At 34.1% G+C, this 72089-nt stretch overlaps 3 protein-coding genes, 1 long non-coding RNA gene and 2 other non-coding genes across 6 annotated transcripts; 4 read left to right on the top strand and 2 right to left on the bottom strand.

Annotated features, from left to right (window-relative positions):
• Positions 1–10512: 10512 nt before the first annotated feature.
• On the top strand, positions 10513–10620 carry LOC112788767 (small nucleolar RNA R71). Its single transcript, XR_003196117.1, has one exon. It is a non-coding gene; the product is annotated as a small nucleolar RNA R71 (small nucleolar RNA).
• Positions 10621–37631: 27011 nt separating this feature from the next.
• LOC112784065 (short-chain dehydrogenase RED1) lies at positions 37632–42318 on the top strand. Its single transcript, XM_025827175.2, has 3 exons — positions 37632–38357; positions 39189–39348; positions 41746–42318. Exons 1-3 carry the CDS (start codon positions 38009–38011, stop codon positions 42080–42082), a joined length of 846 nt encoding a protein of 281 aa, XP_025682960.1. The 5' UTR covers positions 37632–38008; the 3' UTR covers positions 42083–42318.
• Positions 42319–48982: 6664 nt separating this feature from the next.
• On the bottom strand, positions 48983–53191 carry LOC112783694 (uncharacterized). Its single transcript, XM_025826740.3, has 7 exons — positions 52708–53191; positions 51515–51762; positions 51102–51263; positions 50817–50973; positions 50595–50737; positions 50454–50489; positions 48983–49957 (listed from the first exon to the last, which is right to left on the bottom strand). The coding sequence occupies exons 1-7, from the start codon at positions 52781–52783 to the stop codon at positions 49316–49318; spliced, it is 1464 nt and encodes a 487-aa protein (XP_025682525.1). The 5' UTR covers positions 52784–53191; the 3' UTR covers positions 48983–49315.
• Positions 50545–51015, top strand: LOC140182599 (uncharacterized). The gene is made up of 2 exons (XR_011878521.1): positions 50545–50682; positions 50789–51015. It is a non-coding gene; the product is annotated as an uncharacterized lncRNA (long non-coding RNA).
• A 6555-nt stretch (positions 53192–59746) lies between the features above and the next one.
• On the bottom strand, positions 59747–60250 carry LOC140182999 (uncharacterized). The gene has a single exon (XM_072230988.1). It carries the CDS (start codon positions 60248–60250, stop codon positions 59747–59749), a length of 504 nt encoding a protein of 167 aa, XP_072087089.1.
• A 9958-nt stretch (positions 60251–70208) lies between these two features.
• LOC112787038 (small nucleolar RNA R71) lies at positions 70209–70317 on the top strand. The gene has a single exon (XR_003194475.1). It is a non-coding gene; the product is annotated as a small nucleolar RNA R71 (small nucleolar RNA).
• Positions 70318–72089: the final 1772 nt, after the last annotated feature.

Below are 72089 nucleotides of genomic sequence, written 5' to 3'. Positions count from 1 at the left end.
ATGTTTACTGAAGCTTTCTCTCTCATATGTAAAAAGCATACCATGAAGCTACTATGGCAAAAAGCATTGACATATACAAAAAAGCATTTTGACCTTTGATGAGCGGATATTTTATACACTTTTTGGCATCATTTTCATATTATTTAGTTATGTTTTGTTTAAGATTTATCATAGTTTCGTAGGTTTTAGCGCAAAATTCACATTTTTGGATATGGTGGACTGCTATGGTTTAGAAGAGATTAACTTAATGAGAGGACATGAGTTAATCACGTATGACTGCCATTGAAGGAATCATTCGTTATTGAAGTAGACAGTAAGAAAAGTTAATCCAGAAAGAATACGCATCTCCGAAGCCTTAACTGAATATCTATCACTGTTTTCACACCAACCTGGTATTTCGTTCTTCACTATTTTATTTACGCGTTCAAACAAACAACCATCTTTTTTAATCGCCTGACTAACACCTACAAGATAGCCATTACTTGCTCAATCCGACAATCTCTGTGGGATTCGACCCTCAATCACCTGAAGTATTACTTGGACGACCCGGTGCACTTGCCGGTTCATCTGTGCGAAACTTGTGGAGTTCAATTTCGCGCACCAAACTTCACCATATTTTTGAGGAATAATGAGATAAACAAGTGTTATGTTTTCATATTTTCTAAGTTTTGTATTATTTTCTTCATTCTTTTGAAGAAATTTTTTCTTCAAGTTATAATTTAGACAAATTGTATTTTCATATCTTTGACTAGATTACAGTTTTGTATATATGAGACTAGTCTATATTCATCTGTGACATCTTTGAACAATATTAGAGTACTAAGAAAGGATTCACAAAAGTTTGTAATTTCCTTAACATTCTAGTTATTTTTGAAATCAACAGTTTTGCATTGTAACATGATCTAGTAAAGATATCTAATTCTGAGAAGACTTAAGGAAAGAATATCTTATGTCTTTAGGCTAAGTTATGGTATAATCTAAGTCTTACTTGAGAAATCAGGAAAATATCTCAAGATCTTAGGTTGTCGGAGTATCCAATATGAGTTATTTCTTAGCCTAAGAATGATTCAGGCAAGAATATCTAAGGTTCTTAGATTGGTGAGTAACCAATCTAAGCCACTTTATAGTCCTAAGAAAGCTTGAGTAAATAATATCTAACGTTCTTAGATTGGTAGAATATCCAATATGAGTCTTGCCTGGAAAAGTCAATAGAATACAAAAGGTCCATAGTTTGGGTTATATGGTTCTGTCTGAGTCAAACTTGAAGCCTGAGAAGGCTCTTTGCAAATAATATCTTATTTTATTAGTTAAACTTTCAAGATACTTGAGGATTAAATGTAGGTATTATAGGATGAATCAGTGTAGATCATTGTATAGTTCTCTTAAACCCTTATCTCTTGCATTTACTATTTATTTATTTAACTTGAGTTCAAGAATACTTATACAGTTATCTGAAGTTTGTCAAAGACATCAGAAATTATTCTTTTCAAAATAATATCTCAGAATCTTCTTTAAGAAATTTATATAAGCTTGCGAATACGTCATGCTATATATATATATATATATATATATATATATATATATAAGTCTAAAGACTTGAAAAAACTTTTAAATTCTTATTTCATATTCAAAAGAATCAAAGTAGGATTCGATCCCTTTCTTCTTGTGCACTTTTTACAACTTCAATTGCCATAATAGCTTATCTTCTGGGTTGAGCATCCTAATAGTTACAAAAGTAAATATCCAAGGAAGATCTGTCATCAAATCATCTTGAAGAACTCTAACTCAACCATCCTCTCTATTCTTTGATGGAGACCACTATGACTATTGGAAGGACAAAATAAAGCTCTTCATAGATATTACGAGTCTTGACATGTGAAACGTAACACCCTACCACATAGAATCTTATGCTTAAGTCATAAGATAGAGGTGGTGAGGTATTACGGCCTCTAAAAGTAAAATTACACATATATAATATAGTTGAAAGGAATTTTATAACGACGAACCTTTGAAGGAAAGTTTAAAACAACAGTCATAACGCTCACATAAACAGAAAACTTGTGTACGAAGAAATGTAAGATAATAATAAACTAAGCAGGATAATATACAGGAGAGTTCCAAGATACAAATATCAAATCTTTTGACTCGGCTCGCGAAGATAAACCGTCCAGAGCCCATAGGTATATATACATATATACGTGAAAACCCCAAAAGACCTCAAAATATAGTTTATAGAACCTGCTTCTCCAAAATCAACCTCTAAGAGGACAAAACATAACATACATTTGTAGTGGAGATAATAAGTATCTACATATATATACATCATAATCAAAATTAAGGTCCCAAAGTACAAAAGATCTTCGCTTTTGGAAGCTCCACGAATACCTCAACGAGGTACCGCCTGACCTACATCTGGAAAACAACAATATCATATGGGATGAGAACCAGGGATTCTTAGTATGGTTAAGGTGCCCACATATATAATAAATAAGGTCCCGGGAAAGCTAGAGGCAATTTTAGAACGCCGACACTTAGATTATAAAACTTAAAGGAATAAACTGAACCATAAATTTGGTAAAACTCTCCAAGGTACCCAAGTCACAGTATAATTCTAACTCTGTAGTTTACTTTCTGTCTCATTTAACTCTAACCCTTACCACTGACCCAATTAGTCACAACCTTTGGCCCAAATCAAACCGAATTTGGATCTTCTAAATTTTGGATTTTTACTTTAGAGAATAAAGTGTGATCTCTTATCATTGAATGTTTTCTCTCTCATATTTTCTCTTAGTCCCACCTATGAAATAAATGGTGAGAGATCACACTTTACCCTCTAAAGTGAAATTCAAAATTTAGAGGATCCAAATCCAATCAAACCAGCTCGGCCTCCAGCCCAAATAAACTCAATCCGGCATCCGGCCCATTTCAAAACAAATCATCATTATTATCAGTCCACCACCAAAGTACTCAAAACAGAAAGACAATCACAGACACAAGCAAATACAAGGCAAACATATTTAAAGAACAGTTACAGTAAGTATCACAGTTACCAATTAAACAGAATTTATCAGATAGGCAAACTAAAATAATTATGCACACCCAAACAAAGCAAACAAATGCAACATGATGCATGCTTATCCAAATGGCCGTGAGTTCGTGTGTCAGTTAAATCGCCAGAACCCAACACATCTGGTAGCAAATCCACACATTTATCTCTAGGTTGCGCATTTCTAAGAGGATCATAAACGAAGGAGAGTGCCTTTCCACATCGAAGGAGCGTTCCTTTCCACCTTCTCTTGGAGGATATACGAAGGAAAGTGCCTTTCCACATCGAAGGAGTGTGTCTTTCCACCTTGCAACAAGAGAAGAATGTGGGAGAAATAATACTAAAGAGAGTGCCTTTTCACCTTCCCCACATCCCCATTACGACAAGAGAGGGAATCCTTCGTCCTCAACTTGCCATCCAATAATATTTTCAAGTTAACATGCAAGCAGGATCACACCCAGACCTTGCCATCTCGAACATTCCGGCCATACTCGGTCATTGCCAATCTCAACATTTACGTCTCAATATAGTCACGTCGCGACTCAAATCTTATCATTCTCAGTTCATTAATCATATATCATCACCAGTTCTACACTTTTCCAACCCCAATTTATCCTTCCAAACCTTTCTTCACTTCCAAGTAACCTCTTTTTTCATAGCTTGATCTTATTACTAGATATATTACTAAGATCTAGGGGCTAAAAGAGTAAGAATAGAGGTTTAGAGGTTCAAAATTAAGTTTTAAAACATAAAATTCTTGTTTGCTGGAACATGGGTCATGCGTACGCATTACCTCATCCGCGTACGCATGCATGCTAAATAGAAACACCCATCCGCGTATGGAGGGGTTTGCGTACGCATGCATTGCGGGTTAGTCAAAATGGTTAAGTCTGCATAATTTCAATTTTACACACTGAAATTCCGATGCGCATAACTTTCTCGTTTTAAAATAATTTTCATCCGTTCTTCAAATGGTATAAACTTCACGGACCCAATTTACATATGAAATAAGTTTGAAATAATTTGGAGGTCCGGAAGCTGAGTTATGGCTTGCCAAAGTTCGGCCAAAAATAACTTTTTTAGAAAGATCCTCAAACCTCCATTTTACCAAAAATCATAACTCATTGCAAACTTACACACAACATCAAGACACACTAAATCATACATCATAACTCCACATTCATAATATGACACCCTTATACATAAATCCATCAAGCTCAACTCTAATAATCAACAAACCTCATATTCAAGGATTAATTATCTTACCATTATTCATTCATTTCATTAACCAAAACAACATAACTCATAATCAATCTTCAACATAACTCAAGCATTCCTGCACCACAAGTTTTCAAGATTCCAAAACCTCACCAATGAAACCTGGCCTCGAAAACTTGACCTTAAGCTTCCAAATCCTCAAATTGGCTCCATCCAACACTCAATTTCAATCTATTATCATAATTACCACTATAATAAAAATAGAGCTCACTAATTTAATATATATACCAAGGGTTTAAGGGTACTTACCTGACCCACAGCTCAAATGAGCTAAACTCGACAATACCTGCAAGTTAACACGAACTTAAACACCGAAATCATGCAAAATTCAACAAAATTTCACATTGAGTTTTGGAATTGGGGAAGAGAAAATTGAAAAGGAAAACATGGCTTCCTTACCTAATTAAGTTCTGGGCTTTGTAGAGCTCGACGCTGCGGTCGCGTGACCGCAAATGGTGCGGCGATCAGAGCTCTGAATCAAAAGTTACGTTGGGTTGAAGATTGAAATTGAAATTGGAACCCTCACTTCTCGCCTCTCTTCTATTTTAGCGTGAATCAAATATGGGGAGGATTTGTGGCTGAATTGCTTAACTTTAGGTTTATATATATTGGGCTATTGGGCTTGGTTTGAGCCTAGTCCAACTGGTTTAGCCCGTTCGGCCCAACCTTGGGCCAAATTCTTTAAAATTAGTGTCAAAATTCTTATTTTAATTTTTTCTATCTCATTAAACTATAAAAATCTATTTTCTAATTTCTTAGATTAATAATTAATTTATTGGCTAATCATTTACTAATTTCTCAGCCCCCTAATAGAAATTTTCGTCCTCGAAAATTTACTCTCAAATCCTTAGATACACTCCCTTAGATTTAACCGAACTCTTATAATTCATTTTTCCATTCTCCCAACATGAATTAAAAATACAAATTCACATTCTCTAGTCTCTGGTACAAGATCATAAACTTAATCAAATTCAAGCCTAACTATACTCGTTTGTTTCATTCTTAACTTAGTCTAGTTCTTTTTCAATGACTGCAAACTTTCTTACCCTTCAAAAGTTCCTTCTAAGTCAAATTAATCTCAAATCATTCTTAGCTATCTCAAACACTGAACGATTGCTCAATTTCTTAGTCTGAGTCAAATCATTCTAACCTAAACCCGTATACACACACTCTCCGTTTCTCGATCCTATGTCAATCCTAAATCTATTCTCATATCCCAATACTCCTTTCTCACATCACTACAATTCTATAGCCACCAAATTCACCGTGCTTCCGTAGCGTTACTCTGATTATAAGCCACTAGGATCTTAGTCATTCATATACTCTACCAGAACACTCCTTGAATAATCTGTTTATCTCTCTAACTAAACGTTGTCGACCATTTATTTAGCTACACGAGTTCTAGTCCTTGGTTTTCTCCCCACCTAATCCATCACCACCTCCATCACAATTCCTAAGTTACCCGCTCCTTCCCTTTTCAGCAGTAGCTCGCACAACAGCAACCCTAAAATCCACCGTATCATCTCACTCGCCTCCATGAGATGCCATTTGGGTGTTGTCCACCCCGAACAATTGATATTAAAGTGATCAATCTTAATATATAAAGTCTAGTGCTTTGAATCTCCGAAGGTAATGCTCATGAACATTTATGCTATATATGTCAAGCAGACATCCTAAATAGCATGTACACATAGCCAGAGTATGCTCAGAAGCATAGTCAGTCAATTCCTCAGGCTCTACAGGAACGAACTGCTCTGATACCATAATGCAACACTCTACCACACAGAACATTATGCTTAAGTCATAAGACAGAGGTGGTGAGGTATTATGACCTCTAAAATTAAAATTACATATATATATAATAGTTGAAAGAAATTTTATAACAAGGAGCCTTTGAAGAAAAGTTTAAAACAACAGTTGTAACCCTCACGTAAACAGAAAACTTGTGTACGAAGAAATGTAAGATAATAATAAACTAAGCAGGATAATATAATGGAGAGTTTCAAGAAACAGATATCAAAGCTTCTGACTTGGCTCGCAAAGATAAACCAACCAGAGCCCACAGGTATATATACATATATACATGAAAACCCCAAAAGACCCCAAAATATAGTTTATAAAACCTGCTTCTTCGAAATCAACCTCTAAGAGGGATAAAACATAACATACATATGTAGTGGAGATAATAAGTATCTACATATCTATACATCATAACCAAAATTAAGGTCCCAAAGTACAAAAGATCTTTGCTTTCGGAAGCTCCCCGAATACCTCAGCGAGGGGCCACTTGACCTGTGGTGCAAGAAATTGTGATCTCAAGCAACGGCGCCAAAAACTCTGTACGCACGTCTTAATAAATCGTTTTTCATTCACAACTTCGATACAACTAACCAGCAAGTGCACTGGGTCGTCCAAGTAATAAAACCTTATGCGAGTAAGAGTCGATCCCACGGAGATTGTTGGTATGAAGCAAGCTATGGTCATCTTGTAAATCTCAGTCAGGCGGATAATAATTGATTATGGAGTTTTCGAATATAAATAATAAATAGACAGAAAATAAAGATAGAAATACTTATGTATATCATTGGTGAGAGTTTCAGATAAGTGTATGGAGATGCGTTCGTTCCTCTGAACTTCTGCTTTCCTGCTGTCTTCATCCAATCAATCTTACGCCAGGATGCTGCTTGTTTCTGGCGTTCAACGCCAGAAACATGCTCTGTTCTGGCGTTGAACACCAAACAGATGCTCCTTACTGGCGTTTAAACGCCAGTGAGATCCTCCTCCAGGGTGTGATTTTTCTTCTGCTGTTTTTGATACTGTTTTTAATTTTTTGATTTATTTTGTGACTCCACATGATCATGAACCTATAAAGACATGAAATAACAATAAAAATAAATTAAAATTAGATAAATAAAAATTGGGTTGCCTCCCAACAAGCGCTTCTTTAATGTCAATAGCTTGACAATGGGCTCTCATGAAGCCTCACAGATGTTCAGAGTATTGTTGAGATTCCCCAACACCAAATTTAGAGTTTGGATATGGGAGTTCAACACCAAACTTAGAGTTTGACTGTGGGGGCTCTGGTTGACTCTGTTTTGAGAGAAGCTTACTGTGTCTCTTTTCCATGTTTACAGAAGGATGTCCTTGAGTTTTAAACTCAAGGGAGTCCTCATTCAATTGAAGGACTAATTCGCCTCTGTCAACATCAATCACAGCTCTTGCTGTGGCTAGGAAGGGTCTTCCAAGGATGATGGATTCATCCTCATACTTCCCAGTATCTAGGACTATGAAGTCAGCAGGGATGTAAAGGCCTTCAACATTTACTAACACGTCCTCTACTTGTCCATAAGCCTATTTTCTTGAATTGTCTGCCATCTCTAATGAGATTTTAGCAGCTTGCACCCCAAAGATTCCCAGTTTCTCTATTACAGAGAGGGGCATGAGGTTTATCCCTGAACCAAGGTCACACAGAGCTTTTTCAAAGATCATGGTGCCTATGGTACAAGGTATTAGGAACTTTCCAGGATCCTGTTTCTTCTGAGGCAATGTCAGTTGATCCAGATCACTTAGTTCATTGGTGAACAAGGGAGGTTCATCTTCCCAAGTCTCAATACCAAATAATTTGGCATTCAGCTTAATGATTGCACCAAGGTACTTGGTAACTTGCTCCTTAGTAACATCCTTATTCTCTTCAGAAGAGGAATACTCATCAGAGCTCATGAATGGCATAAGGAGGTTCAATGGAATCTCTATGGTCTTGACGATTGGATTTTTGCCGGTATAGAAATTATCAAATGATCAATCGTAGTATAGTCTAAACCGACGCAAAATCCTTCATCAAACAAATCTACAATCTATATCCGAGAGTACTAGTCTCCCGAGTCGTTCTCCCTTGGAATTGCCAAAGTGTGCATCTTATTGATTTAGTAAGCTTTGTTGGAATTCTTTGAAGGTTTTAGCAAAGCAATGAGAAACAAACAATCAATTATCAAAAGACTTGGCTTAGGGTTGGCATTAGAAATCCTATCCTTATAGTCCATTCAATGTTGACAATAATTAGGCCTTGCTCCATTTAGTTATCCCCTAGGTATAGAGGAAGGTCAAATGAAAGTAATCAACTTGAGTCACAAGTCCTAGCTTCACCTTATGGGAATCTAGCTTTAGTGCACTCCAAGCCAACTAGCAATCCCTAATTCCAAATCAACTATTGATACACTATTCAACTTCTTCCAAAGACCAAACCCTATGCCAAGTGTGAGAATTCTACTCCATAGCTAGTGTTGTCATTTTATCAAACATGTGGTGAGCAAGAAGGAAGGTCATAGTAAAATGAGAAGAAAAGTCAAATTGAAAGTATTGCAACACAAAGATCTAACAACAAGTCTCAAAGAGTAGCAATGAAAATCCAAAATAGAGATGAAATCCAAAATTACAAAGTTGAATTCTAGATCTATGAGAATTGATCAATTGTATCTACTACTTGAAATTGGAGAAGAAAATCTATGACATGAACAAAGTGGAGTGAGAATTGTAGTGGATCTCACCAAAAAGTCATTGAAAATTCAGAAATTAGATGAGGATGAACCCTAGTGAAGCTTGGAATCTCCCTCTTCTTCTCCCAAAAAGTGTAACTAACTCTCTCTTCTCTCCAAAAAAAGGAAAATATCTAGATCTAGAAGAAATGAACTAAAAGTGTCCTTAACCCTTGTTCCTTTGGTCTTCTTAAGCTTTTCCCGCCAAGGTGTTTCTCCAAGAGTGGAATCCTTAACTGCCTCCACGCCTAAGTCACGTGACTTCTTAAAAAATCATATTCGCAAATCGGCGCGCACGGGCAAGGCACGCGCGCGCGCCGTTGAGACGTCTTGTAATGTGCGCGGACGCGTGATGTACGCGTACGCGCCCATGAAGATCCTGCCTTAGCCGCTTCTCAAGCCGGCTCTTGGCTTTGGCTTCGCGTTGCTCTATCCGCGCGGGCACGCCAGGTGCGCGCACGCGCCCATGCGGAAACCTTCAAAGCTTAATCCTCATGCTTCCTTCCTTTGTACCCGTCTTCCTTCTCTCTTTCGGTCCATTCCTATTCTATATCCTGAAACCACTTAACACACAAGTCACGGCATCGAATGGCATCAAGAGAAGATTAAAAATGTATCTATTTTAGTGTGAAACAAGCATGTTTTCATTCATGAGGCAAAACTAGGGAAGGAATGCAAAATCTTGTATTTTCATATGGAAAGTGTGTGGAATCATTGATAAAACCCCTGAAATCATCACAAGATAAATCCTCAAATTGGAGTTTGTCAGGTCTCTAGATGAGTCTCAGATTCCTTTGGTTCCTCAGAGGGAAGCTCCTTATTGATTACTGGACGTCCCAGGAGGTCTTCCTCCTTGGGATGCACGTCCTTCCCTTCCTCTTTGGATTCGGCCATGATGGTTATATCAATGGCCTTGCACTCTCCTTTTGGATTTTCTTCTGTGTTTGCTTGGGAGAGTACTAGGAGGGATTTCAGTGATCCTTTTACTCAGCTGGCCCACTTGTGCCTCCAAATTTCTAATTGAGGACCTTGTTTCATTCATGAAACTTACAGTGGTCTTGGACAGATCAGAGACTAAGTTTGCTAAATTAGAGGTATTTTGTTCAGAGTTCTCTGTCTGTTGCTGAGTGGATGATGGACAAGGTTTACTATTGTTAAACCTGTTTCTTCCACCATTATTAAAGCCTTGTGAGGCTTTTGTTGATCCTTCCATGAGAAATTTGGGTGATTTCTCCATGATGAGTTATAGGTGTTTCCATAAGGTTCACCTAAGTAATTTACCTCTGCTATTGCAGGGTTCTCAGGATCATAGGCCTCTTCTTCAGAAGGCGCCTCTTGAGTACTGTTGGATGCAGCTTGCATTCCATTCAGACTCTGAGAAATCATATTGACTTGCTGAGTCAATAGTTTGTTCTGAGCCAATATGGCATTCAGAGTATCAATTTCAAGAACTCCCTTCTTCTGAGGCGTCCCATTACTCACAGGATTTCTCTCAGAAGTGTACATGAACTGGTTGTTAGCAACCATGTCAATGAGTTCTTGAGCTTCTGCAGGCATTTTCTTTAGGTGAATGGATCCACCTACAGAAGTATCCAATGACATCTTAGCTAATTTAGACAGACCATCATAGAATATATCCAGGATGGTCCATTCTGAAAGCATGTCAGAAGGACACTTTTTGGTCAGTTGCTTGTATCTCTCCCAAGCTTCATAGAGGGATTCACCTTCTTTCTGTTTTAAGGTTTGAACATCCATTCTAAGCTTACTAAGCTTTTGAGGAGGAAAGAACTTGGCTAAGAAAGCCGTGACCAGCTTATCCCAAGAGTTCAGGCTATCTTTGGGTTGAGAGTCCAACCACACTCTAGCTCTGTCTCTTACAGCAAAGGGGAAAAGCATGAGCCTGTAGACTTCAGGATCTACTCCATTAGTCTTAACAGTATCACAGATCTGCAAGAATTCAGTTAAGAACTGAAAAGGATCTTCAGATGGAAGTCCATGGAACTTGCAGTTCTGCTGCATTAGAGAAACTGATTGAGGTTTCAGCTCAAAATTGTTTGCTCCAATGGTAGAGATGGAGATGCTTCTTCCATGTAAATTAGAATTAGGTGCAGTAAAGTCACCAAGCATCCTCCTTGTATTATTATTATTTTCGGCTGCCATATCCTCTTCTTGTTCGAAAATTCCTGACAGGTGCTTGCTGGATTGTTGTAATTTAGCTTCTCTTAGTTTCTTCTTCAGAGTCCTTTCAGGTTCTGGATCTGCTTCAACAAGAATATTCTTGTCCTTGCTCCTGCTCATATGAAAAAGAGAGAACAGAAAAATAATAATAGGGATCCTTTTTACCCCAGAGAAAAGAGAAAATCTGAACTCAGAGAGAGAGAGGGGGTTTGAATTTTTTTGTGAGTGAGGAAGAGATGTTAGTAAATAAATAAATAAATAGAAGAAGATGAGAGGGGGAAGAGAATTTTCGAAAATTATTTTTGAAAAATGGTTAGTGATTTTCGAAATTTAGAAGAAGAAATAAATTAAAATTGAATTTTGAAACAATTAGTTAATTAAAAAGAATTTTTGAAAAAGAGGGAGATATTTTTGAAAATTAGAGAGAGAGAGTTAGTTAGGTAGTTTTGAAAAAGATAAGAAACAAACAAAAAGTTAGTTAGTTAGTTGAAACAAATTTAAAAATCAATTTTGAAAAGATAAGAAGATAAGAAGTTAGAAAAGATATTTTAAAATCAAATTTTTGAAAAAGATATGATTTTGAAAAAGATAAGATAAAAAGATATTTTTTGAAAAGATATGATTGAAATTAGTTTTCAAAAAGATTTAATTTTTAAAATCACAATTAATGACTTGATTCACAAGAAATCACAAGATATGATTCTAGAATTTAAAGTTTGAATCTTTCTTAACAAGCAAGTAACAAACTTGAAATTTTTGAATCAAAACATTAATTGATGATGTTATTTTCGAAAATTAGGAGATAAAGATAAGAAAAAGATTTTTTTTGAAAAATATTTTAAAATTTTCGAAAATAATTAAGAAAAATGAAAAAGATTTGATTTTTGAAAAAGATTTTAAAAAAGATAAGATTTTTAAATTGAAAATTTGATTTGACTCATAAGAAACAATTGAATTTTTAAAAATTTTGGAGAAAGTCAATCCAAATTTTCGAAATTTATGAGAGAAAAAAGAAAAGATATTTTTTTTTTAATTTTTGAATTTTTAATGATGAAAGAGAAAAAACATGAAAATGATGCAATGCATGAAAATTTTGGATCAAAACAATGAATGCATGCAAGAATGCTATGAATGTCAAGATAAACACCAAGAACACTTTGAAGATCATGATGAACATCAAGAACATATTTTTGAAAAATTTTCAATGCAAAGAAAACATGCAAAACACCAAACTTAGAAATCTTTAATGCTGAGACACTAAGAATTCAAGAATGCATATGAAAAACACCATACAACACAAAAACAATGTAATATGAAGATCAATCAAGAAGGTTTATCAAGAACAACTTGAAGATCATGATGAATGCAATGCATGAATGCAATTTTCGAAAAATGCAAGATGAGTATGCAATTGACACCAAACTTAAAAATTGACTCAAGACTCAAACAATAAACACAAAATATTTTTGATTTTTTATGATTTTATGATTTTTTTTTGGATTTTTCAAAAATTATTTGAAAAAGAAAAATAAGGATTCCAAAATTTTTTTATATGAATTCCAGGAATCTTGTACTCTTAGTCTAAAGCTCCAATATGAGGGTTAGACATGGCTTAATAACCAGTCAAGCTTTAGCATGTATTGATACTTTCCATGTATAGGGCAACTAAGTGTGTGAAGATCAACAAGCTCTTGTGATGATAAGTTGAAACTCCAGTCCAAAAGATTAGACATGGCTTACAGCCAGCCAGGATTCAACAAAATCATCATGAAACACTAGAATTCATTCTTAAAAATTCTGAAGAAAAAAATATATTTTTGAAAACATTTATTTTAAAAAAAAAATTCGAAAACAAAGGAGAAATTTTTGAAAGATTTTTGAAAAATTTTTGAAAATAAAACAAAAAGAAAATTACCTAATCTGAACAACAAGATGAACCGTCAGTTGTCCAAACTCGAACAATCCCCGGCAACGGCGCCAAAAACTTGGTGCACGAAATTGTGATCTCAGGCAACGGCGCCAAAAACTCTGTACGCACGTCTTAATAAATCGTTTTTCATTCACAACTTCGATACAACTTACCAGCAAGTGTACTGGGTCGTCCAAGTAATAAAACCTTACGCGAGTAAGGGTCGATCCCACGGAGATTGTTGGTATGAAGCAAGCTATGGTCATCTTGTAAATCTCAGTCAGGCGGATAATAATTGATTATGGAGTTTTCGAATATAAATAATAAATAGACAGAAAATAAAGATAGAAATACTTATGTATATCATTGGTGAGAGTTTCAAATAAGTGTGTGGAGATGCGTTCGTTTCTCTGAACTTCTGCTTTCCTGCTGTCTTCATCCAATCAATCTTACTCCTTTCCATGGCTGGCTTTATGTAAGGACATCACCCTTGTCAATGGCTACTGATGAGCGGATAATTTATACGCTTTTTGGCATTATTTTTAGTATGTTTTTAGTAGAATCTGGTTACTTTTAGGGATGTTTTTATTAGTTTTTATGTTAAATTCACATTTCTGAACTTTACTATGAGTTTGTGTGTTTTTTTGTGATTTCAGGTATTTTCTGGCTGAAATTGAGGGACTTGAGCAAAAACCAGATTCAGAGGTTGAAGAAGGACTGCTGATGTTGTTGGATTCTGACCTCCCTGCACTCAAAATGGATTTTCTGGAGCTACAGAACTCAAAATGGCGTGATTCCAATTGCGTTGAAAAGTAGACATCCAGGGCTTTCCAAAAATATATAATAGTCCATACTTTGCCCAAGTTTAGACGACGCAAACTGGTGTTCAACGCTAGCTCTCTGCCCAATTCTGGCGTCCAGCGCCAGAAACAAGTTGCAAAGTGGAGTTCATCGCCCAAAATGGCACAAAAGCTGGTGTTCAACTCCAAGAATGACCTCTCCACGTGTAGACCTCAAGCTCAGCCCAAGCACACACCAAGTGGGCCCCGGAAGTGGATTTATGCATCAATTACTTACTTCTGTAAACCCTAGTAGCTAGTTTATTATAAATAGGACTTTTTACTATTGTATTAGACATCTTTGAACATCTTTGGATGCCTGGTTCTTAGATCATGGGGGCTGGCCTCTCGGCTATGCCTGGACCTTTCACTTATGTATTTTCAACGGTAGAGTTTCTACACTCCATAGATTAAGGTGTGGAGCTCTGCTGTTCCTCAAAGATTAATGCAAAGTACTACTGTTTTTCTATTCAATTCAACTTATTCCGCTTCTAAGATATTCATTCGCACTTCAACCTGAATGTGATGAACGTGACAATCATCATCATTCCCTATGAACGCGTGTCTGACAACCACTTCCGTTCTACCTTAGATTGAATGAGTATCTCTTGGATCTCTTAATCAGAATCTTCGTGGTATAAGCTAGATTGATGGCGGCATTCATGAGAGTCCGGAAAGTCTAAACCTTGTCTGTGGTATTCCGAGTAGGACTCTGGGATTGAATGACTGTGACGAACTTCAAACTCGCGAGTGCTGGGCGTAGTGACAGACGCAAAAGGATAGTAAATCCTATTCCAGTACGATCGAGAACCTCCAAATGATTAGCCATGCAGTGACAGCGCATTGGACCATTTTCACAGAGAGGAATAGGGCGCAGCCATCGACAAGGATGATGCCTCCAAACGATTAGCCGTGCTGTGACAGAGCATTTGGACCATTTTCCAGAGAGGATTAAAAGTAGCCATTGACAACGGTGAAGTCCTTACAAAAAGCCAGCCATGGAAAGGAGTAAGACTGATTGGATGAAGACAGCAGAAAAGCAGAGGTTCAGAGGAACGAATGCATCTCTTATCTGAAATTCTCACCAGTGATATACATAAGTATTTCTACCCTTATTTTATTATTTATTTTCGAAAACTCCATAACTTATTTTATATCTGCCTGACTGAGATCTACAAGGTGACCATAGCTTGCTTCAAGCCGACAATCTCCGTGGGATCGACCCTTACTCACGTAAGGTTTATTACTTGGACGACCCAGTGCACTTGCTGGTTAGTTGTATCGAAGTTGTGACAAATTATGAATTGAGATTAGAGCACCAAGTTTTTGGAGCCATTACCAGAGATCACAATTTCGTGCACCAAGTTTTTGGCGCCGTTGCCGGGGATTGTTTGAGTTTGGACAACTGACGGTTCATCTTGTTGCTCAGATTGGGTAACTTTCTTTTCGTTTTCTTTTCAAAAATATATTTTTCTTCAGAATTTTTAAGAATGAATTCTAGTGTTTCATGAAGCATGTTGAAACCTGGCTGGCTGTAAAGCCATGTCTAATTCTTTTGGATAGGGCATGTTAGGCGTGTCATGTCCGAGTTACACACTAAAGCTTGGCTGGCTATTAAGCCATGCCTGACCCTTTGATTGGAGCTTTAGACTAAAGAGCATAAGATTCCTGGAATTCATATTAAAAATTTTGGAATCCTTATTTTTCTTTTTCAAAATGATTTTTGAAAAAATTAAAAGAAAATAGAAAAAAATCATAAAATCATAAAAAAAAATATTTTGTGTTTCTTGTTTGAGCCTTGAGTCAATTTTTAAGTTTGGTGTCAATTGCATACTCATCTTGCATTTTTCGAAAATTGCATTCATGCATTGCATTCATCATGATCTTCAAGTTGTTCTTAATAAACCTTCTTGATTGATCTTCATATTACATTGTTTTTGTGTTGTATGGTGTTTTTCATATGCATTCTTGAATTCTTAGTGCCTAAGCATTAAAGATTTCTAAGTTTGGTGTCATGCATATTTTCTTTGCATATAAAAATTTTCAAAAATATGTTCTTGATGTTCATCATGATCTTCAAAGTGTTCTTGGTGTTCATCTTGACATTCATAGCATTCTTGCATGCATTCATTGTTTTGATCCAAAAATTTTCATGCATTGAGTATTTTTGTTGTTTTTCTCTCTCATCATAAAAATTCAAAAATCAAAAATATATCTTTCCCTCTTTTCTCTCATAAATTCGAAAATTTGAGTTGACTTTTTCAAAAATTTTTAAAATCTAGTTATTTTTATGAGTCAAATCAAATTTTCAATTTAAAAATCTTATCTTTTTCAAAATATTTTTCAAAAATCAAATCTTTTTCATTTTTCTTAGTTATTTTCGAAAATTCTAAAAATATTTTTCAAAAATTTTTTTCTTATCTTTATCACATAATTTTCGAAAATAACATCATCAATTAATGTTTTGATTCAAAAATTTCAAGTTTGTTACTTACTTCTTAAGAAAGATTCAAACTTTAAGTTCTAGAATCATATCTCATGATTTCTTGTGAATCAAGTCATTAATTATGATTTTAAAAAATCAAATCTTTTTCAAAAACTAATTTCAATCATATCTTTTCAAAAATATCTTCTTATCTTATCTTTTTCAAAAATTTGATTTCAAAATATCTTTTCTAACTTCCTAACTTCTTATCTTTTCAAAATTTGTTTCAACTAACTAACTAACTTTTTGTTTGTTTCTTATCTTTTTCAAAACTACCTAACTAACTCTCTCTCTCTCTAATTTTCGAAAATATCTTCCCTCTTTTTCAAAAATTCTTTTTAATTAACTAATTATTTTAATTTTTTATTTTAATTTTCGAAAATTACTAACCTTTTTCAAAAACTATTTTCGAAAATCACTAACCCTTTTTCAAAAATAATTTTTGAAATTCTCCCTCTTTCATCTCATTCTAATTATTTATTCATCTACTAACATCTCCTCATCTCACATCCCCGCTCTCCTCACCCTTGTGTTTCTTTCTTTACATTACATTCTTTGTCCCTTTCCTTTCTTCCACTTACATAAGGACCTCTATACTGTGGTATAAAGGATCCCTGTTATTATTATTATTTTTCTGTACCCTCTTCTTTGTCATATGAGCAGGAGCAAGGACAAGAACATTCTTGTTGAAGCAGATCCAGAACCTGAAAGGACTCTGAAGAGAAAATTAAGAGAAGCTAAATTACAACAATCCAGAGATAACCTTTCAGAAATTTTCGAACAGGAAAATGAGATGGCAGCCGAAAATAATAATAATGCAAGGAGGATGCTTGGTGACTTTACTACACCAAATTCCAATTTACATGGAAGAAGCATCTCCATCCCTACCATTGGAGCAAACAATTTTGAGCTGAAACCTCAGCTAGTTTCTCTGATGCAGCAGAACTGCAAGTTTCATGGACTTCCATCTGAAGATCCTTTTCAGTTCTTAACTGAATTCTTGCATATTTGTGATACTGTTAAGACTAATGGAGTAGATCCTGAAGTCTACAGGCTCATGCTTTTCCCTTTTGCTGTAAAGGACAGAGCTAGAGTATGGTTGGACTCTCAACCCAGAGATAGCCTGAACTCTTGAGACAAGCTGGTCACGGCTTTCTTAGCCAAGTTCTTTCCTCCTCAAAAGCTGAGCAAGCTTAGAGTGGATGTTCAAACCTTCAGACAGAAAGAAGGTGAATCCCTCTATGAAGCTTGGGAAAGATACAAGCCACTGACCAAAAAGTGTCCTTCTGACATGCTTTCAGAATGGGCCATCCTGGATATATTCTATGATGGTCTATCTGAATTGGCTAAAATGTCATTGGATACTTCTGCAGGTGGATCCATTCACCTAAAGAAAACGCCTGCAGAAGCTCAAGAACTCATTGACATGGTTGCTAATAACCAGTTCATGTACACTTCTGAAAGGAATCCTGTGAGTAATGGGACGCCTATGAAGAAGGGAGTTCTTGAAATTGATACTTTGAATGCCATATTGGCTCAGAACAAAATATTGACTCAGCAAGTCAATATGATTTCTCAGAGTCTGAATGGAATGCAAGCTGCATCCAACAGTACTCAAGAGGCATCTTCTGAAGAAGAAGCTTATGATCCTGAGAACCCTGCAATAGCAGAGGTAAATTATATGGGTGAACCTTATGGAAACACCTATAATCCATCATGGAGAAATCATCCAAATTTCTCATGGAAGGATCAACAAAAGCCTCAACAAGGCTTTAATAATGGTGGAAGATACAGGTTTAGCAATAGCAAGCCTTTTCCATCATCCACTCAGCAACAGACAGAGAACTCTGAACAAAATACCTCTAAATTAGCAAACTTAGTCTCTGATCTATCTAAGGCCACTGTGGGTTTCATGAATGAAACAAGGTCATCCATTAGAAATTTGGTAGCACAAGTGGGCCAGCTGAGTAAAAGGATCACTGAAATCCCTCCTAGTACTCTCCCAAGCAATACAGAAGAAAATCCAAAAGGAGAGTGCAAGGCCATTGAATTAATCACCATGGCCGAACCTGTGAAGGAAGGAGAGGACGTGAATCCCAAGGAGGAAGACCTCCTGGGACATCCAGTGATCAATAAGGAGCTTCCCTTTGAGGAACCAAAGGAATCTGAGACTCATCTAGAGACCATAGAGATTCCATTAAACCTCCTTATGCCATTCATGAGCTCTGATGAGTATTCATCTTCTAAAGAGAATGAGGATGTTACTGAAGAGCAAGCTGCCAAGTTTCTTGGTGCAATCATGAAGCTGAATGCCAAATTATTTGGTATTGAAACTTGGGAAGAAAACCCTCCCTTGTTCACCAATGAACTAAGTGATCTGGATCAACTGACATTGCCTCAGAAGAAACAGGATCCTGGAAAGTTCTTAATACCTTGTACCATAGGCACCATGACCTTTGAGAAGGCTCTATGTGACCTTGGGTTAGGGATAAACCTCATGCCCCTCTCTGTAATAGAGAAACTGGGAATCTATGGGGTGCAAGCCACTAAAATCTCATTAGAGATGGCAGACAATTCATGAAAACAGGCTTATGGACAAGTAGAGGACGTGTTAGTAAAGATTGAAGGCCTTTACATCTCTGCTGATTTTATAATCCTAGATACTGGGAAGGATGAGGATGAATTCATCATCCTTGGAAGACCCTTCCTAGCCACAGCAAGAGCTGTGATTGATGTGGACAGAGGAGAATTGATCCTTCAATTAAATGAGGACAACCTTGTGTTTACAACTCAAGGATCTCTCTCCGCATCCATGGAGAGGAAGCATAAAAAGCTTCTCTCAAAGCAGAGTCAAACAAAGCCCCCACAGTCAAACTCTAAGTTTGGTGTTAGAAGGCCACAACCAAACTCTAAGTTTGGTGTTGGGAGGTCTCAACAAAGCTCTGCACATCTGTGAGGCTCCATGAGAGCCCACTGTCAAGCTATTGACATTAAAGAAGCGCTTGTTGGGAGGCAACCCAATGTTTATTTATCTAATTTTCATTGTTTTTCATGTTTTATTAGGTTCATGATCATGTGGAGTCACAAAATAAATATAAAAATTGAAAACGGAATCAAAAACAGCAGAAGAAAAATCACACCCTGGAGGAAGACCTTACTGGCGTTTAAACGCCAGTAAGAAGCATCTGGCTGGCGTTCAACGCCAGAACAGAGCATGGTTCTGGTGCTGAACGCCCAAAATGGGCAGCATCTGGGCGTTTGAACGCCAGAATAGCACCCTAGAGAAGAGCTAGCGCTGAACGCCCAGAGTTGTGTGCAAGGGCATTTTGCATGCCCAATTTGGTGCAAGGTTGTAAATCCTTGAACACCTCAGGATCTGTGGACCCCACAGGATTACCTCAGGATCTGTGGACCCCACAGGATCTCCACCTACCCCCACTCACTTCTTTTCACCCCTCTTTCACACAATCCCATAAACACTCTTCCCCAAAACTCTTCACCAATCACCTCAATCTCTCTTCCTTATCACCACTTCACCACTCACATCCATTCACTCTTCCCCATAAACCTACCTCATAAACTCCACCTACCTTCAAAATTCAAAATCAATTTCCCACCCAACCCACCCTAAATGGCCGAACCTAACCCCCCTCCCTTCCCTATATAAAGCCCTCCATTCTTCCTCATTTTCACACAACACAAACCTCTCTTCTCTTCTTGGCCGAATACCCTTCTCCCCCTCTTCTCTACATTTCTTCTTCTTCTTCATCCATTCTTTCTTTTCTTGCTCGAGGGCGAGCAAAATTCTAAGTTTGGTGTGGTAAAAGCATAAGCTTTTTGTTTTTCCATTACCATTGATGGCACCTAAGACCGGAGAATCCTCTAGAAAAGGGAAAGGGAAGACAAAAGCTTCCACCTCCGAGTCATGGGAGATGGAAAGATTCATCTCCAGAGCTCATCAAAACCACTTCTATGATGTTGTGGCCAAGAAGAAGGTGATCTCTGAGGTCCCTTTCAAGCTCAAGAAGAATGAGTATCCAGAGATCCGACATGAAATCCAAAGAAGAGGTTGGAAAGTTCTAACAAAACCCATCCAACAAGTCGGCATCCTAATGGTTCAAGAGTTCTATGCCAATGCATGGATCACTAGGAACCATGATCAAAGTAAGAACCCGAATCCAAAGAACTACATTACCATGGTTCGGGGGAAATACTTAGATTTTAGTCCGGAAAATGTGAGGTTGGCGTTTAACTTGCCTATGATGCAAGGAGATGAACGCCCCTACACTAGAAGGGTCAACTTTAATCAAAGGTTGGACCAAGTCCTCATGGACATATGTGTGGAAGGAGCTCAATGGAAGATTGACTCCAAAGGCAAGCCGGTTCAACTAAGAAGATTGGACCTCAAGCCTGTGGCTAGAGGATGGTTGGAGTTCATCCAACGCTCCATCATCCCCACTAGCAACCGATCTAAAGTTACTGTGGATCGGGCCATCATGATCCATAGCATCATGATTGGAGAGGAAGTAGAAGTTCATGAAGTCATCTCCCTTGAACTCTACAAAATAGCCAAAAAGCCCTCTCCTGGGGCAAGGCTAGCTTTTCCTCATCTTATTTGCCATCTATGTTACTCAGCTGGAGCTTCCATAGAAGGAGACATTCCCATTGAGGAAGAGAAGCCCATCACTAAGAAAATGATAGAGCAAACAAGAGAGCACATTCATGGATCTCAACAAGCACATGAAGAAGCTCATCATCAAGAGATCCCTGAGATACCTCAGGGGATGCACTTTCCTCCACAGAACTTTTGGGAGCAAATCAACACCTCCCTAGGAGAATTAAGTTCCAACATGGGACAACTAAGGGTGGAACATCAAGAGCACTCCATCATCCTTCATGAAATTAGGGAAGATCAAAAAGCAATGAGGGAGGAGCAACAAAGACAAGGAAGAGACATAGAAGAGCTCAAGGACATCATTGGTTCCTCAAGGAGGAAACGCCACCATCACTAAGGTGGACTCATTCCTTGTTCTTACTTTCTCTATTTTTCGTTTTCTCTATGTTAAGTGTTTATCCATGTTTGTGTCTTCATTACATGATCATTAGTATTTAGTAACTTTGTCTTAAAGTTATGAATGTCCTATGAATCCATCACCGCTCTTAAATGAAAACTGTTTTAATTCAAAAGAACAAGAAGTACATGAGTTTCGAACTTATCCTTGAACTTAGTTTAATTATATTGATGTGGTGACAATGCTTCTTGTTTTCTGAATGTATGCTTGAACAGTGCATATGTCTTTTGAAGTTGTTGTTCATGAATGTTAAATATGTTGGCTCTTGAAAGAATTATGACTAGGAGACATGTTATTTGGTAATCTGAAAAATCATAAAAAATGATTCTTGAAGCAAGAAAAAGCAGCAAAGAACAAAGCTTGCAGAAAAAAAAATAGGCGAAAAAAAAATAGAAAGAAAAAGAAAAAGCAAGCAGAAAAAGCCAAAAGCTCTTAAAACCAAGAGGCAAGAGCAAAAAGCCAATAACCCTTAAAACCAAAAGGCAAGAGCCAATAAAAAGGATCCCAAGGCTTTGAGCATCAGTGGATAGGAGGGCCTAAAGGAATAAAATCCTGGTCTAAGCGGCTAAACTAAGCTGTCCCTAACCATGTGCTTGTGGCGTGAAGGTGTCAAGTGAAAACTTGAGACTGAGCGGTTAAAGTCAAGGTCCAAAGCAAAAGAAGAGTGTGCTTAAGAACCCTGGACACCTCTAATTGGGGACTTTAGCAAAGCTGAGTCAATCTGAAAAGGTTCACCCAATTATGTGTCTGTGGCATTTATGTATCCGGTGGTAATACTGGAAAACAAAGTGCTTAGGGCCACGGCCAAGACTCATAAAATAGCTGTGTTCAAGAATCATCATACTGAACTAGGAGAATCAATAACACTATCTGAACTCTGAGTTCCTATAGATGCCAATCATTCTGAACTTCAATGGATAAAGTGAGATGCCAAAACTATTCAAGAGGCAAAAAGCTACAAGTCCCGCTCATCTAATTGGAGCTATGTTTCATTGATAGTTTGGAATTTATAGTATATTCTATTCTTTTTATCCTATTTTATTTTTAGTTGCTTGGGGATAAGCAACAATTTAAGTTTGGTGTTGTGATGAGCGGATAATTTATACGCTTTTTGGCATTGTTTTTAGTATGTTTTTAGTAGAATCTGGTTACTTTTAGGGATGTTTTTATTAGTTTTTATGTTAAATTCACATTTCTAGACTTTACTGTGAGTTTGTGTATTTTTCTATGATTTCAGGTATTTTCTGGCTGAAATTGAGGGACTTGAGCAAAAATCAGATTCAGAGGTTGAAGAAGGACTGCTGATGCTGTTGGATTCTGACCTCCCTGCACTCAAAATGAATTTTCTGGAGCTACAAAACTCAAAATGGCGCACTTCCAATTGCGTTGAAAAGTAGACATCCAGGGCTTTCCAGAAATATATAATAGTCCATACTTTGCCCAAGTTTAGATGACGCAAACTGGCGTTCAACGCCAGCTCTCTGCCCAATTCTGGCGTCCAGCGCCAGAAACAAGTTGCAAAGTGGAGTTCAACGCCCAAAATGGCACAAAAGCTGGAGTTCAACTCCAAGAATGACCTCTCCACGTGTAGACTTCAAGCTCAGCCCAAGCACACACCAAGTGGGCCCCGGAAGTGGATTTATGCATCAATTACTTACTTCTGTAAACCCTAGTGAAACAACCAAGTAAATATGGGATAAATTAAACATGCTTTATAAAGGAATTGAGGAAGTTAAGGAAACAAATATCAAAATTCTGATAAACATAGTGAACACCCTCAAGAGTTTGGTTCAAACTTTTATATATGTCCAACTCATTCAAAAGATTCTCAAAAGCTTCACAAAAAGGTGACTTCCCATGTCAACAACCTCTAAAAAAGCTAAATATCTAAAAACACTAGGCTTAGATGAAATTTTTGGTACCCATCACCATGAGTATGAGCTTGATGTAACTTTAACTGAGATCACTCAAATTACAAAGTCTTTAGCCTTACAATCCAAAGGAAAGAAGACTCTAATGTTGAAATAAGAACTTGAGCAATTTAAGAAAAATCAAGTTTGGCACTTACTTTTGAGACCCAAAGATAAAACAATCATAAGAACTATAAGTTGGTATTCAAGAACAAGCTTGATGGAGTCAGAAAGATTGTGAGAAGTAAAGCAAAATTGGTTGCTCAAGGGTACAATAAAAAATGGCATTGATTATGAAGAAACCTTCACACTAATTGGTTGCAAGGTTGGAAGTCATTAGATTTCTGCTTGTCTTTACTACTTCTCAGAATATCACATTATACCATATAGATGTGAAGTCGGTATTTCTTAATTACTTCATATCTAAAAATGTATATGTGAAACAACCATATCATTTTGAAGATAAGAAGCATCCAAGTCATGTGCTAAAGCTTATAAAAGTTTTATATGGGTTAAAGCAAGAACCAAGAGCATGGTATGATCATCTGACTTCGTTCTTAACTAAGAATGGGCAAAAGAGAAATTCATGATATAGCTTTATTTACCCTTCATTAAGTAAAAGAGCTTTTTTTTGTTCATATATATGTTGATGATATTATTTTTAGACCACCTCTAAATTTGTAAACTTCGGACAATTAGTAATAATTAACCAATAAATTAATTATTATTTAAAAAATTAGGAAATTAAATTTTATAGTTTAGGAAAGTAGAAATGATTAAATATGAATTTTTACACTAATTTTAATTATTTTGGCCCAAAGTTAAACCAACGGGTCGAACTGGTTGAACCGGACCCAATTGGGCCTAAGCCCAACCATCAAAACACCATCACCCTTAACCAAATCACAACATTTTAGCAACACATTGGAAAGGGGAGAGGGAGTCACGGTGAGAAGCAAAAGAGAACCTTAACTCCACTTCAAATTTCAATCTCACATAACTTTCAATCCAGAGCTCCGATTGCCGTACCGTTTACGGACACGCGATCACCGCGTCGAGCTCTAGAAAATTCACCCAACAATTTGGTAAGAAAATCTCAATTTTTTACTCAACCTTCCTCTCCTAAAATTCGAATTTAGGGTTTTGAGTTTGATAAATGGTGTGATTTTGATGTGCTAGGCTTGAATTAGTTTGAGGAAACTATTGTGTTTTATTCATTTGATATGTGGGTAAGGTAATAACCCTTAAAACCCTTGTGAATTCTTTGATTATATAAGTTGGATATTGAGATTGTGTATATAGATGTAATGATATGAATTAGGTAGTATATATGTGATTTGGAACCTATTTGAGAAGATTGAAAGCTTGGATTGAGCATTGAGTGCTGAAATCTTAGTGACAGAGGCTTGAGATTTTGCGAATTGAAGAGTTTTTGGCTTAGAGAGGAATTGGTCAAGGTATTATTTTGGTTTCTCGTAGACAATATATAATGTCACGTGAAAACGTAGGCTAGATGACCATAAGATAGGTTGAAGCAAGTATGTATGTTAAGAGTTAGAAATCTTAATGAAAATATTGAGTTATCTTGAAATGGATTGATGATTGATGATTTTGATGATGATTGATGAGGATCATGAATGTGAGTTGTGAATGTTGATAATTTGATTAATTGTGTTTGTAGAGATTGAGAATTGTTGGAATAAAGTTTCACAAATTGAGGTATGGTAGGTTGTAAAAGATATAGAAAGGATATGGAGTTGTGTTGGATGCATTTAGAGTTATTTTAAAGTGTAAAACTTTGGTTTTGAAATGAAAGTTTGGAAAGAATAGAGGTTTTGGTGTTTTTGGTAAAAGTGAATTTTTGACCAACTTCGGCGAGTCATAACTCGATTTCTGGACCCTCAATTTATGTCAAACTTATTTCAAATAGGGAGACAAAAAATACAGCCAAAACTTGCCTTATTTAGCATTTATTAATTGTTGCAACAATTAATAAATGCTAAATAAGGCAAGTTATGCCTGTTTTTGGCTAATTTTCTTTGGTTACCAAACATTTCCGTTTCAAATAAAATTTTGGTCTGTGAAACTTATGCTATTTGAAGAACGAATGAAAAATCATTTAAAACGACAAAGTTATGTACGTTCAAAATTTGGTGCAAAAATCTGGTTTTTGCAGCTTTTGAAAGAAACAGGGTTCGCGTACGCGGAAGCATGGTCATGACGCGAGCATTTTCTTCTGCCTCGGACACTCGCGTACGCATGAGGGTGGTCGCATACGTGACTTTTGTCCATTTTTGTGATCATGCGTATGCATGAGGCAATGCGTATGCATGACCCTGCTGATTTATAAAAGTTGTATTTTTCAAGTTTAAACCATTCCTTATGCTTTCCAAACCTCTATAACTACTTTCTAAGACCCAATCTCTAGTTTCTAAGCATAGGGAGAATAGTGAACATATAGGAGAAGGGTGTGAATGGAAGAGTTTGAACTAAGAGTCTTAAACGAAGTTGGATACGGTGTGAATAATGATAAAACTAATATTGGCTGATTGAAGAAGTGCGGAATATTGAGACTATTATGAATGAAGGCTAACTTGATGATGATCAATTTATATTGAATGAATATGATAAATAAGACACGATTGAGGATGATTGGTGACATGTCTATATTTTTTCTCTGGTTGTAATGGTGATAGGACACATATTCCCTCTAATAGTGCTTCTCCCTCTAACAGTTAGCCGATGTGCTGAGATATTTGTGTTTAATAGAGAGACAATGCCCAAGTTACCTATCAGATATGTCGGGTTGGCTGTGTAACCGACAAATGAGCTCATTAGCCATAGGACAGACATGCATCATATGCATTTGTATGACTTATTTGAGTATGCATTTGTATTAGTTTGCCTATCTGCTTATTTGTAATTAACTGCTACTTGTCCTATATGCTGTACTTGCTATCCTTAATTGTGTTTTCTTTGTATGCTTTGTATGCATGTGTGACTGAGAGATCCCTTGTGTGGTAGAAGTGTGATGAGGGTTGTTCCTCCGGTGATTTGGAGGATTGGAGGAGAGTGAGATTGAAGTGTTAGGTTATATTTGGATTAGAACCTGAGTACCTTAGACAGTTTATCTGATTTCTGGATTAATTTTATAACTCTAAGTTTTAAATCTGAGTGTCGGAGTTCTAGGATTGCCTCTAGCTTTCCCGAGAGTCCGAGACCTTATACATAATGTACGTTGGCACCTTTACTATGCTGAAAACCTCTGGTTCTCATTCCATATATATGTTGTCATTTTTCAGATGCAGGTCGAGAGGTACCTCGCTGAGCGTCTGGAGTTTCTAACCAAGCAATGTTTAGCTTTGAGATTTTATATTTTGGACTATTGGTTATGTATTATGTTTGTGGATTCTCCTATGTATATATATAACTAGTGTTTGTCCCTCTTATAGGTCGACATGGAGAAACAGGTTTTCTGTCTTATATTTTGGGAATATTTTGGGTTTATATAATTATATATATTATACTCCGGCCAACCTTACCTTCGCAGGTTGAGTCTGGAACTTGATATTATGTATTTTGGTACTCTACTCTTTATGTATCTATGGTTATCCTTTCGGTTTATCCGGTTTTACGTTTTCAAGTATGATACACTTTTCGTTTGCGATTTTTGTTTAAACTTTTCTTCAAGGCTCCTAGTTATAAGTTTCTTCAAGTATATCTATGTATATATTTTACTTTAGAGGTCGTAATACCTCACCACCTCTGTTTTACGAACTTAAGCACAAAACTCTGTATAGTAGGATGTTACAAAATTCACCATGCAAACACTTCTCAGAATTTATGAAAAGTAAATTTAAAATGAGCATGATGGGAAAGCCAAATTATTTTATAGTAGAGCTCCTATTTGAAATGAATTGAAGCAAAAGTAATTAATAAATATAGTAGTTTATAACCATTATATTTTAATGTATTTTCTTTGAATTATTGTTCCATTTATCTGTTAGCATTTAAAATTAAATGCAAACAAAGCAAAATGATGGATTGAAGTCACCCATCTACAGTAATGCTTGCGTTTATTAACGATGAATCTTATTATAAAAACTTTATGCATTTTCATGCTAATTCAGAATTTCTTGATTTAAAATATTGCTACTTGGCATATGGGTAATCAGTTCAATTATTTTATTCTACAATTTATCCATATTTATTATCAAATTCATATAATTTATTTTACAACATATTTTGGTTGAGCCAATACTCATAAATTAAATATTTTGAACAAGAAATAATCATCGGTCTCTTGTTATAGGTTGATGAAGTATCTATCTCATAGTTAACTTGAGCAGATAAAATTTATCACAGAATTATTTATTTTTTATCTTTTATAAGTATTGACATAAGAATCTGACTAAATTTGGGGACTCACCATATCATTATTTACTTATCTTTTAAATGAGTTATAACTCATTTTATTTTCTAAGCTTAGCTTGAATTATATGATCGGCCAATAGAGTTTAGGGGCTGTGATCTGTTACCTTATAGCTCGATCTTATTATGCATTATGAATCATAACTCAACTTTATTTGTCTTTATTCTAAGTTTGTAAAGAACGATCTTAATGACCATTATTCCGACTTAATGACTAACTATCATAACATCAACTTTATTCATCCATTCTATGCCTATAAAAGACACCTCTTTCTATATATCAAGAGGATATCAGATGATAAATTTTTCTAAGATCTGAATTATTTTACTATTGTCATATACTTCTCATACTGACTTAAGCATCGGAGTGCATTTTGCCGGTATCCATCCTTTGTTTACCTTTGTGTTCTTCTTCCTTATCGAAATATATATCATTTAGAGATAAAAAGACAAGCTTGATTCCATCTAAGACAAAATATACCTCAAAATTATTATCATACATGAATAATAATAAACATCAAATACACAAATCTTAAATAAAATATACAATGCAATTTTGAAACCGAAAACATGTTAAATGTTGTATAATTCCTATTTAAAGTTCTTTTAAACTAGAAAAAAAAACACACTCCATAAGAAATAATCGTAAAAACATTATGGTTATTATTTAAACATTATTGAGCGATAACTGCAATACCCTAATTACCATAAGCCTTACCTCATGCTGTAAAGCAAAGGATAACTAAAGGTCATGACAATCCTAAGGCTTATACAATAATATATATAGAAAAATATAGTAATACTAGAAGCCCGATGAAGAAATAAGCTCAAAAACAGGGTTTCAAAAGTGCAATCGTTCACACAAAGCTAAAAGCATAAGGCACAAGACATAGATACAAATAATAAGGCATACATAGATATAAGAGTATCATGATCATAAGATACTAGCCTCAGCCCACAGCGTTTAGACCTACTAGTTATATACAGATATACAGAGTTTTAAAAGTTAAAACAACATATACATCATATCTCTCAAAGTTAGCCTCTAAGGCAAATATAAATACAAAAGTGAGAGTACTAGACAAAATATCCAAAATGACTCCAAAAAGGGATAAAGATCCTCTGCTATGTCACCATTACGTAACTCACCGAGGTTGGTTACGACCTGCATCTAAAAAATAACAACAGAATATGGTATGAGAACTGGAGGTTCTCAGTATGGTAACAGTGCCCAGTAATGTAAGATGTAAGATTCCGGAACGCCAGAAGTGATCCTAGAACTTCACATCATCATGATATTCAAGCTTATAAAATAAGTAAATAATTCCTTAAATAGGTCATCTGACTTAGGGAATTCTAATATAATATTTACGTCGCTATCCCACAGCCTTCGCCAGCCTAACCGCCATGCGATCTATTGCCACCGCCTTCCGAACCTCCTCAATCCCAGTAGAAATACAAGTAGTAGCAATGCAAGTAAAATACAAGTATAATCATGTATATCAAGTAATTCAAGATGCAATTAAGCATGTTATACAATTAGGCAAACAATGCAAGTCAGCAAAGCAAGCAAACATATAGAATATGCACATGATGAATGCTTGTCCTATTTGGCTGTGATATCACATTGTCAGTTCAACTGCCAACCTGACACATTCCCATGGGAATGTCGCCTTTCGATCACGAATAAAGGTGGGATCCCCCCACGGATATAGTGCCGGGCACACTCTTGTGATCCGAAAGGATGCGAACCGGACTGCCACAGACCTCACATCTCAACGTAAACGGGATTAACCACCGTCCTTGCCAGGCGCATAGCATCTCAACAATTCTTAGTATAAAATAATATGTTAGTGGATTTTCAAAAATCATTTTCAATACTCAATAAAGCCATCATTCCACTCTGACTCCTAGACTCGTCTCAAACACCATAAATCCGTAACTCCACAACTCATCACCTCAAACATCATTACAGTATTCTACCATGTCACTCAACTAACCCATCCTCAGTACTCTAAAAACCTAAGGCTCCGTTTTCTAAAATTTTTACCAGAAAATATCCAATTAAACTCACTTAGAGCACTCTCTATGTTTAAATCCTAAAAACAAGCTAAGGAAACCTAGATAAGCGTTATGAAAGTTTACAAGCTTGCCGGGAAGGTAAAACGGTTAAAACAAGGCTTTTATTGTAAAACAAGGCAGTGTGCGTACGCATAGGGTTGTGCGTATACACTCCCAGAAGAGTTTTCTCAAAGTGTGCGTACGTATAGAGGTGTGTGTATGCACACAAGGTAAATTTTTTCATTTTATGTGCACACATGGATACATGAGAACGCCCTCAACAGAATGCACTTCCCAACGTGTGCGTACGCACAACTTGCAAATTTCGCAGGGTGTATGTGCGCACCAGAGTGTGCAAACGTTCCCAACAGTAGGCATATCCCTGTGTGTGCGTGCGTACCGGTGTGTGCGTGCGCACCGGTGTGTGTACGCACGTTTTCAAAAATTTACAGGGTATATGTGCACATAAAAGTGTGCGTACGCACAAGTGAAAACATGGCCCCTGTTCAGAGCACACATACAACAGTGTGCGTGGACACACATACCAAAAATCACAAATTCTGCAACATCACAAATTTCAAATTTTCGACACCAACTTCCAATAATAATAACTTTTTCTACAAAATTCCGATTTCTACAAAAATCTATACTGTTTTAAAGCTCTTTTAATTATCTTTTATTTGATACAAAAAATTCAATTCATTTTGAAAACTGAAGCTCAAGATATGATCCGTCAAAGTTGGCTCAAAATCCGTTTTTGCCAAAAACCTCGAAACTCAAATTTTACTAAAACTCTCAATTCAAAGCCAATTGCTCAACATCCAAACCAGTTCTAATTTATCTAAATTATATTCATATATATTCCAATTCACTCCACATCCTACAATTCACATTTTCATTCTTCCCAAACCTAATCATCATTCAATCTATAACTCTTTCAAACAATATGCAACAACATCACACATCAATAATTCCTCATACATAAACTCATCGCTTACCACCCCTCAATATCATAATAGTCATTCACCACCAATCATAGCTTAACATCAATAATTCATCATCATACATCATTAACTCAAAATCAACACCATTTATAAACAACAACCTCATTTCAACAATTATCAACAATCAATCCAATCCTATCCTAAGGTCCACTAGCCTAAGTGTCCAAAAATATTACATAGTATATAGAGAAAACTGAAACCATACCTTGGCCGATTTCCAATATGCACAATACATCAAATTTGACCCCAACCAAGCTTCCACAAGTTTTCAAGTTCAATCAAGCCACCATACACAATCCAAAAGCTCCAATAATCATAAATTCCAAGCTATACACAATTAATTCATCATAATTAATATCTAGGGTTTACCAAAATCATAAATCCATAAGGGTTTAAGACATCCTTACCTTATCCAATAGTTTTGAGGGCAAAACCTAATAGCAACCAAGTGCTAGAGTGTATCTAAACACCCAAAATCACAAAAATCTCTCAAAAACCAAACCTAAAATTTTGAAATTCACAATGGCTGAAAACGGGGCAGAGATTTTTGAGAAGCTTACCATAATACCTAAATAGAAGTGACAGGCTCGGTGAGAGCTTCGCTGCAAATTGGAGCACTGTAGCTCAAATTATGAGCAAAAGAATGAGGAAGTGAATAGTGTTCTTCCTCTCTTCTCTCTCAACCCGTTAGCGTTTTTGGCCCGTTTTGGGCCAAACCTTTAAAATTAGCACTAAGTTTTTAACTTTAACTATTTTCCTAAGTTTTTCCACAGTATTTATTGCTCTCGCACAGTACCGGATAGATTTAAACCAGTACTGCCGGTTAATTTACCAGTACGCGTTTTTACGCAATTTTTCGCAGAGAACTACATTTTCCAACTCAGAAAAATCTACTAAGTCCAAAAATCATATTTGAATTTTTAATTATTATTCTAAATTTTTTAATCCTATTTTGGGAAATTAATTTAATTTAATTAAGCGACTAATTAATCGTGGTTCTTACATTCTCCCCACCAAATAAGAAATTTTGTCCCCAAAATTTAGTGATTACTTGAGAATAGCTCGGGATAATCCTTCCGCATTTCGGACTCCAATTTCCAAGTATACTCTTCCACTCCTGCTCTTCTCCAAGCTACCTTAACCAATAGAACCTCCTTTCGACACAACTTCTTCACACTAGTGTCGTCAATCTGCACTGGTGTAACTCGAAAAGTCAGGTTCTCCTTCAGCTCAACCGACTCAGGCTCTAACACATGACCCGCATCCGACGCGTGGAATACGTCATGTAAGTTAGACAAATGCGGCGGCAAAGCTACTTGATATGCCACCGGCCCGAATCGTCTCAAAATCTCAAACGGTCCTATATACCTCGAATTCAACTTCTTCGTCTTAATCGCCCTTTCAATTCCAGTTGTCGGAGTAACCCTAAAAAATACATGCTCACCCACTTCGAATTTCAACAGTTTCCTTCTCTGATCCACATAACTTTTCTGTCGGCTTTGTGCAGTTAAAATCCTAGCTCGAATCTTTTTAATCTTCTCAGTAGTCTCTGCTAGCAAATCAGGCCCCAACACACTTGATTCACCGGCTTCATACCAACACAGTGGAGATTGACACTTTTATCCATACAAAGCCTCATACGGAGCCATCCCAATGCTCGCGTGAAAGCTGTTGTTGTATGAAAACTCCACCAATGGCATGTAACGGTCCTAACTTCCCGGTTAATCTAACACATACGCCCTTAGCATATCCTCCAACGTCTGAATAGTCCATTCTGACTGTCCATCCATTTGCGGATGATACACAATACTGAGACATAGTCTCGTACCGAATACTCTTTTGAAAGCTCCCCAAAACCTTGACATGAATCGGGGATCACGGTCCGACACTATGCTCGATGGCACCCCGTGCAACCTTACAATCTCCTTGATATACAACCTCGCCAATTCTTCCAATGAATAGTTCACTCGGATAGGCAGGAAGTGAGCAGATTTAGTTAAGCGATCCACGATCACCCAAACCGCATCAAATTCTGATCTAGTCCTCGGTAAATCGGTCACAAAATCCATTGCAATTCCTTTCCACTTCCACTGAGGAATCTATAGTGGCTGTAACATTCCCGACAGTCTCTGGTGCTCTATCTTCACCTTCTGACACGTCAGACACTTAGATACAAGTGTAGCTACATCACCCTTCATCCCAAGCCACCAAAACATCTTCTTAGATCATAGTACATCTTCGTACTTTCTGAATGAATAGAAAACCCGCTGCTATGAGCTTCCGACAACAACTCTTGTCTTAAACTTTCGACATCCGGCACACAAATCCTCCCCTTATACTTCCATAACCCTTCATCATCCTTAGTGAACTCTCCGTGCCTCTCTTTACCAATTGGTTGAAACATCTTCTGAAGTTCTTGCTCATTTTGCTGAGCCCTTTGAATTTCGGACTTAAAAGTACTTGAAATGCACAATTGATTCAAACAAGCTATTCTGGCAACTTCACTAATGTCCAACTTGAGATCTGCAAACTTATCCACTAATTCCTCCTCTTTGATCCTCATCTAAGCGATCGTCAAAGACTTTCTGCTCAAAGCGTCTGCTACCACATTAGCCTTCCCAGGGTGATAACTCAGTTCAAAATCATAATCTTTCAGTAGCTCCATCCATCTTCTTTGACGCATATTGAGCTCTTTCTGATCAAAGATGTACTTAAGACTTTTGTGATCAGAAAAGACTCTAAACCTTACTCCGTACAAGTAATGCCTCCAAATCTTCAACACAAACACAATCGCTACCTCATGTGGTCTCAGCTGACGCAATACGTAAGCCACTACGTTCCAGTGTTGCATCAACACGCAACCCAAACCCTTTAATGAAGCATCACAGTACACTTCAAACAGTTCGTACGATTCTGGAAAAATCAAAATAGGCGCTGAAGTTAATTTCTCCTTTAAGGCTTGAAAGCTCTCCTCACACTCTGCCGTCCACACAAACGGTGTCTCTTTCCTTGTTAACTTAGTCATCGTAGTGCAATTTGTGAAAACCTGTGAATGAACCTTCTGTAATATCCAGCTAACCCCAAGAAGCTTCTGACCTCAGTCACTGTTGTCGGTCTTTTTCATTCCATCACCGCCTCAACCTTCAAAGGATCCACTGTTATCTTTTCTTTACTCATCACGTGACCTAAGAACTTCACTTATTCCTTCCAGAACTCACATTTGGAAATCTTAGCATACAATTTCCGCTCCTTTAGAACTTGCAGCACAATCCTCAAATGCTCTTCGTGCTCCTTCGCCGTCTTTGAGTAAACTAAAATGTAGACTATGAATACTACCACAAATTTGTCCAAAAAGAGACAAAATACTCTGTTCATATAATCCATGAACACAGTAGGTGCATTCGTCAACCTAAAGGATATCACCACAAACTTGTAGTGTCCATAGTGCGTCCTAAATGCAGTTTTCGAAATTTCATCCTCCTTTACCCTTATCTGATGGTAACCGAATCTTAAATCAATCTTTGAAAATACCTCAGCTTCTTGCAACTAGTCCATCAAGTCATCATTCCTAGGCAACGGATACTTATTCTTCATAGTCACCTTGTTTAACTGCCGGTAATCCACGCAAAGTCGCATTCTCCCATCTTTCTTCTTTAAGCAAGAGCTTACAGATGGTCTAGCAGCTTCGGCTCTTTAGGTAATTACATGTGATACTGTGATCATGGAACTAGTTAAAGCTTTTTGACCAAGATTATAGCACTAGTATTGTGTAATCTTTCACATTATAATAATGTGCAACTGTAGTATGGTATTATAATCGTTTATAATACTTTTCTGACTTGTAGCACTAATGTTTAATTCTTAATTTTTTTATTTGATTTATTCTAGCTAGGTTTGCAGGTTTTATGAATCCTGTTGGTTCTTAGCTTTTAATTTTTATGTATGTTTTTAGGGTTTTAATGAATGAAGACGTCTTTGATGCCATCATCCAGGGTTTGCAAAGTCAAGATAAGAAGTTGGTGCTAATTGGATATTGATTCCCCTTTGTCACCTTGATCTGTTTATGATTTAGTTTTGGGTGTGTATGCATTTCCTATGTTTAATTTCTAATGTGTGAACTTATTATGATGGTTGCAGAGCAGATATCCTGATTCTCTACTTGAATCAAGATCTTAATCTTTTGTGATCCTATGCTATTCGGCAAGAAGGAATAACACTTCTTGGACTTCTTGCGAGGTCACATTTTTCTTATGACATGAATGTATAAAATTACTCATAAGGACATGTTATCCTGTACAGGTTAAGGGAATGATAACAGATTTTGGGCACAACATGCATTGCCAGTTTCTTGAGATCCTTCACAGCCTATTAGATTCATGTATATTATCTGGACCATAGGTACCTGTTACTGATATTTTCTTTAATTTCATTTGTTTAACCATATTTGTCACTGCTATGGATACGACAATAATTGTTATATATGACATATTTATTTTTAAGGTTTCTTTTGGTACCCTTGTTTATATAGGATATTGTTATCTTTTTAATAATCAATATTTAAGGGTTGTGAATATTTTTGGGTGAACTTTTCAGGTTTTTTTTTTAATTTACTTATAAATAAATAGTGAGGTAAAATTTTTTATTTGATTACAAATTTTATAAATATGAAAACATAGTGATTTGAGTCAATACATGATTGATTCTTAGCCTTCAGTCACAAATAAATAAAGTGTACTGGTACAAGAAAGTTACTTATATTTGTAGTAGGTTAAGGTTTTAATTTCATCTTGAGTGTATCAGAAACTTTGTGTAGGAATAACAATTTGTTTATTTATTCATCATCCTGACATGACTATTCTTGATTTTTAAGTTTAAAATGGAGGGGGTTGAGAGAGAAGCTCCATGTATTTCTTATAGTACAGGTGTATTCAGTTTTAGATTGTAATTCTCTTTGTTAAAATAAAATTTTTTGATCTTCTTAGTTGTAATGTAGTTTGTCTAGGGTTGATATTGTTATCATATACCAAAAAAATCACTTATTAATATATATATATATATATATATATATATATATATATATATATATATATATATATTCAATTTACTTAATTCTAATAATCACTTCTATACTCTCTAGTTTTCTCTTTTTTCTGCTGTCACAGTTTCTTCTTGTTTTGTGATGCTTTCTTTCTAAGCTTTCTTTTCTATCCTTTATGGTATCTAATCTAGAGCCAGGTTTCTTTAGGTAGCGTTTGGAAGAGAGACAGGGACTGAGAGACAGAGAGTGAAATAAGTCTAAGTATTGTGTTTGGTGTAAAGTAGGAGATAGAGACTGAAATAAGAATGAAACTCTAATTTAATTTGAACAAAGGATAAAGTTGGAATTAATTAATTAAATTGAAAGTATTTTGGGTATAAAATACTATTAAAGTTTTAGTTTCTATCCTAATAAGTTTCAATCTCTTGTATCTCCATTTTTTGGAGGTACTAAAATACTGAAATTTTGGGGACAGAAACTGAAATTTCAGTACCAGTCTCTGGGCCAACAAACATGATACTAAATTTCAATCTCCCAGTCTCTGTCCCAATACTTCAAAACAAACACTACCTTAGAATACAAAAATCACGTACTCCGTACACAATAAATATATATATATTATATATCTCACAACTAATTTTCCTCTTTTTCCTTAATATCATTGTCTAGAACTAATGCAGTTGAATTTATTCTTGCTAGTTTTGAATTCTGAATTGTATATCTTCTAATTTTTAGAAGAGATGTCAATTAGTAGTCTTATTTTGCATTTGAAGTCGACTTGTTAAAAAGATAAGTTTGAATGTTGAGTAGTAGTTTATTATACATCCTCTGAATTGTTGGAAAAATTTCTCTTTCACATAAGACGGAAGTCCTTTTCTAGGTTAATAAGATATGTATTCCTAGACTTATTGTATTGATTGTTTCAGTTTTATCTGGCAGAGAAACACAATTATTGATATTTTCTTTAAGAAGCATATGGGTCAACTAGTTGAAGTTGTTGCATCCAGAATGGCAACAGTGACAGCAACAATATTGAAGACGAGAAACGAGACGACGCAGTGACGCAAAGAGGCCAGTGGCGGCGCGGCGACGAGATGGAGGCCGGCTAGAGGCAACAACAAAGAAGGTTGAGGCTTTGAGCTCGCGCTGACCATAACCATATAACTTTGAAGATGGAGAGGAAAACGTCTTCCAAGTTAGAGAAGAAAAGCAAAAAGGATGTAGATAGGGTCTTTAATTTTGGGATTAGAATTTTCTTAAAATTAATTCAGGAACCAAATTGCTCACAAAATGTTTTCTCGTCCACGTCTTCTATTCGCTACTTTGCCAACTTGTTAAAAAGGAATCTACCTGAACTTTTTGGTGGAATCTAGTTGACAAAAAATATTTAAAGAACAACTTTAAATTCTGGAATGCAACTTCAGAAATAATTATTAATATACATATCAATAATTATTAATTTCAGAAACTACTATAAAATTCGATTGTAACTTAAAAGATCACTTTAAATCTTAATTCTATTTTTATATACAAATATTATCATTAAACTATTTATTTTTTATTAATATATAATTATAAAAATATTATTATATATTAAAATTTAACTATTAATATATTTATATATAATATAATTTATTTTTAAAATATATTTATATTTTAATATATATTTTATATTAATAATTAATTTTAATAACTAATTTTAATATTCGTTTTTATGGATCCGGCTTCTCTAAAGTTATATTATCACTTTAAAAAAAAGTACACTATTAATTATATTTGGATTAAAATAATAAGACTCACAAATAATAAATGTTATAAATTCAAAAATAATTAAAACATTACTTTATTACTTTACTAACAATATCACTTTAAAAGATCTTTTTTCATTCTTATAATTATCTTCGGGAAGAGTTAATGTCCTCCATTTCCACAGTTGACATTTTATAGATAGGGTATTTATAAATTTCCATTATCATCCCTACACCGATCTCCAGGATAGGTAGTTAGGTACCCAGTACATTAATGTTAAATGCGTGCAGCTTCATCGTTTGTACTTTGTAACGACACCACCCGATGCTGGTCCCGATTCGTACCTATGGAACTCCGAAATTGATAAATAAAAAATAAACACAATAGAAAAACAAAACCTCACCATCAGCGAAATTTGAAGTTTTGAACACGCAATATCATCATACTCAGTACTCACAAGTCACAACTGCCACTGAATGATGGATCCCCGCGAAGACCTCAACAAACCGGTAGTACTCATCACGGGGTGCTCCGAGGGAGGCATAGGCCACGCGCTTGCACGCGCCTTCGCAGCCAACAAGTGCGCTGTCGTCGCCACCAGCAGGTCGCGCTCCACCATGGCGGACCTTGAGCACGACACCCGCTTCTTCCTTCAGGAGCTCGACGTCAAGTCCGACGACAGCGTTCGCCGTGCTCTCGACGCCGTCATTGCCCACTTCGGCCGTGTCGACGTTCTTGTCAACAATGCCGGCGTTCAGTGTGTGGGCCCTCTTCCCGAGGTTCCTCTCTCTGCGATTCAGAGCACCTACGAAACCAACGTCTTTGGTATTCCCTAACCCTAACTAACTTTGTGTCTTCGATTCCATTGTAGTTTCTGAAATTCTTACTGCGGAAGTCTGTGTTTGTTGGATTGATTTTAGTGGATATAGGATCTGGTGTTATTAACTGCTATTAAATTATACAACTCAATTTGGTTCAATTCAATTCTTAGTTTGGAATGCATTTAATAGTAATTGTTCAATACTTTGTTTCTAACTATTTTGTCTTTTGTTTTGGAAGTGTGAGGACTGAGGAAGAGAAGAGATATGTTAGTTTAGTATAGTTCAGGTATATTATTTTTTTAATGTCAATTAATTCCATCACAAAACTTTTGAGCCTTTGATGAAGGGAATTTAAATCTATCAGGATTTCAATTTTATAAGACTAATTAGTTCCAAATCAAGGAATCCAATTTCAGGTTTCCAATCTAAAGCTTAACCAACCAACCTAGTCAATTAGTTAGCTTATTTATCTGCTTTAGCAAGTGTCGGGTTTGAAGCTCGTGTTGTGCATGCAGTAACCATTGGCTAGCAGCAAAACCTTAAATGTAGCTCTAATCCGCGAAGGATTAATCCTTAGTCTGCTAGGCTAGAGGATACTGTGGGGAAAATAATATCTAAAGCTTAACCAAAGAGGAATGAAATGGTTCATTGTTTTGAATGGTTTTGGTGTTGGAGTTGAGGGAAGTGTTTGCTTGTTTGATCGTTGTTTATCTGTTAATACTTTTTAGTACCAAAAACCTGGGGGACCGATGCTGGGGGTGCTGGAAACGATTTGCAGATGAGCACAGTCTGTGTAGGACTTATCAAATTTCTATATTTCATTGGGGACATGCAGGTGCCTTGAGGATGATTCAGGCTGTTGTTCCTCATATGGCAAAGCGGAAACAGGGTAAGATTGTGAATGTTGGAAGCGTTACGGCTATGGCATCTGGACCTTGGTCTGGCGCATATACTTCGTCCAAAGCTGCCCTTCATTCTTTGACAGATACCTTAAGGTTTCATTCATTTTCCTCTTGTAGTGCTTGCTTTCTTGGTCTTTGTCACTAGCATCCCAACCCTCTTACAAGAATCCGACTAATCTAACTCAAAGGACTGCTTGATTGATTTAAAGTTCTTTCGGATGACTTCCTGAAACACTTTGTTCTACCAGGTGTTTTTAGCTTTAGTTAAAATACTAGTATTTTTACCCGTAATAACATTGCGAGAATATAAATTTTTTAAAATTACGGTCTACTTTGTTCTGATAGTATAGATTACATTATACATGACACGAAAGATTTATAAAATCAAACTACTTTTACAAAAAAAAGCCATAGATTGACAAAAGTCTCTGGCTAAGAAGATCAAGGTATCACCTTCTGTAGATAAAAAATTAAATAATAAGATTTTTAGTTATTATTTTTATATAAAAAAGTCTAATTTTTTATTAATAATTAATTTTAACATTCATTATCTAAAATTTAAAATAATTTAACGTGTATATTTTTACATTTAATTAGGTGTTAAGTTTATTGCACAAATAGAAATAATTAATTTTTATACTTGCTATTTAAAAATAATATTTTTTTTCTCTATGTATATAAAAATATAATTAAATATTAGCATAAAAAATTATACTGATAGTTATAAAATTAACTCAAAATTAAATTTTTTTAAAACAATTGAATCTTGATTTTAACTTTTAATTATAACATTAGTATTCTCTCCAAATTATATGTAATAAATATTTGAAAGAAAAGAAATGAAAATATAGATTAGAAAGATAAGCGGTAAAAATTTAAAACTAAATAAAAAACTAAAAGAAATATGTATATAATAATAATAATAATAATAATAATAATAATAATAATAATAATAATTTTTTATATGAATTATATTATTTTGTTAATTTTACTTTCTATAGAACAGAAAGATAGAAAAAATAGAGAATGAGAGAAAAGAGAGAGAAAAATAAAGATGAAGAATGAGAGTGAGAGTGAGAGTTTGTTAATTTTAGAAGAAAAATTTTTATTTTAATTGTAAAAAAATACCGGATAAGATATTTTGATTTGTCAAATTATTAATATAAAATATAAATTATATATAGAGTAAAAATGGTAGAGAGAAATAAAAAAATGGAGAGAAGTAGATGAGAGAATTTAGGAAGGGAGTTTATTAATTTTGAAAAAAAATACTTTCTCTCAATTTAAATAAGAGAGTGTCATGTGACACATTTAATTTTTAAATTAGATAGTAATAAATGATACATAATATAGGTATATTTCAATTTCAATTTTAATATTTTAATTTTAATTTTAATGCAATTAAAGAATGTCATGTTGTACATTTTGATTGTAAATTAGTAATTAGTCATTGATATTGATATTGATAATGATATATAAAATAGATAGAGTGGTTGAAGGAATAAGAGAAATAGAGAAAGGAAGAGGGAGGATGAGAGAACTCTTTAATTTTGGAGGGAAGGATTTGATTTTAATTGCAATGAGAGAGTGACATGTAGCACATTTTGGTTGTAAAATTAGTAAGGAGGGAGAAAGAATTCTTTAGTTTTGGAGGGAAAGATTTAATTTCAATTACAATGAGAGAGTGACACGTGACACATTTTGGTTGTAAAATTAGTAAGGAGAATTCTTTAATTTTGGAGGGAAATATTTGATTTTAATTGCAATGAGAAAGTGACATGTGGTATATTTTGGTTGTAAAATTAGATATATATAATAGATTAATTTCAATTACAATGAGAGAGTGATATGTGACACATTTTGGTTGTAAAATTAGTAAGGAAAATTCCTTAATTTTGGAGGGAAATACTTGATTCTAATTGCAATGAGAAAGTGACATGTGGCACATTTTGGCTGTAAAGTTAGATATATATAATAGATATAATAGATTTCCGCTTCTATGGGAAAGAATTTCAAATAGAAAGGTGTTATTCTCAGACTTGATTAATTCAACCTGTTGTCCAAATAAACTAGAGACACAAATGTATGGAAACAGATCCAATTTTTTTTGAAAAGAACAAAAATAAATATATATGTTGCTTTATATATTGTGTTCATGCCTTTCCTTGAGGCCCCCTTTATACCTTAGATTAGTGATATACTTCAAATTTTTAATAAAACTGGAAGTAGTACACCACAGTTAGATGCTCTTAAAACTAAGTGCAATGAAACTAAGGAAAAGTTAACATATAGTGGATTGGACTCTGCACTATGGGATTTAGTGCTCAACTCAGCCAATTTTTGCAATTTTCTATTTGGTTGATTTCCTTTATGCTCTGTCTTATTAGTTGAGTTTGTCATTTATGCATTGTCTTATTATTATACTTGCCTTTACATGCAGACAAATCGATGCGGTTTTTCTTATTTCCCATTGTATTGGTTTTCTGATAGATTGGAACTTAGCCATTTTGGAATTGATGTTGTCAATGTTGTCCCTGGAGCTATCAAGTCAAATATTGGAAATTCCGCCATAGCTAGCTACGACCACATGCCTGAGTGGGACTTATTCAAGCCTTTTGAAGCCGCAATTCGAGATAGAGCTTATTTTTCTCAGAAAACAAAGTCAACCCCCAATGATGAGTTTGCGAAACACACTGTGGCCGCTATCCTGAAGAAGAAGCCACCAGCGTGGTTCTCCTACGGCCATTACTCTACCGCAATGGCCATCATGTACCATTTGCCGCTGTGTGTTAGGGACTTTATTTTGAAGAAAGCGATGAAATGCTGAACTCAAAGTTTGATCTATAGTTCTATACATCTTCTACGTTTATATTAGATAACTTGTATTCAATCCCAAGTTTTTTAAATTGTAGAGAATAAATGAATAGTACTTCAATTTATATTTTCTTGAGTTGGTGTTTGGCTGATTTTAACTTTCTTTGAACATGGTTCAACTAAAGTTTAATTTTTCTCAGATTTAAACGTGATTTTAATACTAACTAGAGCTGTGCATTAGATAACAAATTTTCGACTCGAGTTTTAAAGGAACGATATACTTCTTTCTTTGTTTTTTGTACCAATAAAAGGATGATGTATCTATTTATTAGCAGTAGAATTATGAAGTGATGCTTTATAACTTGAAGCACAGTAGTATTCAAAATCAATAAATCAAACATAATTGTTTGTGATTTCTGTTTCATCCAACTTTTCTCTTTGCACTCTGCCATAGTTCCATCACAAATTAATGGAGAGATGTAGGTACGAATACAAGGTTGAAAAATAATGTATGACATAATAGGATTATGATATTTGAACATTCAAAAGATAGTGTGTTTATGAACATCTAATATAATTGGAAACAAATGTTTGTGTTACCGAAGAAAACCGGTCAAAATAAATTTTGAAATAAAGTATTTTTTTACTAATTAGACATTCGAAACGCTTTATTTTTAAAATATTCTTTAAATTTTTTTGTCAACAAAGTCCAACCAAATTAACCTAACCTAACAAAACCTACTTATATAACGTGTGCATGAAATCATGCCGTTCTTCTTCGTGTTTCTTCTTCTTCTTCGCGTTTCTCCTCCAACGTTCGTATCTCACGTTCTTCCTCCTTCTTCTTCTCCTTTTTCTTTGCGTTTTTCATTTTTCTTCGCATTTATTCTTCTTCGCGTGTTTCATCCTTGTCGTCATTTTTTTATTGCTGATATTGTTGCTGATATTGTAACATTATGTATTGTTTTCTTTTTTATTTGACTTTTTTTATTCTTATTAAGAGAGTAAAATAAGAAGAAGATGAACAAGAAAAGAAGAAAATGATAATGATAAAGGAAGAGGAAGAGGAGTTTTGAGTTATGCAAAATCTATCAAAAAATAACATGTTGAGTTTAGAATACAATTAATTTAATGATGATGACAAACATTAAGTAATTGGGTTAAACACCCAATTGAGTTTTAATTATTTTATTTGAGTAATGTAGGCCCAAATGATTTTATAGCAGCCCAAAGCAATGAAACTTAGCGGACTCAAGCATGTTGAATGAAGTGTTGATCCACAAACCTAGCCTAATCACTACTAAGCATCATTGAATCAAATCTCAGCCAAAGTTCACTTGTGCACTTCGGGTAAACGAGAGAGAGAGAGAGAGAGAGAGAGTTGTCAAATCACACTAATCAAGAGTATGTTAAATTAAGTCAGAGGTTAAAGGTAAATAATTTTCTTTTGCATGCAAGTTGATTTCTTCATTTCTTCCTTACTCTTTGCAACACCATTTTGGAAAAATTGAAGAAAATGGTGGCTGAACATCCCTGTTGTATATCAATGGCCAAAAATATTTTTTGGGGCCAAGCACAAATCTAATGGTTTGGATGTTGTTAAGCTCATTGAAAAAGTTGATGGTGCTACTGCTGTGTCTGCTACGGTGTTAAGACCAATTCCAAAATTCCTAATTTTTGGGGTTGATTGAAAAAAGAGAAGGAATGATTGCTGATAGTTCAAAGTCCAAGAAGTTGACTCTGAAGGAACTCAAGCTGTGACTCAAATGAAGATACAAAAAGAAAAATGATTCTCATCAGAGCTCAAGGAGAGAGAACCCGAGAGAAAAAGCAAAGAGTGAAACCTCACTACTGATTTTGAAGTCTTGGAAGTATTGCACCTACACTAAAGGGAGCATTCTACCAAGATGAAGGACAAAGTCTTGAGTTCTGTTGTTGGGTTCAGTTCATAGTGTTAAAGTTGTTATTCATCATCTCCTTCATGTTTTACAATGTTGTATTTTAGTTTTAACATATATATTTCTGTATTTTCTTTGAGAGGTAAAAGGCAAGAAAGAGAGGCATTGAAAAAAAAATCATAGAGTGAAAAAGAATAAGTAATACAATTGAGAGAAAAGCCAAGAGTGATTTCAGATTTCTTTCTGTTGTATTTTCTGTCTTGTGTCATATACTTGAGAGATATTTCTTGCTAAGTTGAGTAAGCACTTAGTGTGGTGCGTCTAGGTATTAGCATATCCAAGTCAAGTTTGAGTTGAAACTTGTGTGCCCAGATAGGATTGAGTTGAGTCCTAGGGAATTCGTGTATGTATTACTTGGATTATAGTGAAAATTCCACCAATATTGTGGTGGAGACTGGATGTAGGTTGCATTGTACAAGGCAACTAAACTAGGATATATGACTGTGTCATCTTCTTCTTCTTCCTCTCTGTTTTAGTTTTATTTTCTGGTTTTTTATGAGACAAAATGAAATTGTCTCCTGATTTATTCGCTTGCGCAGATCAATAGAAATCAGGTTTAAAGTTCTCTGATAAAAGGCTTAATAATTCAAAATTAAAGAAGGCTATAGATTTAAACCCCCCCTCTCCCTTCTCTAAACCTTCTAGAACTATTTTTTAATTGTGACACAATTTTTTAATAGAGTTATCGTTAAGTAATTTCGGTGTATTATAGATTTAATTTCAGTGTATTCTGGATCTAAATAAGGTACACTTTTGGTCTGAGCTTATTTTCGGAATGCACATCAATTAACTCTGAAATTAAACCCAGAATTCACATCAATTAATTCAGAAATGCACCAAAATTACTTAATGATTGCGAGACATAAATTCAGTTCGAAAATAAACACACAAACAAAGACTAATCTCCTTCTTCGTGTTCCTTCTTTTTGTTTGCGTGTTTTCTCTCTATCATTGTTTTTTTATTGTTGCTAATGTTGCTGCATTTTTTCTTTTTCTCCTTTTTTTCCTAATAATTTTACAGCATTGATTTTTCTTCTTTTTTTAATTTCATTTCTCTTAACAGAATGAAACAAGAAGAATTATAAGAAAATGAAATAAGAAGAATATGAAGAAGAAGAAGCAGTAGCAGAAGATGAGAGGAGAAAGAGGAAGAGTTTTGAATTATGCAGAACTTATCAAAATAAAAATATACCGAAATTTCTTAACAATAACACATAACTTTCTTAGTTTTTACACCGAAATTTTGCTACAAATGTACAAAAATATTTTCTTTAATGCTACATTTTTTCTTTTTTTTTTCTTTATTTCTTTCTTTTTTTAGTTGAATGAATGTAAGTTCATCCTCTTCCTAATAATTTTGTTGCATTATGTGTTTTTTCTTCTTCTTTGTTTGATATTTTTTTTTGTTTGTATTCTTGTTAAGAGAGTAAAACAAGAAGAAACTTAAGAAGGTAAAACAAGAAGGAAAAAAAGAAGAAGAAGCACAAGATGAGGAGGAAGAAGAGAAAGAGTTTTAAATTATGCAGAACTTATCAGAATACAAATATACCGAAATTTCTTAACAATAACACATAATTTTCTTAGTTTTTACACTGAAATTGTTACAAAAGCACAAAAATATCTTCTTTAATGTATTTTTTTCTTCTTTTTTTCCTTATTTCTTTCTTTTTTTCTGTTATACATATAAGAAGATGATGATGATGATGATAATAATGATGATGGAGGAGGAGCAAAAGCAGGAGGAGAAAAAAGAAGGAAGAGATCAAAAAAATTCAAATGAGAAAAGAAAGAGGAGAAGGAGATGGAGGTGGTGGTGGTGGTAGTGACAATGACGATAAAGGAAAGAGGAGCAGAAATTCCAATGAAAAAAAAAAGGAGGAAGAGGAGGAGGTGTTGTGGTGTGGTGGTAATAATGATAACGAAAGAGAAAAATAAAGAAGAAGAAATAGAAGAAGAAAACGCAACAAGAGGGGTGAAGAACGTGCGTGCGTGTATGCAAATGACTTTGTTGGACTTGGTTAAGTAAATTACTTAGTTGTAGAGATATATCCTTATTTTTATTCAAAAGGGTAAAGTATTATTTTGGTCTCTAATATTTAGACCAACTTCTAATTTAGTTCCTAACACTTCCAACATCTTATTTCATTCCTAAAAAATTTTAAATTTCTTATTTCAGTCTCAAAAAATTTTAAACGTGTACAATGTTATCGCACACTTTAACATGAACAATTAGCATATTAAACACCTAATAACATTTGATTTTGGTAAATAAGTAAAATTTATTCTCCAATAAAAAATTTTTTCTTTGATTATGGAACTTGATGATTGATTAATATGATTTGAAATCTTTTTTTTTTTTTTGCAAGGAGGTCAACAAATGCTATTAAAAAATTTTGGTTATATTTTTTTAATATACGGAAGAAGATATAAGTTAACAATAATGTTGTTAATGTCTATGTCAATCGTTCTATTAATTATTCGTATCAAATTTAATAATAGCATAACATTAAATTTATTTAAAATTTTTTAGAATAAAAATAAGATATTCGAAACATTAAAGATCAAATTAAAATTTGGCTTAAATATTAAAGATCAAGATAATACTTCATCTTTATTCAAAAAATAATTTCAATGAATATGTGAAATACTTAACATCATTAGTATTTGAATTCAAAAATAAGGGCAAATTTAATAATGTCTACGTTAGAAGATAATAGGATTTACTTGAATAAATAGGTGGACAACGATGTCAATATAGTGACAATATGTAAACTGATAATAGATAAATTAATAATAATTGTTTAACTAATTATGTTTTTAATGGATGATGTTAAATATTTTTTTCACATTTAATATTAGGACACTATTGAATCTATTTAAAATATTTAGACAAAAATAAAATATTTATATAAAAAATAAAATTTACTCTAAACATTCAATCATCGATCTAAATTCTAAGAATAATAAAGTGTGTTGATCAAGAGTAAGTTTAGGCGTCGAAAACTTTTTTTTTTTTGTTTTTTCATGATATTTAAAGATTTATTATTAGTCAATAAATTACTAACTTGTTGTATGTAATATGTACATATCGAAATTCGAATTCTCTAACATTTACTCAAGAATTATCTACTAAATAAATTTAAGTTGGGTGTTTTGTTTTTGTTCATTACAAATCTAAGTTGGTTAGTTGCCAAGAAATTTATGGATAATAAAGTGTCCATTGGTGGCCCTTGACCGATGGGTTGGAATTTTAGTCCATTCATGAAATCGGGTCAATAACCCTTTCCCCTCTCCATGAGCTACCAAAGTAGAGCCAATATCTACATCATTGGTGATTACCACCTCACATGCCAGTTACGTCATCCAAATTTTCTCTAGGGTGCATATTCTAAATCATATTTAATCAAAGCTCAAAAAATCAAATCAGTTATCCAACCATTTAGTCATTGATTTATATATAACCAGTTCAATCAAAATAACTGAATTATAATAAAATAATAATATATAAAATTATAAATAATACACATATAAAAATATAAATATTTTATAGTATAAATCTTAGAAATATACAAATTGAAAATATAATACCAGATAGATCTTCTATTGAATTATTATAGATCTTGTTAAAATACACTATTATTTCGATATTATACAAATATTTTTCTATGATACCATGAGGTTACTACGCCAAAGCCAAAGAATATATTCTTAGGAAATACTAGCATATTTATTTTTCACTTTGACGTGTTATGGATTTGGTTAAGACTTCAGAGTTTTCTAAAGACATTGGTTAACAGAGTTAAAAGACAGTGTTCTTTAAATAAATAAAAAATATAGAAATTTTAAAAAATTAACATATATTTACTATAAAGATTTTCTGCTTGTAGTATTCTTAGTTAGTGTTTCTGGATAGCAAAATACTAAAATATTTATAGTCATTTATTTTTTTTTAGTAGTAGTTAAAAGTTATATTAAAAACCAAGAATAAATGACTAGGAATACTTTTAAGGTATAGGCTAATTCTGTGATACACTTGATTATGCATGATGTACCATACACCAGTTGATCCAATGTGGAGTACAGTAGATTTAGATTTAGGTGTAATTCTTAGATTAAGATCTTTTAAAGTGAAAAAATTGGTAAACTAGTCAAATGAAGAGTTAATCACTCTTAAATTAAGATAGGACACATATTTCATAAAAATTACAAAATCAATGATGATTAACCCTTCACTTTATTATTTTACCAACTTTCTCACTTTAGAAAATCTAAATTCAAAAATTTGATTCTCTTAATTTTTTTCCACTTAAAAGGATAAAGTGTGATTTTTTACTATTAATTTTATAAATAGGACAAAGAAAAAACATAAAAAAAAAAACCATTAAAAAATTAGAAATTACATTTTTATTCCATCAATTAAAAAAAAAAGTAGAAAATCCGTTCCCCCAACTTCATAATTCTTATTCTAATATGTAATATCAAACCTCTTATTTTTTTTACCTTCAAACTGAGTTGAAACTTGAAAATTAACAAACACCTTATTTAAATGTACAATTAGCACTTATCTATTTATTTCCAAGTCAATATTTATTCACACTAAATGTTCTTATTTATTTATTGTTAATATACGTTTTTCACTTGCTATAGTATGTTGAAATCAACACTAGCTCATTATAATCTGTTCACTTAGATTAGGGTTAAGTGAATTTCGTTTAGTAATGTTATGAAACCGACATAAGATTCCTGCATTCACAATTTTTTTAAATTACTTTTTTACCCCCTTTTTTATTTCTCCTCTTTCTTCCCGTCACATAATTTCAACACCACCACTACCATCTCCAACTGCCATGGCTACCGCTGCCAGCTAGCTACCACTTCTGACCACTCTATATCCTAAAGACTAAATCCTAAATTCTATACTCTAAATTGGTTTTACGTTGTTTGATTTTCAAATATTTTTTTTACTTTTGAATGTTTTAATTGTTTTAATTATTTTTTATTATTTTGGAGGATTCTTTTTAATGTTCAATTCTAAGTGGTGAATATTAAGTGTTAACTACAACCTTGGTCGAAGATGTTGGCTCTTCATACTTCCTCTCTTAGAAATTCATGCGGGTCTGATTCCTCTCCATCCCATTTCCAGGGATATATGTAATCTTTGCTTCCATTTTCCAGCTCAATCTCGAGTCCCATGCGTTCTCCATGGTAACATAAATAAAATTCCAAATATCCAGAATTCGCTTGTTTCCAAAACGGTCATGTTAACTACGGTTTCGCCATTATAGGTCTTATATAGATTGCTGGGGATTAGTATAGTACACCATTCCCGGCGGCTGTAGTGGCCGGAAACTAGGAGGTGCAGGGGCTTGCAGTGGTACAGGTATTGATTGTTGTTGCATGATTGGCAGCGTCTGATGTGGTAAAGGCATCATCGCCGCTACATGAGCTGGGGGTGGCGGCTGCGGCAGCGGCACTGGCGAGATGCTGACATAATATGGAGAGTGGGCAGCTCCCGTTGACTGCACATATTGCTGCGTAGACGGATTACAAAGCATGGGATACTGACCTTGGGATGCAGAGGCTACATCCTGCAGGATTGGTTGGGTTACCAAAACTGATGGGTATGAATGGTTTTGTGCAGCAATCAACTGTTGTGTGGTTGACTCAGACGAAGTCAGGCCAGCACTTTTCGCCTCTTCGGCGGCAAATGTTGAGAGAACAGAAGTCATGATCAACTGAGATGATGATGATGATGTGAGCTTATCTGCAACCTCGGCAGCGATTGCTGCTGCTGACTTTTTTATTGCTGCTTCTGAATTTCCATTTGCAACAGCAGGTGAAGTTGTTGCAGTGGTCGCTTTTTGCGAAGAATCTTCATTATCAAGTCGTGCCCGCATGATCCTTGCCTCTTCTACTTTTGCTTGTGCAACCTAAATATAATTAGTCAAAAAGCAAGAATTGTAAGCATTATCATTAACCAAAACTTTATCCGAGTTCAGGTAATGCGAAGCAAAAATGCTATATGCACATGATACGCGTTATTTATCTATAAATACATGTTTTATCTAACTCATTTTCAATGTGCATTTTGTATTTTAATATGTATTTTATATGGGTGGCTAATTTTTTGTGTACACCTAGCATGGTTGAATTCGAAGCAAGCTCAAAATGCCATATAGAAATAACTTATAATGCCATATAGACTTGTGTAATGATCCTTCTGTCAAGTAATTCTCCATCCAAAAATGCTATTTTCTTTCTAAATAGAGTTTATTGCACTTAACTCCTTTATGGTTTGTGAACTTTCAGCAAAAATCATCTACAGTATCAGCAATTATTGTGACCCATCCTATATAATTTGCCATGAAGGAAACAAAAAAAAATCAGGTACCCATTGAGGAGAAAAGAATCATGAACAGTATATACCAGCATCTGAGTGCGAATATTCTCCAGGTCCGCTTCCTGGTACAAGTATCCACAAGCAACAGCAACAAGATGCAGTTAGGAACAAAACTGCATGAATCATAAAGAAAACTATCAAGTAGATTGAACAGCATCAAAATTTACCTGCTCATGCAAAGCTTCTTTTAAATGAGAAACAAGTACAACTCTATTTGCTTCAACTAATTTAAGGTTCTCTATGCACTGTTTCAAGGTATTCTCTTCCTTCTCTAACTCCTTTGACAAAGTTTTTCGCTTAGGATCCTTTGCTGAAACAATTTATAAAAATCAATAATAAAATCCCAACTTGCATGCTACAGGTGCTACTCTGTTCTGCTGTATGCTTACCAATAGAGCACGCAATGTCAACATCGTTTTCCATCTTTTTCATGTGTTGAATAGCAGACTTGGATTTACTCATCTCTGCATCTTCAATAGATTGTTCAGTGAGCACCGAATGAAATGCAGATACTATTTTTTCTGCTGGACCTCCTATGGACAATTTCTGGCTTCAATACAATATCACGACAATGAGATATTTAAGGAATATTGCAACCCAGTTTGAGGGACGTATCACCAATAGAATGATTTAAGTTTAAAATTGGAAGAGGCAGGAGTAGAGCTTAGTCTTACCAATTTGATGGAGCGAGAATCCCTTTTAACAATTTTTAAAGAACCAGAGCGTGATCTCTTTTTGCTGAATTGCAATGGTGTAGGTGCTTCTTCTGCAAGCATTAGATCTTTAAGGTTCTTTGCCCGAGATCCAAACACTCTCCTTTGCTCCCATATATCAACCTAAAGTTAGATTAGAACAAAGTTAATACGTCAAAATGTGTAAAGTGAAATCAATAACCTGATGGTATTGGTATGTAAACATAAAATCAGAAGTATATACCGTATCAGGGGTTTCAGCCCAAACATTAATAAGTATGCGTAGCAGAATTGCATATTCTAATCTTCCTAACCTATCATTTTCCTCATTTACTGATTGGCATGGTTGAATTCACTTGAAATACTTAGATCAAACACTGTCAAAAGGAGCTTACCAGTCTAGATGCCACTTTCTTTTCATGATCATCACCCTTCTCATCAACATATTTAAGGGCAGAGGGGAGAACCTTCCAAAACTCGGTCACGAATTCATTTCCTTTCCGCTTGCTATTCTGCAAGATGTCATTTGCAAGGTATAGAAGGGGAACTTTTTGAACCATCTCAGATTTGTCAAATTGTTTCTTCCATGTTTCAACAACCAGTTCTGCTTTGCTCCGGTGAAATATACACCAATGTGATAAAGCTATATAAAAGGTTAACGAAAACAAACTACGCTGAATTAACAAGTAAGCATGCTCAATAAAATCAACTGAAGCTAATTATGCAGTAAAACAAACTATTTTGGAGAGTAAAATCCAAATTCATATAGAAAAGATAATTAATTAAAGTCACACTCCACTTACATTCACGAACCACAAAAAGTTAGTCTCCGAAAAAGAAAATGAAACATAAATGACAGATTTACTGAAATTGAATATTTTGATGAACCAAAATTACTACTTGCCATTATGCCAGTGCAACAATAATTGGTCCGATATTTTATGACAAAGAATGTGTTTTTCCTATCTCTGTAATTGCTCATATCCTAATAGAATAGTAACAAGTCAACCAGAAATGTGCTCAAATATTTAGTTTCTAACGACTGTCCAAGTTACTCATTCAAACATGAAAAATTATCATTAGAATCTTGAAATATTTTGTTTTGAGAAAGACTCATCGTGTATTTGCCACAAACATTAGCTGAATGCCTGAATCCAACAACTAAGAGCTTTCAAATCGAAAGCAGTTCACAATAACCGAAACCAAAAATTTGACCGAGATACGGATACCCCCCTCCCCCCTCTTTCCCCCCAGTAGGCACCCAAATACAAATCAAATCCCTAGATAGCTCAAGATCATGAATTCGGAGTTGGGATTCGAATTTCATAAGCCTAGTTATGATAAGCTAACTAACAGAATTATAGAAATATCCATGCCATCCTGTTTTAGTTGCAACTGATTATAGTATACATTATCAAAACTTGGTTACGCGCCAATTCAGCTAAACACTACAGTAAATCACTATTTATGCAGAAACTGAGCAAACATTACTGGGTAAAGTAAAGTAAAGTAAAGTAAAGTGAAGTTGAAGTAAAAGCAACAAAAATTTAGAAAATAATAACAATATTAAAAAGAAAAAAAAGGATACTTTCGATGCACTGCTGGGTGCTGTTAAGCTTGGAGAGCTTGTCGGCAAGTATCTGGTCGCTGAAAACGCTATTCATTCTCTCCGATTATTTCTCCTCACCACCAATGCCACAAAATTTTAATTAATTAACGAAATTATATCATATAAGTAAAAACGAGTTGAATTGGGGTGGGCAACACTAGAGCCCTAACAGAATTGGGACCTAAACGAGCTCCAGTATCAATACTACTACTACTACTACTACCAATTCTTCATACATATATATTAAGAGAGAAAGACAAATTGAAAGCAAGCGGCATATGAAAATAATAAAAAGAAAAAAGAAAGTTCAACTGAAAATCAATCAAATAGAAGAAGAAGAAGAAGAAGAAGAAGAAGAATGATGCGTTGCTTTGGAGCTTTTAACTCGCCAGGTGTTTCATGGGTTAGGCCACCTGGCAGCCACAAACAGTTGGTGAAAAACCAAAAAACACAAAAGAAGAATAATAGTGTAAACAATTTGATTTATAAATATCATGAATTTATTTTTAAAAATAAATTACTGTTTTTATTCGCACGAAAATTTAAAATACTGACAATTTATTTATATTCATCAAATTTTAAAAAATTATTTAAAATTATCAAATTATCTTTTAATTTAACCTAAATCTGAATTCTAATTTTACTCTATACTACTATTATTTCAATTCCTAATTCCACCACCCCCAAATCTTTCGTCATGTTCAATTTTTTTTTTCCAACTACTACTCCCTAACCTTATTACCTCCCAAATCTTTTATCACCTTTAAATCGACCACCACCATTGCCGGAAATATAACTCATCAAAATCCTTTTATAGTTGTTGAAAGGTTTTTTTCCTCTCAATCAGGGCGAAACTTTTCATGGACAATGAGAACTATCGCCCCTAAATATTTAATATAAGTTTTGGACTTTGTTTTTTTATCTAATTGAAGTCTTATTACAAATTAAAAAAATACTAATATATTAGATTATAATAAATTTTGATAATTAACTTTTAACAATAATTTAATTTAATATTATTTTAAGTTTTATTATTTTTTTAAATTAATCTTTTTAGATACAAAATTAAAATATTCAATAAATATTAGTGTTATAATATTCAGAATTTCAATCTTTTAAGTTCTAAACTGAATTCTAAACAATTATAATTTTATGTATTATCTTTAAAAAATTAGATAATTTTTTATTAATTTATTTTAATATTATTTTATATTTTTTATTTTTTTAATTGATTTTTTTATCAATAAAAATTTCAAATTATCAATTAGCATATATTATAATTTTTAATATTTATTATTGTAATGACAATTTTTTTATACATTTAATATTTTATATATTCTAATTTTTCTACTAATATAATGATAAAAATCAAAGAATTATATCTTTTTTACAAGAAAGGTTAATGCTCAAGGAAAAAAATATATATAATCTATAATATCAATATTTGTTGATAATTTCACTATTCCAATAAATTATATAAAAAAAAGTGATTCAATGCAAGTATATAACCTTTAAAAGTTTAAATAATCATAACTAATTAATAAGTTTGATATTATTGTTTTATCTTATTTTTTTAGAATGAAATCCTAAAAATAATTATTTTTTTTTTTTGAAATAGAAGAAACACAACATAATAAGGTGGAGCAATTGAAAATGAAAATAGCAAACAACAGCTGATAAAAATAAAGTACAACACAATCCATAGTCATCTTCAGCACTGCCATCAATAACCAAAGGGTTCACCACAAATCCACTCATTGAAGATCGTGAAAGACCTGATCATAATTTTTATCATGCTTGATTTTTGAAGATTCTATCATTTCTTTTTAGCCAAATTGTCCATATAATAGCAAAAAATCCAATCAATTAACCACATCTTCCTCTCATCCTTTTTAGCTGAAATATTCGTCCAACCTTCAAAGTGTTGCTTGAGTGTACCTGGCATGGTCCATATCCTACCAAGAGCGAACAGACAAGCACACCACACCTGCCAAGTAACCTCACATCCAATAAACAAGTGAAAAGCAGTTTCCACAGACTTATAGCATAAGACACACATATTATCATTCTGATCAAACACACCTATTTTTCATAGTCTTTCTTTAGTATTTACCCTGCCAACCAACACAAACCAAGCCAACAATTCAACTCTTGGTGGGACGAAACTTCTCCAAATAGCACTAGTGAAACTATAGCTTATTATTTTCTCCAGAAGTACTTTTGCCTGTAAGACTTGCACAAATGAGTTAGTCGAATAAATACCGTTTTATCAAATTTTCATACTACTCTATCCTCTCTCTCAGTTGCTAGTTTAACAGATTGTAACATCTCATGAAGTTGGTTTATAAGTTCCAACTCTCATTGGAATAATTCTCTCCTCCATTGGAAACTCTATATCCTCTCTAACCCATTTCAAAATCTACAATCCCCTATAACAGGTCTTTTAAGGTTTGAGACTGAGAAAAGTCTTGAAAATACATCTTTCAAAGCACCACTAGGTACCCAACTATCCTCCCAAAACCGGATTGTTCTTCCATTCCCTAATTCCATAGACAAGCCTTTGTGAGTTATGAGAGAAGGGAATAGTGAAGCAAATAGCGCAATTCTTCAAGGCGTGTGTTACACATACTTTTCTTTAGACTTAATTCACCCCGCCAATATACAATGGTGTGCAAAATGGGTTATTGGCGAATTTTCTGTAGGATACAATGAAGAACACTTGACTTGTTTATGCACTCACACAGTCAAGCCTTACACTAAATGATAATTTACAGAATAATATTCTCTATTCTTTCTTTTGCGCATAAAGAAAGTGTTGAGATGGATTAGTTCCACAATAATGAAATGAGGGAAATTTATAGATACGGAGTACATGCAACATGTAGCTACGTACTTAACAGACACAACTTTTTAAATAGTTACTACCTTTTAATAGACATAACTTTTCAAATAGTTGCAACCTTTTAACATGTATAACTTTTGAATAAGTCACAACTCTATGAAGAGATGTAACTCTTCAAAATAGCTTTTCACATATTTTAAAAATATATCTCACAATCCCCCACCATTTTCAAAATTCTTTTTCAATCCTATCATTCTGGAAGTTTTATGCTCTCAGTAGAGGTATCTTGCGATTTGAACATTTACCTAGTAACAAGTGGTATTCACTCATCCGAATTTAAAATGGTAAACAAGTTTTGAACCATTTAACTCATATGAACAAGCGTGCACTGATGACACATAAAATTTTGGTATCATTTAGATGTTATATTAAATATGACATATTTAGTATACTACATGGCCTTGTGTCTTGTATCCTTTCATGAGTGCTTTAAGAGTAAAATCTTAACTCTAAGAACCGACCTCAGTTCACACTCATATAGGCAGACTCTATCAAAAGTATCCCATAATTAAATACTTCAACAATAATATACTTGCTATAGGTCTATTAAGAGCAAAGCTCATCTTATTCCTTTATACCATTATGGTTCCAAGTACTTTTTACCTTGGGATGAAAGAAATAATTATGAGTACTTGCAATTACTCTAATAGTGTACTTTACCGCATTGAACTCAAGACTTGATGTTACTCAAGTGTGAGTTAGGTTTCCACCATTGGTAATTATTTAAAATACGAATTTTAGTCCCATCCCTTTTGATGTTTTAAACACCAAATTCCTTGTCAATCCTTTCGTCAAAGGATCTACAAGATTTTGTTCTGACCTTATAAAATTTATAGATATAACTCCATTACCAATAAGGTTTTTAACATAGCTATGTCTTACTCCAATGTGCCTAGATTTTTCATTATAAACTTGGTTGTAAGCCTTTGATAATGTTGCTTGGCTATCACAATGTATAGAGATTGGTGCCATTGGTTTTGGCTAAACTGAAATTTCATATAATAAATCTCTAAGCCATTCAGCTTCCTTGCTTGCTGTTGCCAAAGCAACAAATTCTGCAGCTATGGTAGAGTCCGTTATGCAAGTTTGTTTCTTGGATCCCCAAGAAACAGCACCCCCACCAAGGGTAAAGATCCAACCACTTGTTGATGCATGATCCTCTGTATAGCTTATTCAACTGGCATCTGTATATCCTTCTAAAACAGAAGGTTCACCACTATACAACAAAGTATAGTGTATTGTTCCTTTCAAATATTTTAATATTCTTCGGACAGCATGCCAATGGTCTTTACTTGGATTGCTTGTATACCGACTTAAGCGACCTACAGCATATGCTATATCTGGTCTAGTACAGGTCATAACATACATTAAGTATCCAATTATTTTTGCATACTCAATTTATGAAACAGACGAATCTGTATTGGGTACTAATTTAATACTTGGATCAAAAGGAGTACTCACCGAATATCCTTCAAACTCATCAAACCTTTTTAATATTTTTCTATATAATGAAATTGAGATAATCCTAAATTATGACCATCTCTAACAATTTTAATTCCTAAAATTATATCTGCAACTCCCATATCTTTCATATCAAAATTACTAGACAAAAAATATTTAGTTTTTTCTACCTCTTCTAAATCAGTACCAAAAATAAGCACATCATCAACATATAAACAAATCATAACACCTTTATCATTTTTAACTTTACTATATACACATTTATCAGATTCATTTATTTTATATCCACTAGTACGAACAGTTTCATCAAATTTTTTATGCCATTACTTAGGGGTTTATTTCAGTCCATATAAAAACTTAATTAATTTGCACATTTTATTTTCTTGACTAGCAACTATAAATCCATCGGGTTGCTTTATATACACCTTTTCGTCTAGTTCACCATTTAAGAAAGCTGTTTTAACATCCATTTGATGAATGACAAAATTAAAAATTGAAGCAAGTGTTATAAACACTCTAATTGTAGCAATTCTTGCTACTGGTGCATATGCATCAAAGTAATCAATTCCTTCTTTTTGTGCAAACTCCTTAGCAACTAACCGTGCTTTGAACTTATCAACAGTTCCATCTACTTTCATTTTCTTTTTGAAAATCCATTTAGAACCAATGGCTTTTGACCCACGAGGAAGATCTACTAATTTTCAAGTGTTATTTCTCATTATTGAGTCCATCTCATCTTGTATTGCTTCTTTCCAAAAATCTGAATCTCGAGACCTTATAACCTCTTTATAGGTCTCAGGATCACCTTCCATATGAAGACATATAGGTGCAATGCTATCTATTGATTCTCTTGTTCCTTTCACAAGGAACATAAAGAAATCTGATCCATAAGTCTTTGCTTTTCTTATTCTTTTACTTTTTTTAAGTTCAATATTTTCAACGGACTTATTTTCTACATTTTCTTCTATTTCTAAGTAAATTTTACTTTCAGGTCTTGGAGTTGAATTAAATCTATCCTCTAAAAAAATTACATCTCTTGATTCAATAACTGTATTAGTAGAATATGATTCATTAGATTCAATAACTACAAACCTATAAGCTTTACTGTTCTCAGCATATCCTAAGAAAATACATTCTATGCCTCTTTCTCCTAATTTCTTTCTTTTAGGTTCAGAAACTTTTACTATTGTTCTACAGCCCCAAACTTTAAGATATTTAAGGTTAGGCTTTTTATTCTTCCAAAGTTCATATGGAGTTATTTTATTCCTTTTATTAGGAATTCTATTTAAAATATAACAGGAAGTTAAGATAGCCTCACCCCAATAACCTTTTGCTAGACCAGAATAAGATAGCATAGCATTAACCATTTCTTCCAGCACCCTATTTTTTCTTTCAGCAATACCATTCTGTTGTGGAGAGTATGGTGCAGTGGTTTGATGAATAATACCAGTGGACTCAAAATAACTAGGATTATAATATTCTCCTCCATGGTCAGACCTTAAGCACTTAATAAAGGTTTCATGTTGTAATTCAACTTCAGTTTTTAAAATCTTAAATTTATCCAAGACTTCATCTTTAGAATGCATCAAATATATGTAACAATATCTACTGAAATCATCAATAAAAGTTACAAAATATTTCTTTCCACCTATAGTAAGCCAACCATGCAAATCACATACATCAGAATGTATTAATTCTAATAACTTTGAATTTTTTTGTACTCTTTGAAAGAAAGTCTTGTTATCTTGGTTAACATACAAGTTGTACATACATCTGAATTTTTAATTGATTTTGGAATAAGATCATATTTTATCATATCATTTAATTATGAAAATTAACATGTCCTAAACGATTATGCCATAAATCAAAGGACTCGGCAATATAAACAGAAACATCATCATTATTATTATTATTATTATTATTATTATTATTATTATTATTATTAAACATATTCTCACATAGATATCCTTCACCCACAAACACTCCACCCTTAGACAGAATAAATTGATCTCCTTCAAATACAGACTTAAATCCATACTTGTTAAGTAGAGGGACAGAAACTAAATTTTTTCTGACTTCGGGTACATAATATACATCAGTAAGAGTTAGTACTCTTCCAAAAGTAAATTCAAGTTCCACCGTTCCTTTACCCATTACTTGAACAGTTGATACATTTTTCATGTACAGAATAGTCTCATTCTCTTCTTTGAATGTCTTAAAAAAATCTCTATTCTTGCATACATGTCGAGTTGCACCAGAATCTATCCACCATGATCCAATATCTTCAATCATGTTGATCTCAGAAATAACAGCAATAAGATTATCTTTTATTGTTGTGTCGTTCTTTTCTTTCTTCTTTCTTAAGAAACGACATTCTTTCTTAAAATGTCCTAGTTTTCCACAATGAAAATAATTTTCTTTTTTTTTATTCTTTCTGAAATCACCATTGTTACCTTGAGATTTATTAAAATCTCGGTATCTCTTCTTGTTTGGCTTGTTGGATTTTTCATCTTCCATTACGTGAAGATTAGCATGAGCACTTTGTTCTTTAGTATCGTCTTGTTTACGATACTCTTCTTCAAGACGAAGGTGATTACTTAATTGCTCAAGAGAAACATCATCATTTCTATGTTTCATAGTTCTTTTGAATTCTTTTCATGATGGAGGGAGTTTGTCAATAATTGAAGATACAATGATGGTATCATCCATGTGCATGTTATGTTGCTTAAAATTATTTAAAATACGCTCAATTTCATGCAGTTGTTCCATGACAGGTCTACCATCAACCATCTTATAATTATTAAAGCGAGTGACAAGAAATTTCTTACTTGTTGCATCCTCGGCCATATATTTTGCTTCTAATTTGTCCCATGATTCTTTTGCGCTCGCAACATTTTGGTAGACATCAAACAGTGCATCAGCCATTGAGTATGTGCCCGTGCATATATAGTCATCGTTGTCCCATTTTTGCCTGGCTCGTGTTTCTGCAATGGCCTCCCCTTCAACTTCTGGTGGTCTTGGTATAGTAAGAACATATGCCACTTTTAGTGTTGTGAGAAGGAAGTGCATCTTCTTTTGCCATCGTATGAAATTTCCACCATCAAATCTTTCTAACTTGACAAAATCCGACGTCATCTCCTTAATTGATGCAGTGACCATTTTTGTTTTATTGGTGAATAATTAAGCCTAAAGATTGTGATTTATGAGAGAAGGGAATAGTGAATCAAATAGCGCAATTCTTCAAGGCGTGTGTTACACACACTTTCCTTTAGGTTTAATTCGCCCCACCAATATACAATGGTGTGCAAAATGGGTTACTGGCGAATTTTCTGTAGGATACAATGAAGAACACTTGATTTGTTTATGCACTCACATAGTCAAGCCTTACACTAAATGATAATTTACAGAATAATATTCTCTATTCTTTCTTTTGCGCATAAAGAAAGTGTTGAGATGGATTAGTTCCGCAATAATGAAATGAGGAAAATTTATAGATACGGAGTACATGCAACATGCAGCTACGTACTCAATAGACACAACATTTTAAATAGTTACGACCTTTCAATAGACATAACTTTTCAAATAGTTGCAACCTTTTGACATGCATAACTTTTGAATAAGTCACAACTCTATGAAGAGATGTAACTCTTCAAAATAGCTTTTCACATATTTTGAAAATATATCTCACAGCCTTTATTCATCTTTTCTCTCACTTGTGGCTCTCTAATTTGTAGCTAACAAATATTCTTTCAAAGACCCCCTCTTGTAAGTATAGGCTGACTAGAAAACATCTTAGATGGATTCATGCTATTATAGGAGCATACCACTTTTTTTCATAAAGGACAATCCTCTTTCAAAAACTTCCACCACTACTTAAATAGTAGAGTTATATTTTAAATCATTGCATTACCAATAGTAGTTAGTTTTAATTTTGACAATATCACTTAAACAAAAAAGATAAAATTAAAAGATGTTATAATAAAAATATTTAAATAATTATTCTTTATCTGATATAAATTATCCAAAATAATTTCAATATGTTTGATTTAATATTCTTTTTATAACTAAAATAAAAATATAATATATTATTTTCTATTTTTCAAATTGCATATTAATTCCTTCAAATTTCTCTTCAAGTTCCGTCCCTGCTCCCAATTCTTTAGAATCTTCTCTTTTCTTTTTATCTAATTTAATCTCTCTAATTTGCATATTCTCTATCATCGTCATGATCAAGCAGGCTTAAGATACCTCCCAACATAAAATAAGAAAAACAAAAACATCTTACCCTCATGCATTTGGTGAAAATTTATCTTCTTCTTTGTTCCTTCTTTCCTTGCCCCTTTTTTAATTTTTTGAAATATATATTCTTATTTTTGTTGTTATTGTTGGTAATATTGATTAATTAATTAATTAATTAATTAAAATAAAAATAAAAATTGTGAAAAATTGTGAGTGTTCTCTTTTTTTTGCCTCTGACTTCAACTTTTTTGTATTTATATTTGTTTAATTAAGCAATGGAATTGTGAAAGTTCAATTATGTTTAGTTAAATTATAGCAATGGTAGGTTTAAAAAGAAAAAGAGAAAAGTTGGTAGTAATGGTAGCGGCAACAATGATAGTTGGAGACAAAAACAATGATAAAGAAGAATTTGGGTAGTAGTGATTTAAAAATTAGAATGACAATAATTTAGAGAAGAATTAAAATTTGAAACTAAGTTAAATTAGAGGATAATTTAATAATTTTAAATAATTTTTTAAGATTTAAATAGTTTTATCAACTAAAATTTACTTTTATGGATATAAATTATAAAATTAATTTTATTTTTTTATAAATAAATTTGTCAGCATCTTTAAGTTTTGTTGATAAAAATGATAATTTGTTTTATTTTCGTTTTTTAATTATTACTTTAAATTCTCTCAATTTTTTATAAATAGAAAAATATTAATTTACTCTTTCAATGTTAGAGAACCAAGAGAACAGGAAATATAATTGGAAAATAAATGATTGAAATATAAAATCTTAAACTTAAATCGATTTAATTCTCTCTAATTTATCATTCAAATATAAAAATTAGTTTCTAAATCAATCTAATTCTTAGTGTATATTATTTATTCATCTTGTGCTTTCAAATGAGAACACTAGTAGCTAAAAATTAATCTTGATAATCAGCAATATTTTTTAATCACAACATTCCTCTTCGTTTGCATGTTCAATTAGTCAAAAAAAAAAAATTTAAAGATTTTTTAAATAAATAAAAAATAATATTTTTAAAATAATTAAAACAAAATTAAATAACAAAAATTATTTTTTGGAGGACGAGGAAAAATTGGATAAATTTTTTGATTGTGCTTTTTTTTCCTTACATTTGTGACATTAGTTTTTGTTATGTACTTATATTAGTTTTTAGCGGCAAAAATATGTGTGGTTGGCAAACTATATTTAACAAAATTAGTTTAGTCTGATTTGATTAATTTAAAACTTTGTAAATTGTATTAATAATTAATTATTTAAAATTATTTAAAATGTAAAATTTAAAAATGATAATTTAAAATCAAACACAATTTAATTTATATGAGATCAACATATCAATTAAAATTTAAAATGTTATGAATTGAATTTATTAATTTAATCCAATATTGTGGGAGAAGTAGCTAACTAATGTTTACTTCATGAGTGATTTGGCTAATCAGTGCAACTATGTATCTTTTAAATATTATTATTTATTCAATTTTTAGAGGAGAGATAAAATAAAAAATAAGTAATTTTCTCTGATTTTTTTAACAACTGATATATAAAAGTGGATATTTAAATTAATTAAACAATAATAAATTTTTAAAAAAGCTGAATAAAGGCTAAAAGTTAAAGACAACTAGCATTTCTCATTATAGCTCTAGTTGTAAAGGAGGATTTGGTTGTTTTGATCTGGAGACGCAAGGGTTGAAATGGCATCAATTGTGACTTGCTCTGTTTGTAGTAAACCTTCATAGAAATAACTATTGTGTTTTCTCCAAATGTTCTAAAATATTCTGAAGAGAATGTTTATCCAACCTTCTGGGTTTTGAGTTCTAAAGTTAAAAGTGAGAGTAGAATTGCACCGAAATTCAAAAAGCCATAAAAAAATTGGTGGATAATCAATGAATTTTAACCAAATTTGAGAAGAATCAGGGTAGTCTTTGATAATAAGGATTTCAATGGCAATCTTTCAACAATCACAAATGAGGTTAGTACTAGACCACCTGAAAGTACGAGATGTCGTTAGGATTCTACAGTTGAATGTCTTGATCCATTGACTCACTCCATTTCCATATTATACACTAAGGTGTTGTGGTAGCCAACAATGACTTCTGATTCAATGTTATACGCTTATGATGGTAAAAGTTCCATCATTATTGACCATTCATGCCACTTTATTGTTAAATACATAGTTAATGATGCAAAATAATATGACTAAAATTTGTAGCCGAGAATAGACGAAACTAAATTATCAATTTGGATAATAATAAAAATAATATGATTAAGTGATAATAATTAAAATTTCTCAAAATATATATAAAAAGTTTATAGTACTCTCTTATATGTTATGGAAAGTATATTCGTGCAAAAGAATTACATGTATGAGAAATTGTACTATTTTTTTCTCTTCATTTTTATTTACTAATTTTTTAACAAAATTAACTTAACATATAAAACAATGCATTACCTATATATAGTTTTCTTGTGGCAGTGTATTTGGTCTACATGATCATCAAATATTTTGTGGATAAGTTGATATTTTATAACTTACTCCCAGTGAGGTAATTGAAAAAAAAAATTTCACTTTTATAGTTGTGTATACTAACATATTCTTTTCACCTTGATCTTATTAAGTTGCAGTAATATTATTCTTTGATTATAATTTGATTATATTTTCATAAATTTTTTGGTACACTTAAATTTAAAATTTACGCTTTTCTTGATAGTTTTGGCAAGCTTTGATTTTTACTTTGAACATTCAAAGCTTTGTTATGTCGCTAGCCACAATTTTTAATTAAATAAAAAACTAAAAGAATAGTTTTAACAAGAAAAAGGTTACAAAGGAAAAAAATAATTTGCATTTGGTGTGTTTCAGACATAAAAAAAAAAAAGAAAAGAAAATGAAAAAGCAAAACGCAGGTAGTGATTTTCACTAACATCATATAGCAGTGTAAAATTTTTATATACCTCAATTTCATTGTGTTACTAGTGCGCGAAATAAGAACTCGCACAACTGAACCAGTAAGTGCACTGGATCGTCTAAGTAATACTTGAGGTAAGTCAGAGTCGATCCCACGGAGATTGTTGTTTTGAATCAAGCTATGGACACCTTGTAGATCTTAGTCAGACGATTAGAAAAGAGTTATGTTATGAAAAACGCATAAAGACTAAATAAAGATAGATTTACTCAATAGTTGTGAATTCAATGATAAGAAGACGGTTAAGGCTTCAGAGATGCTTCATTCTTTTGGATCAACTTTTTTTACTGTCTTCTCCAACTGTGAGTGGTTCTTTTCATGGCAGGTTGTAAGTGATCAACACCAGTTTAATGCCCGCTAATCTTCCTCCTTCAGGCCGAACGCCAGGTTTAGTATGCGGCCAATCTGAATGATGGTGAAGCTCCTGCAATTCATCCCCTTGATGATCCTATTGAAAACGCCACAGACAAGGTTGAATCTTCCGGATCAGAGAATGTTGCGCCTTTGGTTCTAGCCTCTACCACAAAGACCCTAATCTCCCCATACCTCGGCTGAACTGGTGTCTCGAGAAGTCCCCAACGAAGTCGTGGATTAGTCGTCTAAGAGATGTATAATCAAGCTGGTGGTTTAGTGATCTCTGGTTAAGGACTCACACTGAACCCATGTAGAATGTGGATGAGTGTCACGGATCATCTCATTCATAAGGTTGAAGAATGAAGATACATCTTAAAATAGAGTCACACACGAATTGAATAGAACAGTAGTACTTTTATTAATCCATGAAAATCAGCAGACTTCCTAACCTTAACCTAGGAGGTTTAGTGACTCATGCTGATAGAAAAAATACAATGGAAACATAAAAGTGGGCAAGAGTCTGGTAGAAGATCCTAAACAAGGGTGATCTTCTCCTATATATATATTAATATGATAACTAAGGATTATAGAAATAAGATAAACTAAGTTGATAGTGCGAAAATCCACTTCTGAGATCCACTTGGTGAGTGTTTGGGTTGAGCTTGAGTGTCTTCCACGTGCTAGTGTCCCTTAGGGGTGTTGAACGCTGGCTGTGGACCCCCTTTTGGGGGGTTGAACTCCAGTTGCTCCCCTGTGGGCGTTGGACGCCAGGAATAGGACTGGTGGCTGGCGTTGAATACCAGTTTTGGGCCTTCATTTTCAAAACAAAGTATGAAACTATTATATATCTATGGAAAGCCCTAGATGTTAGCTTTCCATAGCCATTGAGAGCGCGCCATTTGAACTTTTGTAGCTCCAGAAAAGTTCAAGTGTACGGAGGTCAGATCTTGACAGCATCTGCAGTCCTTTCTCTGCTTCTAAATCAGACTTCTGCTCAAGCTCCTCAATTTTAGCTAGAAAATACCTAAAATCACCATAAAACGCACAAACTCAAAGTAGAATCCAAAAATGTGAATTTAGCACTAAAACCTATGAAAATTTAATAAAACTTAAACAAAACATAACAAAAACTATATGAAAACAATGCCAAAAAACGTATAAAATATCCGCTCATCAGAACACCAAACTTAAACTGTTGCTTGTCCCCAAGCAACCAAAAATAGGGTAGGATAAAAAGAAGAGAAGAATACAATAAATCTCAGAGTTTTCAATGAAGCTCAGTTTCAATTAGATGAGCGGGACTAGTAGCTTTTTGTTTCTCAAAAGTTTTGGCATCTTACTATTCGTTGAAGTTTAGAATAGTTGGCATCTTTAGGAACTTAGAATCCAGTTGATATTATTGACTTTCTTAATTTAGTTCTTTTTTATTCTTGAACACAGCTTCTTTAGAGTCTTGGTCATGGCCTTAAACACTTTGTTTTCCAGTATTACCATCGGATACATAAATGCCACAGACACTTGACTGGGTGAACCCAATTGAATTGTGATTCAGCTTTGGTAGAATTCCCAGCTAGAGGTGTCCAGAGTTCTTAAACACACTCTTTTTTGCTTTGGATCACGACTTTAACTGCTCAGTCTCAAGCTTTTCACTTGACACCTTCACACCACAAGCATATAGTCAGGGAACCAGCTCAATTGAACTGTTTAGGCTAAGATTTTTCTTTCTTTTAGGCCCTCCTAACCATTGATGCTCAAAGCCTTAGATCCTTGCTCTTGCCTTTTGGTTTTAAGAGCTATTGGCTTTTTCTGTTTTTTTTTCTGCTTGCTTTTTTTTATTATTTCACATATACCTCTATTTTGTTTTTTTCATTGCTTTTTGCTGCTTTTTCTTGCTTCAAGAATCAATTTTTGGATTTTTCAGATTACCAATAATACTTCACTTTCATCATCATTCTTTCAAGAACCAACATTCTTTAACTCCAACATCAAACATGCACTGTTCATTCATGCATTCAGAAAACAAAAGCAATGCCACCACATCAAATAATTGAAGCATTCTTAATATGTAACTCGAAATTCATGCATCTTATTTTTCTTTTTCAATTAAAATTTTCTTTTAAGCAAGGTGAGAGATGCATGTAACATTTCAAGGCTTAAGACATAAAATAAGGATGGTCATGCAATTAGAAACAGACAGTGAGATAAAATACATGAAAAACAGATAAATGAAAAATAACATAGACAATAGGGGTGTAAAATTACGAATCCACCTCAATGATAGCGGCTACTACTCCTTCTGGAGGATCCAATGGAGTGTTTGATTTCTTCTATGTCACGCCCCTACTTCTATTATTCTTCCCTCATAACTCTTTGTTCTTCATTCATGACTATTTGATCTTCTCTTATTTCATGGAGGATGTTGGAATGATCTTGTTGTTCCATCCTCAACTGATCCATGCTAGTGCTTAGTTTTTCAAGAGAAGTGTGCAAATGATCCCAATAGCCTTGGAGAGAAAAATGCACCCTTTGAGGCATCTCAGGAATTTTTTGTTGAGGCAGCTCTACATGCTCTTGTTGAGGTGCACGTGTGGGCTCTCTAGTTTGCTCAATCCTTTTCTTGGTGATGGGATTTGGTGATGAATCTCTCCATCTCCAAAGATTCGGAGGTAAAAGCTATAGCTTTCCCTTTCCTCTTTCTAGAGGGTTCTCCGACTTTGGGTGCCATAAGTATGAATGGGAAGAAAAAAAGTAACGCTTTTCCAACACCAAACTTAAAAGCTTTGCTTGTCCTCGAGCAAAATAGGAAAAAAAGAGTAGAAGAAGAAGAGAATAGAGGAGATGGAGAAGGGTAGTGGATTCATCCAAGTAGGGCTTTAGTGTATGAATGGTATGTGTATGAAGAGTAGGAAGAAGGGGTATTTATAGGAGTAGAAAAGGTTGGGGTTTGAATGAATGGGTGAGAATTGGGGGGGGGGGGAATTTTTGAATTTGAAGTGGGTGGGGGTTGGTGGGAGTTATGATAGTTTTGAAAAGTGATATGGATGTGATTGCGTTAGGGTTTATAGGGAAGGATATGTGGAAAAGAGTGAAAGTAAGAGAGAGAAGAAGGTGGGTTAGGTGAAGATTCTGTGGGACCCACTGATTCTGAAGGGCTGGAGAATTCGAGTTTCCTGCCCCCTTGTGGGCGTTGAACGCCCAGCTACTACTCCTGGCTGGCGTTCAACGCCAGCTATGTACCTCTAAGTGGGCGTTGAACGCCCATTGGGGTGTTCCTGCCTGGCGTTCAATGCCAGCACTGTGCTCCCTGGCTGGCGTTCAACGCTAGCAAGGTCTCTACTCTAGGGTTTTCTGTTTCTAGCTCTGACTATTTCTGTTTCTGTTCTAACTACTGCACATGATCACAAACTTAAACAAATATGAACATTAAACTGAAATAACTTAAATAAACTTAAGGAAAAATAAGAAAACATTAATTATTGATGGGTTGCCTCCCAACAAGCGCTTCTTTAACGTCATTAGCTTGACGGTTAGCTCCTTACGGAGATGGGTAGGGGCTCAGAATTTCGCCCTTTACAGTGAACTTCTTGCCTGTGCTCGCATGGATAAGTTTCACATGTTTAAGAGACAGGATTCTATTCACAATGTGTGGAATGACAGGATTGTCAACGAAGATAACTTTCATGCCAAGTGAGAGGCCTTCAGTGGGAATCTTCTTGTCCCTTCAGCCTTTAGGTACTTTCTTCTTAGTACCTTTGTTTTCAGTGCTTGATAATAGCTGCCCAACACCAAACTTAGAATTGGTGTCTAGGGGCTCTGTATAACTCTGCACTAAGAGAGAAGGTTAAAGCACTTCATGTTTATGAATAGTGCTTCCCTCAACTGAGGTAGAATGAGGTTTATGAACCTTGAACACAAGACAGTCCTCATCTAATTGCAGGACTAGTTCTCCTTTGTCTACATCAATCACAGCCTTGGCTGTAGCTAGGAAGGGTCTTCCAAGGATGATGGATTCATCCTCTTCCTCCCCAGTATCCAGGATTATGAAATCAGCAGGGATGTAAAGGTCTTCAACCTTCACTAAGACATCCTTTACTAGTCCATAAGCCTTTTTCATGGACTTTTTTGTCATCTTTAGAAAGATTCTTGTAGCTTATACCTCAAAGATTCACAGCCTCTCCATTACAGAGAGAGGCATGAAGTTTATGCTTGACCCTAGGTCACATAGAGCCTTATCAAAGGTCATGGTACCTATGGTACAAGAGACTAAGAAGCGTCTAGGATCCGGCTTCTTCTTAGGTAACTTATGCTAAACCAAGGCATTGAGTTCCTTAGTTAGCACTGGAGGTTCTTCCTCCAATGGCTCTATGCCAAACAACTAGGCATTCAACTTTATCAGAATTCCTAGGTACCGAGCAACTTGCTCTTTTCTAGTTTTTTCTTCCTCATCAGAGGAGAAGTACTCTGCAGATTCTATGATCTTCAACCAAGCATTCAAGGGAACTTCAATGGGCTCTTCATGAATCTTTGGTTCCATCAGTTCTAGGGAAGTTCTCAGTGGGCTGAGAGTTGCCAACTATCCCTATTGTGGCATTAACTGCCAAGACTTTTGTTTCTTTGGGTGTTGAATGCCCATCATGCATCCCTTTACTGGCGATCAACACCAGTGGTTGTGCCTTTTTGGGCATTGAACGCCCAGTAAGGACCTCTTTACTGGCGTTCAACGCCATTGATGGTGCCTTTGTGGGCGTTCAACGCCAAATCCTCTCCTTCAGATTCGGCCTCAATGTCCATTATGATGGCCTTGCACTCTTCTCTTGGATTTACTTCAGTGTTACTAGAAAGAGTGTTAAGAGGAGTCTCAGGGATTCTTTTGTTCAGTTGACCAACTTGTACCTCCAGATTTCTAATAGAGGACCTTTTTTCAATTATGAAACTATGAGTGGTCTTAGAGAGGTTGGAGACTATTGTGACTAAGTCAGAAAGGCTCTGTCTAGGAGTCTCCATATGTTCATGAGAAGATGGGAATGGTGGTCTGTTGTTGAACCTATTTTGATTTCTTTCACTTTGATTATTGATGAAGCCTTGCTGAGGCTTCTGTGAATCCTTCCATGAAAGGTTAGGATGATTCCTCCATGATGGATTGTAGGTATTTCCATAGGATTTTTCTATGTAATTCACCTCTTCCATTGTAGGTTGATCTGAATCATAAGCTTCTCCTCCATAGGAGGCTTCTTGAGTGCTGCCAGTTGCAGCTTGTAATCCAGTCAAATGCTGAGAGATCATATTGACCTGCTGGGTTAAGATCTTGTTCTAGGCCAATATGACATTCAAAGTATCAACTTTTAGAACTCATTTCTTCTGAGCTACCCCCTTGTTCACAGGGTTTCTCTCAGAAGTGTACATGAATTGGTTGTTTGCAACCATTTCAATGAGTTCCTGTGCTTTTTTAGTCGTTTTCCTCAAGTGGAGTGATCAACCTGCAGAATGGTCCAAGAACATCTTGGAAAGCTCAGATAGGCCATCATAGAAGATTCCTAGGATAGACCACTCTGAGAGCATGTCAGGAGGGCACCTTCTGATGAGTTGCTTGTATCTTTCCCAAGCTTCATAAAGGGATTCACCCTCTTTTTGTCTAAAGGTTTGAACTTCTACCCTGACCTTACTCATCTTTTGAGGTGAAAATAACTTGGCCAAGAAAGTATTGACCAACTTTTTCCAAGAGTCTAGGCTTTCCTTTGGTTGAGAATCCAACCATATCCTAGCCCTGTCCCTAACAGCAAAGGGGAAAAGCATAAGTCTATAGACCTCAGGATCCACTCCATTAGTCTTAACAGTATCATAGATTAGCAAGAATTCAGATAAGAATTGATGTGGATCTTCCAGTGGAAGTTCATGGAACTTGCAATTCTGTTGCATTAGAGAGACTAACTGAGGCTTTAGCTCAAAGTTATTTGCTCTAATGGCAGGTATAGAGATACTTCTGCCATAGAAGTCAGAAGTTGGTGCAGTGAAGTCACCAAGAACCTTCCTTACATCTCATTCATTATTCGGTTCATCTGCCATGTCTGTACTTTCAGTTTCTTGTTCGAAATGTTCTGTGAGATCTCTCCCAGAGTGTTGTGTTTTAACTTGTTGCAAATGCTTCCTTAGAGTCCTCTCAGGTTTAGGATCAAGATCAAAGAGAGGTTCTTTATCCTTGTTTCTGCTCATAAACAAGAAAAAGAAAACGAGAAAGAAGAAGAATGGGAGCCCTATGTCAAATAATAGAGAACTCCCTGTGAGATGTGAAGAAGAAAAAAGAATGAAGATAGAGAGAAGAGAATAAGAATTCAAATAAAAGGGGGGTAGAGAATTCGAAAATTAGAAGTAAAAAGAGAAACTAGAATTAAAATATTTTTATTTTTATTTATCAATTAAATTCGAAAATAAGAGCTTAATTAAATAAAAAGATTTGAAAATTAGAAGGTAGTTTTCGAAAAAGGACAGAGAGAAGAATTAGTTAGGAAGTTTTGAAAAAGAAGGAAGAGAAAACAAGTAACTAATTAAGAAAGATTTGAAAATAAGATAAGATTTGAAAAAGATTTGAATTTGAAATTTAAATTTTGAATTTTAAAATTTGAATTTTGAAAATTGAAATTGAATTAAGATAAGATAAGATTTTGAAAATTGAATCTTAAATTTTGAATTTTGAATTTGAAAATAAGACAAGATAAAGATTTAAAAAAGATTTGGTTTTTGAAAAGATTTGATTTTGAAATTCAAAATTAAAACAAGATAAGATAATGAATTGAAATTTAATGAAAGATAACAAGAGATAAGATAAATATTTAAAAAAGTTTTGAATTTTAAATTTTGAAAGAAAGATAAGATAAGATAGAATCACAATTAAAAGAAAAGATTTGAAAAAACGATTTTAAAAAGATAAAATTTGAAAATTGAAAATTGAAACTAAGATAAAATAAGATAAAGATTTTGAAATTAAAATTTGAAATCTTTTTTGGAATTTTTGAAAATATTAATTAAGGATAGAAAATATATTTTTTATTTTTTTAATTAATGAAGAAAGAGAAAAACAACCAAAAGACACCAAACTTAAAATTTTTAGATTTAAAACTCTAAATTTTCGAAAACTTAAAAGGAAAAACATCAAAGGCCACCAAAATTTAAGACTTTTAAGATCAAAACAAGAAAAGAAATATGAACAATTTGAATACCAAGAAAGAATACAAAGAACAAATTTGAAAATTCAAAGCAATTAAAGAATAACTACGTGACACCAAGCTTAAAAACTTTGAAAATCAAAGACATAAATTTCGAAAATTTTAAAGGAAAATACTCAAATACACCAAACTTAAAAACTTTGAAATCAGAGACTCTAATTTTAAAAAAGAAAAGAAAAAACTTAAGGACTCAAAGATTACTCAAAAAGACAC

Source organism: Arachis hypogaea, chromosome 20, assembly GCF_003086295.3.
Source record: "Arachis hypogaea cultivar Tifrunner chromosome 20, arahy.Tifrunner.gnm2.J5K5, whole genome shotgun sequence".
NCBI lineage: Eukaryota > Viridiplantae > Streptophyta > Magnoliopsida > Fabales > Fabaceae > Arachis > Arachis hypogaea.
This window is presented reverse-complemented; position numbering and strand designations above follow the sequence as displayed.

Excerpts from the sequence above, each read along its gene's own strand:
- LOC140182999 (XM_072230988.1), bottom strand. The coding sequence starts at position 60,250 with ATGGTCACTGCATCAATTAAGGAGATGACGTCGGATTTTGTCAAGTTA.
- LOC112784065 (XM_025827175.2), top strand. The coding sequence starts at position 38,009 with ATGATGGATCCCCGCGAAGACCTCAACAAACCGGTAGTACTCATCACG. Across the intron at positions 38,358-39,188 it reads CTACGAAACCAACGTCTTTG|GTGCCTTGAGGATGATTCAG; the intron begins GTATTCCCTAAC and ends GGGGACATGCAG. Across the intron at positions 39,349-41,745 it reads TCTTTGACAGATACCTTAAG|ATTGGAACTTAGCCATTTTG; the intron begins GTTTCATTCATT and ends GTTTTCTGATAG.
- LOC112783694 (XM_025826740.3), bottom strand. The coding sequence starts at position 52,783 with ATGAATAGCGTTTTCAGCGACCAGATACTTGCCGACAAGCTCTCCAAG. Across the intron at positions 50,974-51,101 it reads ATTCTCGCTCCATCAAATTG|AAATTGTCCATAGGAGGTCC; the intron begins GTAAGACTAAGC and ends TATTGAAGCCAG. Across the intron at positions 49,958-50,453 it reads ATATTCGCACTCAGATGCTG|GTTGCACAAGCAAAAGTAGA; the intron begins GTATATACTGTT and ends AATTATATTTAG.